The sequence below is a fragment of the Lactuca sativa genome, chromosome 9 (assembly GCF_002870075.4).
Source record: "Lactuca sativa cultivar Salinas chromosome 9, Lsat_Salinas_v11, whole genome shotgun sequence".
NCBI lineage: Eukaryota > Viridiplantae > Streptophyta > Magnoliopsida > Asterales > Asteraceae > Lactuca > Lactuca sativa.
The window spans coordinates 33,003,053-33,075,141 of NC_056631.2; the positions used below are offsets into that span (position 1 = coordinate 33,003,053).

General features: G+C 35.8%; 2 protein-coding genes and 1 long non-coding RNA gene across 8 annotated transcripts; 2 read left to right on the forward strand and 1 right to left on the reverse strand.

Annotated features, from left to right (window-relative positions):
* Nucleotides 1–30,308: 30,308 nt before the first annotated feature.
* LOC111879432 (uncharacterized) lies at nucleotides 30,309–33,742 on the reverse strand. 3 transcript variants are annotated; one of them, XR_002846108.3, is made up of 7 exons: nucleotides 33,234–33,742; nucleotides 32,939–33,129; nucleotides 32,633–32,783; nucleotides 32,461–32,544; nucleotides 30,938–32,349; nucleotides 30,815–30,837; nucleotides 30,309–30,613 (listed from the first exon to the last, which is right to left on the reverse strand). It is a non-coding gene; the product is annotated as an uncharacterized LOC111879432 (long non-coding RNA). The 3 variants fall into 3 exon arrangements; XR_006186754.2 differs by having other exon boundaries at nucleotides 31,519–32,349; nucleotides 33,234–33,741; XR_002846109.3 differs by having other exon boundaries at nucleotides 31,418–32,349; nucleotides 33,234–33,741.
* Nucleotides 33,743–44,036: 10,294 nt separating this feature from the next.
* On the forward strand, nucleotides 44,037–46,631 carry LOC111879490 (protein N-terminal glutamine amidohydrolase). 4 transcript variants are annotated; one of them, XM_042898346.2, is made up of 8 exons: nucleotides 44,037–44,272; nucleotides 44,805–44,904; nucleotides 44,997–45,074; nucleotides 45,181–45,311; nucleotides 45,389–45,513; nucleotides 45,611–45,727; nucleotides 45,803–45,857; nucleotides 45,974–46,090. In XM_042898346.2, the coding sequence occupies exons 1-7, from the start codon at nucleotides 44,196–44,198 to the stop codon at nucleotides 45,841–45,843; spliced, it is 669 nt and encodes a 222-aa protein (XP_042754280.1). In that variant the 5' UTR covers nucleotides 44,037–44,195; the 3' UTR covers nucleotides 45,844–45,857; nucleotides 45,974–46,090. The 4 variants fall into 4 exon arrangements, 3 of the variants coding, with proteins under 3 accessions (XP_042754280.1, XP_042754279.1, XP_023731729.1); XR_006187299.2 differs by having other exon boundaries at nucleotides 45,611–45,857; XM_042898345.2 differs by lacking the exon at nucleotides 45,803–45,857 and having other exon boundaries at nucleotides 45,974–46,631.
* Nucleotides 46,632–50,295: 3,664 nt separating this feature from the next.
* LOC111879365 (magnesium-chelatase subunit ChlH, chloroplastic) lies at nucleotides 50,296–55,128 on the forward strand. The gene is made up of 3 exons (XM_023875803.3): nucleotides 50,296–52,100; nucleotides 52,239–54,041; nucleotides 54,116–55,128. The coding sequence occupies exons 1-3, from the start codon at nucleotides 50,595–50,597 to the stop codon at nucleotides 54,968–54,970; spliced, it is 4,164 nt and encodes a 1,387-aa protein (XP_023731571.1). The 5' UTR covers nucleotides 50,296–50,594; the 3' UTR covers nucleotides 54,971–55,128.
* Nucleotides 55,129–72,089: the final 16,961 nt, after the last annotated feature.

A 72,089-nucleotide genomic window follows, 5' to 3' on the forward strand; every position in this document is an offset into this window, starting at 1 on the left:
GAATGCAAGCTGTTGGAAGTTGTGCTGTGGTGGATGTTTTAAGGAAAAAAAAGATGAGCATTGCTTGAATTTACTAGAGAAAGTTGTTTAAAGCACCATTTTTCTATATAACTTCTTTTTGAGAAATGCCTCCTCCGATACCATTGACCAAAATCAGTTACAAATATACCCCCATTAATCTGTCATGTACCCTACAAGCCTACAACACATATCAAAGAATTTCAAGTGTTAAACCCCAAAAGAGACATGAAGTTAGCATTGAGAATGGCATGTGCTGAAGAGGGGTTTCATATCATACTATATTATAAAGAAAACATTTTTTTTTACCATATTTATTTGAAACTCTTATGTATTTTTTCTTTCACCGTATTCATTTGAAACTTCCATGACTTTTCAATTTTTTTATAATAATAATTATAAGTTGGTTAATAAGGTTAAATAAATATCAAACCTAAAGTGTAATTATATATAAACTAAATTTCAATATTAAAATAATATCTTTACTTCTACGTACTTATAAAGTTATGTTTTTTTTTTAACTTTTAACATATTATACTTAATTTATTAGTTTTAATATAGTATTGGATGTAAACCATTATCATTTTAAATATACAATTTTGAAACAATTTGTATAAGACACTTAAATTATTAATTTAAATATAACATTACAGGGTCAACTTCAATATAAATTTTAGTTTAACTTAAACAACTCAAAAAATATTTTGTAAATAATTAAAAGTGATAAACTGTAATGTCTTTCCAATAATGATTTTAAGTTGGTTAATAAAGTTAAATAAATATCAAACCTAAAGTGTAATCATAAATAAACTAAATTTCAATTTTAAAATAATATCTTAACTTCTACTTATAAAGTTATGTCTTTAACTTTTAATATATTATACTTAATTTATTAGATTTAATATGTTGTTGTATGTAAACTATTATCAGTTTAAAGGTACAACTTTTGAACAGTTTTGACAAAATATTTAAATTATTAATTTAAATATAACATTACAGTATCAAGTTAAATATAAATTTCAGTTCCACTTAAAAACCCAAAGAATATTTTGTAAATAGTTAAAGTGATAAATTGTAGTGATAAATGCAAAAACTAAATTGTAATCTTAATTTAACTAAAATATTTCCTAAAGATATTTTTATAATCGTTAAAAGTTTTCAAATAAGTAGCTTAAAATAACTTACAATAATAATAGTTAAAAATAACTCTATCTAAATGATTATATTGTTACCTTTAAAATAAAAAAATAAAACAATGTTTGATGTTTTAAAAAATTATAATGATAGAAATTAAAACATTAAGCAAATAAATTTAAAAAATTTAATTAACAATAACAACAACTATAAATAACATTAAACCGTATATTATATTTAATTTTATTCATGTGTAACTTGCGGGTAGAAGTCATTCAAACGATTGACTAAACTACAATATTAAAATCTCATATTATATTTCTATTTATAAATTTATGACTTTAGCTTTTTAACATATTATAGTTAACTTATTTGTTTAAATATTTTGTCGTATGTGAGCAATTATCATTTTAAAGTCACAACATTTGTATAATTTATGAGTTGATGCAAAATAGCTAAATTATCTATTTCAGTATAATATTAAACAATTAACTTAAATCAAAATTTCAGTTAAACTTGAAAAAATTCGAGAGCCTGTTTATAAATAGTTAAAGATTATAAATTATAGCGTTAAACCAAAGTTGCAATCCTAAATTAACAAAGAAAAACCATGAAACTATTTTTTATAATCATTAACAATTTTCAAATAAATAGCTTAAAAATAACTTACAATAAGAATAGTTAAAAGTAATATTATATAAAAAAAAACTAGAATATTTTCTTTAAAAACAAAAAAAAATGTTTTTTGTTTTAAATAACTACAATCATAGAAACTAAAAATATTCATCAAATAAATTTTAGAAACATTAAATTTCTGAAACCAAATTAAAATAATTAACAGTTTTGAAAATACGTTATTTTAAATAACTTACAACAACAATAGTTAAAAGTAAAATTATATAACAAATTATATTGTTGTCTTTAAAAACAAAAACAATGTTTGATGTTTTACATAATTACAATGATAGAAATTAAAATCTTAAGCAAATAAAGTTTTTAAAATTAATTAATCATAACAACAACTATAAATATCATTAAATCATATATGATATTTAATTTTATTCATAAGTAACCTGCAGGTAGACGTCATTAAGACACTTAGGATTATACAATTTTAAAGCTTTCTACATTATCATACAATTCAAAACAAACAATGTTTATACAAACTTATTATAAGATTTATTATATAAAAGATAATAACAATGTCATTGATATATTTAAAAAAACATATATTTGTAAAAATTTCAAATATATTGTTGTATTTTGCGCAACGCGCGGGTATTCGCCTAGTTATAACCATAAAAACAGTGAAAATCAGGCTTGAAGCGGCATGTCGTGCTAAATATGGTAAATGGTGGATCAAGGGTACGAGAGATGAATATGCTAGCTTTTTCAACTCGGTAAGTTAGTGGACAAACACACTTGTTCAAGAATACATATATCTAAGCACCCGACATTTTCAAGCCAACAATAATGTGTTTGTTCATCACATAAAAGGATTTACTAGCTTATGGAACCAGAAAAATGTTGTGGTTACAACATATTATTTGCAATCTTAACAATCGATCCAATGTTTATACTTCCTACTCGTTAGCATGGTGGGTGAAATGTACAACTTTTAAGGGGATCTCTTAAAGAAGGTTTTTTCAGACTCCATGTGTATTGTTGCAATCTAGAAAAAACGAATCTGAAAACAATATTGTAAAAGGTAGGACATGATGATGTGTTAGTTTAATAGATTTTATTTTGATAAAAAGAATTAGCCAATCAAAATCTACCATCCCATTTTCTCTCTCCTCTCTCCTCTCACTATGTAGGTGACGGGTTCTTCTTAGCACCCCCTTAGCATATGCATGGAAGGGGGTGGTGTAGTGCATGCTTAGCATGCCTTGGCGAGAGCTCCTAGTGAGCCCATTCCCTATGGCCTAAGAGCATTAGACATGTCTTCCCAAATAGCCTTGGAGTCAATAGCATTTACGCGCTTAACAATGTTCTTCTTTTTAAATGGGTTGGGAGTTTCCGGGTCGCGCCTAAAGCTTTTTTGGTTAGGGCGATCAATGCCACTCATGGCCATCATAACCTTCTTTTCCTTTACCTACAAATGACAGGAACTCGATTTGGATTGTTATTCGCAAGGCGTTGGAGAGATCAAGGGTGAAAGGATTTAACCTTTTTCCCACTTGTAAAAAGAAAGTAGGAGACGATTATCTTACATCATTTTAAGAGGACTTGTGGATTCGAGATGTGGCTATCAAATTGTAGTTTCTAGACTTTTTTCCCTTGAGTTGGATAAGAATATTATAGTTAGAGCCAAGATGCAACAACATTACAGATTTGAGTCTTTTTCATCGGAGACCAAGAGATGGAGTTAAAGGTATCCGGTGATCTGAGCTCACAAACTTATTATTTTTGGTTGTGCTTTCTTCGAACCCAGATAAGTGAGTTTGGTGATTTCTTAGCTCTAATGATTTCATAATTGGTTCTTCGAGATTGTGTATTTACAAATAGACACTGATTATCACTAACGACCACAATCTTGAATTTATATGCTCATGAATCATTATTGAGTGGTATTGATAATAATACATGATTCTATAGGGTCACACATTTATCAAGTTGACACATTTTGTATATTTATTATTAATGTGATTATTAATAAATAATATCAATTCTAGTATTTAATTAGGAAATAATTTTTATTTTGTGAAAATAATAATTATAAGAGAATATAACTAGTTATTATACCATATGGTATGATAAAATAAGTCATGTACAAAGTTTTGGACACTTTGGTTAACCATGGTTATGTTAATGAGTTAACATACCATGGTTAATAAATTAGAAGATAATTTTTGTCTTCTTTCTTAAGCATGGCCGAATTTTTCTAAGGCATAGGAGGTTGTTTGTCAACCTCACACCTTTGTCCCTCATGTTTCTAAAAGGTTACCAATACTTTATATTATTATAATCTAAATGTATGTCTTGCATGAAAGTGTATCAGTAGGGCCTTTACATGAGTTTTTCGCTAGTTTTTTTTTACTCTTTTATTCTTCATTTCTTCACCATAAAACCGTAAGTAGTAAAGAGTTCTCTCCATTTGAAGTTTGGTGTTTTAGTTTGGTGATTAAAGCTTTCTTGAGTTGTCTCTTTTAGTTCTTATTTAAGTTAAGTACTAAAAGGCTTAAGAAACCCAAGAATACAAGAAGGAACTAGCATTCCAAGTGCTTTAATCTTGATGGTGGATACTTGTAGAGAAAATCATACTCTTTAATTTTTCTATCTTCATCGACACCCCAAAACCAAGTGGGTTCAAAGGCTTCAAAAATTGTCGCTCTAAATCACTATATAGTTGTTTTAGTATCATTCTAACATCTATAAATGGGTCCTAGATGGTTTGGTTTTGTTATAAACTCAAAAATAAACTTGTTATTTTTAACGCTAGCTTCCGTTGACCAGTTTTTATGAAAAACACACTTATATTTGTATCAAAATTCATCACAAAAGGTTTCTAGCCCAGCAGTATTAAGTTTTTCCCTTCTTATTCCAGAGATGGAATAAGAAGTAGTTTAGGAGACTATTAGATTTTTCATTTAAAAAAAAAAGTTGTCACTAATGTTCCTAGTCGGTTGTGTCGCTTTATTCTTATCAATGTAAATTTTATGGTTTGGCGTTTATCTTTGAACGAGCTCCCTACTAGACTCAATATTTCTATTGGAAGGATTGATATCCCCTTTTGATGCGTCCAAATTGTGATAGGGGTTAGATTTTGTGGCTCATTTGTTATTTAGCTGTCATGTTACTAGTTGTCATTGGTGGCATCTATGTACTTATGGGGAGATGGTGGCATCTAAGTGCTTTTGGGGGGGATGGTGGGACATTCATGTGTCGGCTATGGATTCTTTTTAGGAGTGGTTAGTGTGGTTTTCTATCTTGTGGTTGCATAAAATGAAAAAGGATTTCTTGGAGGTGATTTTTTTGGACTATGTGGTAGCATTTGTGGCCTTTTCGAAATTCCCTTTTGTGCGGTGTAGATAGACCTAAAAAGTTCTTTTTTTTTTTTTTAAAATAAAGATGTCACTTAAGATTTATTTGGGTGAATAGTAGGAGTGAGACTATGGACCTTAATTGAGTTTCTTTGCTTCAAGATCCAATTATTGATATTTCCTCCATGTAATCGGTTTTGTTTTTGTCTAGCTTTTTGATAGCTTAATTAAAGTTATGTCGTTCAAAAAAAATAGCACAACATGGGTGATTGTTACTACCATGTAGGGATGAACATTTGACTCAGTAGACTGATCAGGCTGAAAAAAAAAAATTGCAACCGGAGCTGAAACGAAACCGAGATATTCAATCCGGTTCTAGGTTCTTCGTTTCCTACTAAATCGGTTACAAGTTCTTCGGTTCTCGGCATGTTTCGAGCCAGTTTCGGAACATAACACATCCCTAATGAGCACACTTGTGGAACCGAACTAGCTCTAGGATATTAACTCCGGTTTCCGGTTCTCAATTTCACATTAAATCGGTTCTCGGTTCGGTTCAAAACCGATGCTCACCCGTACCATGTATCAACAAAACGAATGAAAAATTAAATCAACTAAAATAGACATTTACCTTGGGCGCTCTGAAATAAATAAAACGTCTATGAAATACTATTCAAAATGTTGTAAACCATCACAACACCTTGAATACACGTTTTACCTACACAGTGATACAAAACACCTAGATCTATAGTAACAACTTTATACAGTTTTGTAAGCAATATTTTGGAGTCCGAAATAACAAGTCCGAATTTCAAAGAATAAATCTAGAACACACCATTTTCATTCTAAAAAATGTTTCATGTTTAGTAAAAATCTAACAAAAAATTAAAAACACCAAAACAAAATAGATTCTGATACAAAAACATATCAATGTGCAATTTATTTGAAAAACCAGCAATAGTATCAGAAAATGAGAGCAAACTAATAATTATATATATCCAAAATTCAAAAATGGCCACGTTTCTACCTGTTAATTATTTTGGTTAATGGAAAGAAATGATTGGTCATTTTATATCCCTATGTTTTTTCGTTTTGAGTTTGATCTCTTTTAAGAAAATTTCTTGACTTCCGATCCGATCTCATTAAAAGTGGAAATTTTAGTACAACCCCAAAAGAAAACTACACATGATGGTTGCAAACTGCTGAAGCTTATTAAAAGCTGAACCAATTTAATCTGCTATTTGTATTTGAATCGCAGGGAAAACAAATTGATATCATAAAAAATTGAATTTATATCTTTGTATTGCTAATACTACAAAAAAGAATGAACATTTCAGTGTATGAATCAACGAATGTTTAGGAGTTCCTCCAATTTACATAGCGGAAGAAAAAATAATCTCTCTAGTATTGAAGCTCATGCTCGCCTGAAACCGTCTGATTTTGCCGGATTCTTCAAGTGCTTGTGGCGCGTGAGATCTACAGCTGCTGTCTACGGAGTTTGAAGGAGGATGGTAGTACAACCGGGCAGTTTGAGGACAGTGAGAATGAAATCTAGCCGCCATTCTCACCCCTAAATCCAATATCTCAACGTATTTCCCCATTATAATTAACAAAACAAGAACGACACTCACAAACACGGGTGAAATTGAACCAGACACCGATGAAGATGGTATCTGATCGGATCGGAGACCGCCTGAAAGATGAATCGAGAGAGAATTTTGAAAGGTGAAAAGGTTTGTAGTTTGGGTTGAAAGGCAGAGGGTTTATATGGTCTCTCGATGCAGCTCCTTTTGACTTGGACCCTTTCGCCTTTCTTTCCACTTCTTTGACCACTTTTTATTATACTTTTCAATTGGATTCCTTTTTTTTTTTTTTTTTTAACTCCATTTGCATTATATGACCCCTTTTATTTTTTTATTTTTTTTTTGTATTGAAGTTTGAAAATTGAACATTACAATTTTTTTAAGAAGGTAGCGTTTCACACAACATATTTGATAAGATTAAGGAATAATAACTTAAAAAAATAATTTATTTTTTGATTTATATAAATTTGTCAGTGAGTTTTTTTTCTTTTCTTGTCAATATTTAAAAGGGATCCTTATGATCTGCTATGGGAGATATAACCGATTTCCGGCGTATTTGACAATTATGACGATGTTTCGTTCATTTTCTCTGACTAAACATCATTTTTCTGGCGACAAGTGGAAATCTTTTTTTTTATTGAAATCACACTCATGCAAATTTGGATTCATGTTTATCTAATACATATACAAATTTGTAAAATAAGTTCATCAATGGCAAATCTAGCAAAACACAAAATCATTGTAATGATTTTCAATTTCTGAAATAGGGTTTGCAATTCCTGAAATAACACACACAAACACACTCAAATATAAAGAAGCTCTCAAAAACACAATGAACAAACTGCGATGAACCGGACAAATATTTGAAGATCACGATGAACAAACCCATCAGAAAAAGCCTGGATTTCGATTTTATTTCAGAAGAACCCACCTGAAAGTCGAATTCTTTCCAGATTATGCTCATAAACTCATACCTTCGAATAAGTTATTTTTCAAAAATCGATTTTAAAAAACCCACCTGAAACCCTAAAGTTCGAGTTCACTTTCAAAGGTTGAAAACGATTCCGTGGTTTTTAAATTCGAACATAGATGAAGATAAATACACATACCAATGATGAACACACATATACATACCTTCGATCTGTTTGAACATGAACTCGAGGGTTTTCATGACGGGTTTTGAACACATATCTTGAAATTTTGTCAGACAGTCAAGAACACGTCAGACCTTCAAGCTCGATTTTGGGAAAACCTTCACATGTGAGCGTGTTCGTCTTCAAGGAACCCAAAACACAACAAATCCATTTCTTTTTTGTTCTTGGAAATCGATTTCTGGGTTTGAAAACCCTAACTCGACTTAGGGTTGTTCTTGAGTTAGATTTTTGGTCTTTGTGTTTATGGAAAACATACACATAACAATAGGTATGGTTTTATGTTTGTGTTGAAGATCGTGTGTGTTTGTGTGTGTGTTCATTTGATATGGGGTTCTTGAGTTTGAAGAAACAACTGATTTGGGGTTCTTGAGTTCATCTGATTTGGGGTTTTTGTGTTTATCTGATGTTTGAAGAAATAACTTACAAAAAAAAGATGTAGATGAAGAATGAATTAATGATGTTTTTTTGAATGGTTCAACAAGTTCAATGAGAAAATGTGGACAAGAAAACTAAGTGATTAAAGTTGTACAAATCAAGAAATAAGTTACCATTTTAAGTCATTATCCTTAAAATTAACGGGCAAGTATAATAAAATTAACGTACGACTATTTTTTACTTAATAGAAGGAATCTGAAATTTATAATTGTGCAAAAGTATTAGGTAAAAACTACTTGAAATAACTTTTAGATTTAAAGTTTTTTTATTTAGAATAAAACCTAAAAGTTTTAACTATCGGAACGGAGTTTTTTTCCCAATATTTTTTTCTTGAAATCTGAAAACTAAAAGCTCTTAAAAATTACGTGCCGAACACAAGCCATGCTTTTCAAAATCATTACATTAATTTATTTATTTTTTGGCATAAGTGGACTAAAATCAAAATATCCACGGTTTCGTTAACGGGAAAGCTAGTGTTACACTATCCGATCTTTAAGGATTTTTCGGGCAAAATAAGTTAAGTATAAAACTAAATATTAGATCATAGTACGATCATGGGAAAGTTGTTTGGAGTCTAAGACACCTAACGGAGTGTTTTGATTTCATTAATATACACTCTTAGCGGGCTGGTTATACGTTTTCTTCAAAAACCCGTAATTTTTGCATACGAACTTCGTTTTTGACGTTCTTTGTATCCACAAAATAGTACTTACATTTTTTTCTGATTAGGGTATTATTTGTACAAAACAATACTTAATACATATGTCTACTTTAAATGCATGTTTTAATTCCCTTTTTATGTATTACGACGAGTGTATATTTGTCAACAATCTACACCCATCTAAAACTAGAATGATATTCTGTATGCATTTCCAAGTATAAAATTTATTTGCATCAAAATGTGTGGAATACGTCGCATTAGGTCTATTACATCGTGTTTCACATGCTGTGACTGACGATCTTGATTAAATTTGACGGTTTGTCATAGAACCAAAATTGAGTTTCTTTTCTTCAAGAGACAATTCTTGCTATTTCCTATATGTAATATTTTTTGTTGTTTTCTAGCTTCGTGGTAGCTTAATAAAAATTTTATCGTGCAAAAGCAAAATATCCAAACCATTGTGTTGTCGGCATTTGCTCATGAATTTACATGTTATGGCTGAAGAAAAAAAATATACAAGAATGGAAATATTGTATTGGGAGACATGAAAGGCATACATAATGTATATGTAATGACGTAAATTTTCAAAACAATTTTTCATTTTTAAATCATACTTTCAATCGTCAAAACAATATCAAACCAACTGTATCCAGTGTCATCATAACAAAACAAATCTCAAAATCTCAAAAGATCTCAAATACATAAATCCTCTCAGTGTGTACGGATCATGCCGGCGCCTTCCCACGGTAATCGCTAGTACCTGAAATATATAACACAACAACTGTAAGCATAAATGCTTAATGAGTTTCCCAAAATACCACATAAAACACATATTAGCCACTCGAGGCTATAACTCTATGGACCCTCTGGTCCTAACTTTGTGGACCTTTCGGTCATAACTCTGTATCCTCTGGAACACACACACAACATAAATCACATAGAAATAATGCAGTGCATCACATCACATAAATAGCATACAAAATACTTTGTCACATAACTCTAATTACCACTCTAGGTAAAGTATAGTGAGAAGACTCACCTTAGCTAGCAGGTGAGCAAATAACCTCGCACTCGGATCTCGAACTAGCCTCCTCGTAACACAAAGGATGAATTTCTCCTATTAATACTCTTTTCACGACTCAGATAAACGAAGGCGGTTCTTTCTCTTTCTAACTCTTTAAAGTGGTTAAAAAGACCATTTTTCCCCTCCGAGGTCTCTATCACATATGTTGACCCAAACCCCACAGTCAACAGAAGTCAAACTTGAGTCAACGGTCCAAGTTTGACCCGACTCATCGAGTCCCCTCGTATCCTCCGAAGTCTCAAAAGTCCAGCTCAACTCGTTGAGTTGACCCCCAACACGCCGAGTTATCCCACAATCAATCCATCGGGACAAAACCTCGCCGACTCGTCGAGTCGGGACATGGACTCGGCGAGTCCCTTTGATCTGATTTCTCATTCAGACGATTTCGACCAGATCTATCACTCTAAACTATAGATCTATCATCCCAAGGCTCAATAATTATGTAAAGCTTCGATCTTTACATTCATACATGATGCTATTGATTCAAAATGCCAATACATGCTCTTCATGAAGGTTTTTGCTCATCAACCCTCATTTGGACCACTAAAGTTGAGACATCTAGACTCTAAGGACCTTAGGAGGTCCAGATCTGAGGTTTCCAACCACAACCAGGTCTCATTCGACTCATAGATTCAAAAGAATGGAGGCAAATCCGTAAAACTCCCAAAATGAGATCTAGTACAAGGAATGAACAAGATGAGGACTTTGTACCTTCTCTTAGCAGCTGAAACACTCAATACCACAGATCCACTACCTTCCTTTGTTCTCCATCATGAAGCTCTTCATCCTTCTTCATAGAAATGCACCAAGAATCACAATACGAGATTCTCTCTCACTCTCTAGCTCCAAAAGAAATTAGGGTTTGCTCTCAGGGGAAGGTAGCTGCAAATGAGGCTATAAATGCCTTTAAATATGTCCCAAACCCAGGAAATTAGGGTTTCTCTACCCAGCACCTACTCGGCGAGTCCCTCCTCTAACTCGTTGAGTCCATTCATTAAATCCACATGAGCAACTCGACTCGACTCTGCGAGTTGGTCCCTCAACTCGTCGAGTCCCTCCTTAAATCTCAAGATTAACATACACAATAATGTCCCTAAAAATCCGGATGTTACAGTATAATTTCCGTTTTAGTTTGGCTAAGCTTTGTCGTGCAATTCCAACTCAATACGCATGATAAGCCGATGTTGGTCATGAAAATGAGTAAGGTGTTCTTCCTAGGGATGCATTATAATATAATGACCTCAGTAGTGTTGATTTCATCAATGCTTTTTCAGGAGATGAATACTAACTAGGGATGGAAATTCCACCCGAACTGGTGGGGAACCCGATTGACTCGCCTCAATCGGGGACGGGTATTCCCCGCCAAAACGAGTACCAGGTACGGGGCCGGGGATCCCCATTATGCTAAAATAGGGGATGGGGTCAGGGCCGGGTATAACAATCACCAACCCGCTCCGCCCCCACTTTGATTATATATATATATATATATATATATATATATATATATATATATATATATATATATATATATATATATATATATATATATATATATATAGAAGTAAGTTCAAATAAAAATAGTAAATAGTGTGAGAACGTAAAAACACTATGTTTATGTTGTTATTCTGTAATGAATGTTGTATATGTATAGTGTTGAACTAATTCTCGATTGAATAGTAACGTTTGATTATTCATATATTAATTAGAATGTTATTATTCTATTATAAATATATGTATGTGCATTTTTGTAGTAAATTCTAATTGTAGTTTAACCTATGACTATTCGTTTATTCATTGTTGAATAATAACATGTTTAACCTATGACTATTCATTTATTCATTGATGAATAATAACATAAAGTAGTGGATACAAAATTCATTGCGGAATAATAAAATAAAAAATAGTGTTTTTACATTCTCATACTATTTGCTGTTTTTATTTGAACTATCCCCTATAGGAGTGAGCAAAAACCGCACCGCAACTAAAATTAACCGCATAAACCGCAACCGAAAAACCACAACCGCAATAAAAACCGATGATGAGGTTTTCTGGTTTTCAAAAACCGCAAATTTACGGTGCAGTGCGGTTATTAGTTTCCAAAAACCGCAAAAAAACCGCACCACACTCATATATTATATACACTTTTTTTTTATCAATTATTAGTTTATTAAATATTAAAAATAAGACAAGTTTCATGAATGAAAGACGGATAAAATACTAGAAGACAAAAGTGTTGGTTTTTTCTTATGTTTAAATTTGAAAAAATGATGAAATTAGACAATTTAAGATATTTATTGTTAATGACTATTGATTTGACGTTTTTAAAATATTAGTTGTTTGTGGTTTAAGTTAAATAGTTAATTGTCTTATACCTTCTGGCTTTTTTATTATTACAAGTAATATGTTTGAACTCTTAAAACTATTTAAGCTCTAAATTGTGGTTAAAAACCACACAAAATAACCGCACCAAATCAATGCGGTTAATAACCGCAACACAGAAAAACAAAACTGCACCGCAAAAATAACCGCCTAACCGCACCGCAAAAATAACCGCACCATGCGGTTTTGAACATGGATTAACCGCATATGTGGTTAGTGGTGAGGTTTTGGCTAATAACCGCACCGAACCGCACCGCGCTCACCCCTAAATTCCCCTATATATATATATATATATATATATATATATATATATATATATATATATATATATATATATATATATATATATCATTTATTGAATATGAATTAAGTCCACTAAAATGATTTGATCTGTATTAGACCATTAGAGATAGAGTCCATATACCAAATTATGTTCCCAATTCCAAGAGTTCTTCAATCGTCACTTTGTTCGTCGATCTGTATACCAAATCGACACTTTTTGTTTTGACGCTTGTTAAACTTTATGATTGATGTAAACATAGTCTATTTATGGCATATGGTTTTGATGACTTATTAAACTTGTTTTTTCTTCTTTTTGTGTAAGTTGAGTTTATTATGTTGATAGAGTGGGGATGGGTTGGGGATGGGCTGGGGAAAAGTCCAAAATAAAAAGGGGAGGGGATTTGATTCCCCGCATCCATCAGGGATGGGGATGGGGACAATGTTAGACACTCGGGGATGGGGACAGGGATGATCAACCCCGCCCCAAATATGTTCCATTTCCATCCCTAATACTAACAATAACGATGCTTATTGGATTTTTCTATTGCACATTACAACAATGGTTTTTTCAAACACCATAATGCTAAGTGTGTGTGTGTGTGTAATATATATATATATATATATATATATATATATATATATATATATATATATATATATATATATATATATATATGTTCAAATGTTTCTCGCATCTATTGTGTGTTAGAATTCACCAATAAGAATTTACTAAATATTAAATGTATATTAAATGATATCCACACTTATAATTTTTTTTATGGAAATAATTAAATTCGTCATTAATGTCAACAGTAATATTCTTTCAGAATGAATTCGTATCTAGAAGAATAAGAGCGTATTCAAGTAGAACAAGAGTATATTCTACTAGAATACATTCTCATTCTTCATATATTCCATACTAATTTATTGTATTTTAAGTGAGTGAGTTCTGAAAGAATATTGTTATTGCTAACATAAAACCTAGATACGAGTTCATTCTAAAGAATGTTATTACTGACATTAATGACGAATTTAAGTAGTTTCCATAAAAAGAAAATTATAATTATGGATATCATTTAATATGCATACAATTATGGAAATCATTTAATATCTATCTTTATTTAATTAAATAATTATTTAATTTTACTAATTTCCTATTGGTGTATTTTAGCACACAATAAATGTAAGAAACAAATTAACCTAACACTATATATATATATATATATATATATATATATATATATATATATATATATATATATATATATATATATAGGAACAACCAAATTAAGAGATGGTCCTTAAACCACCGTCGATAGAAAAACACCAAATTACATGCCCATGAAATCATAATCATGTTCCATTCTAACAGGAGGGTGTGAGAATCAAAATGTACAGTTGAAACAGAAAGTTGGACATGCAAGCGTTCGTGTCCATCTATATTGTCGGTCGATTCATCAAAACCGAGATCATCCAATAAGAGAAGTCTAAGTCTAAGGTTAACGTTACTAATTCATAAAATCAACGATATCCCCTATTTTATTTTTATAATCTGTAAAATTGTATGTTTATTAAATTGAATTGTTATTTGACATTCATACAGTTTACAATGTTGTGTTATTCATATAAAATTGTATCGTACTTCAGATACCGTACTCTTCATTTATATACGATGGTATACAAGTTAATAAGAAATATTGATAGCTTTCATTTACAACACACCATAAAACCGAAGTCATAATAGACTTTTGTGTACTTGATATAGCTAGTGTTTCCCTAAATAATCAAAAATGGTTATGAAACATTAAGTAGAAAATTTCACCCTAAACCATAGTGTTTCATTTAATCTATGTCATATACCTAGAATGTGCATTAAGGTCTAGGGACCAAGAGAAATGAAAAAAGCACCACTGATATGAGAACTTTTTTTTTTAACAATGATTTTTTTGTTTCTTTTTCGATTATTTCTGTCATGTTGGGATGAACATTTGATAACCATACCAATAAAAAAAAACAAAACCTGGAACTGGGGTATTCAATCTACTTCTCATTACATTTCAAACCAAGTCTGAAACTAAACACATCCCTAAAGATCATCACACTTGTAGAACTAATCCGAACCGAAATTAAAACCGGTTAGAACTAGAATCAGGGCATTCAGTATGGTTTATGTTTCTTAATTTCCCACTAAATTGGGTCCCGGTTCTTCGATTCTCGATCCGGGTTGGGACTGATACTCATCGTTACTGTCATGTATCAACGAAACAAATAAAAATTTGAGTTAAATAAATACACCTTTGGGCACTCTAAAATTTATAAAACGTTTGTGAAATACTATTCAAAATTCTATAAACCATCACAACACCCGTTTTACCTATACAATGATACAAAACAGTTAGATCTATAACAACAACTTAATACATTTTTATATGCAAGATTTCGAAGACCGAAATTAGAAGAATATGTCTGAATTTCGAAGAATAAATCTAGATCGAACACAACATTTCAATTCTAAAAAATGTTTCGTTTTCACTAAAATCTAACAAAAAATTGAAATAAAGAAAACCAAAGTAGGTCCTGATACAAAAACATATCAATGTACAATTTATTTGAAAAACCAGCAATGATTTAAATTTAAGGAATTACCGAAAACTGGGAGCAACTCCAAATTATATATATTCAAAATTCGAAGTGGCCATGTTCTAACTTTCCATTTATTTCAGTTAATACAAAGAAATAATTTGTCATTTTGTTTATATGAATTATAAAATAGAGTTTACGAAGGGGGGATTACTATTTATTTGGTTTCATTTTTTCGTAGACGTTTTTCCATACTTTCTACATTCACTTCTAGTTTTTTTTGTACCTTCTAATCAGCCTGAACAACATATACGGACCCCCTCCACCTATTTTTTTTCATTAGTAATGGAATATCTAAGAAAAATGATTAAATCTATATCATATTAGCATCTTTCTAAAAACTAAGATTTTGATATTGTTCATAGTAGATTTTAATATTTATATTTTTTCCTCAAGATATTTTAATTTAACAGTTTTTATCTTTCATAATTTTAAAACTAAATTGTTGGTATTTTATATAATTTTAAAATTAAGCTGTTGGTAACTTATAAGTTACGATTTTTATTCCTATTATATTTTAAACTTATTTTAGTCTTTTATATTATTTCTTTATATATTTTTTGTTTTTATCAATTGAGAATTGAAATGTCATTAGTTCAAATCTCGTTATAAAAATAAATTGTAATTTAAGAGTAAATTAGTTTATCGTTTAAAAAAATTGTTGAAGGTTTTCGTCTCAAGGTGGGTATAACTTAAATAATACCATAGTTTACTTTAATTCACAACCATCAAATCATGTTTTTTTATAGAGAATTAAAATATTTTTTTACATTATGTTACTATTTATTTTTTAATAAGATGTGAAATTTATTAATTCTTTATATCTTAAGCATCCATAAGTCATTGAACTCTATAGAGTTTAATGAATTGTCAAATCAACATTTTACTTTTTATTTAATTATATTTTTTAACATCTATATTCCATTACACTCTATAAAGTTTAATGAATTTTTATATTTGGTTTGAAATTTAATTAAAAAATAAAGATTAAATTCATTGAACCGATCATACAACTCTTCTCCATGTCATATTCACACTTCATTAAACTTTTATTTAATTTTAGTCATCATGTATTCAACTCTTATTACAGCTCCGTATAGTCTTAGGAGCCTCTTTTAGTCTCATTTTTTGATTTTGGGCGTGTTTGACAAAAGTAGCTGTTAGCTGGAAGCGGGTAGCTGGTAGCGTGTAGCAGGTAGTTGATAGTAGTAAGCTGTAGTTTTTATTTGTTATATGAATGTTTGGCAAAAGTAGTTGGAAGCTTTTGAAATATATAAAATTACATAAAAAGACAATTGATTAAAAATAAATAAATATATAAATATATTTTTAAGGGTAATTATGAAAATTGATTTCAAAAGCTCAGGAGCGTTTTGTTAAACGCTACATGAAGTAACGTTTAGAATCGGAGCGTTTTGTTAAAACTAAAAGTTAAACGCTCGTATTGCCAAACGAAGCTTTTTGTTTAAACTAGAGCGTTTTATTAAAAGCTAAAAGCTAGAAGCTTCCAAACACTTCCAAAAGCTCCAGGCCAAACACGTCCAACACGTCATTTATTTTGATAGAGTGAGTACCAAGAGTGGTAAAAGGATAATTAATTTCTCTTTTTCTATATCCCTGTGTTTTTTATTTTGAGTATGATCCCTTTTAAGAAAATTTCTTGAGTTTCGATCTCATTAAAAATGAAAATTTTAGTAAAACCCCAAAGAAAACTACACATGATGGTTGCAAACTACTGAAGCTTGTTAAAAGCTGAATCAGTTCAATCCGATATTTGTATCTGAATCGCAGGGAAAACAAATTGATATCATAAAAAAATGGAATTTATATCTTCGTATTACTAATACTACAAAACATAATGAACGTTTCAGTGTATGAATCAATGTATGTTTAGGAGTTCCTCCAATTTACATCGCGGAAGAAAAAATAATCTCTCTAGTATTGAAGCTCATGCTCGCCTGAAACCGTCTGATTTTGCCGGATTCTTCGAGTGCTGATGGCGCGTGAGATCTACAGCTGCTGTCTACGGAGTTTGAAGGAGGATGGTAGTACAACCGGGCAGTTTGAGGACAGTGAGAATGAAATCTAGCAGCCATTCTCACCCCTAAATCCAGTATCTCAACGTATTTCCCCATTATGATTTATTAAACAAGTACGACACTCACAAACAAGTGAATTGAATCAGACACCAGTGAAGATGGTATCTGATCGGATCAGAGAGCGCCAGAAAGATGAATCGAGAGAGAATTTTGAAAAGGTGAAAGGATTTGGTGTGTGGTTTTGGTTGAAAGGTAGAGTGTTTATATGATGTCTCGACGCAGCTCCTTTTGACTTGGACACTTTCGCCCTTCTTTCAACCTTTTTGACCACTTTTTATTGTATTTTCAATTGGATTCCCTTTTTTAACCCCATTTGGCATTTTGACCCCTTTTATTTCTTTTTCTTGTTGTAATCTCAAAGTTTGAAATTTGAACCTTACATTCTTTTTGTAAGAAGGTAGCGTTTCACATAAAATATATGGGCTTAAATCATGTTCACTTTAAGTAATGATTTTCACAATCATTACATTTGAAAAAATCGAGCATAATTGGACTAATATCAAAGTGTCACTTATGTTAGGAATGAAATTTTTGATGGAAAATTCAAATTGAAACCAGAACCGGTTGGAACCCATTAGTGGTATTGGTCAGGTTCTCGGTTCTCTCGATCCTTCATTTTTAGTTTTTGGTTACGGCTCATTTCGGGCCGGTTCTAGTTCCGAACACCATTTTAGAAATCATATATTCCTAATATAACCGAGTTGGAACTGGAACTGAACTGAAACCAAAACCGGTTGAAATATGTTAGTAGTATTTAGTCCATATTTCGGTTCCCCGTTTACTACTTAATGTTGAAATTACTATACAAATTAAATAAGATAAAAACAAGACGCATACTAAACTTTTTCACATTGAACCATGGGCTTCTAATAAAGAATGTAATGTGAAGTTGATAGTGGATCCTAAGCCTTTGTGATAACTGATATACTTAAACAGTAACAAATTTGATAAAGAAAAGAGGGTGGGTCACATGGAAGTGGAAAAGAATTAAAATATAGGGATTGGAATTAGATAACCCCATAAGTAATGGACTGAGAATGAAATTTTGCAACTAAATGCCGCGTCTATATTCCACATTCCAGTCTGGAATCGGTTATCATCCAGCTTCATCCCAGAAATGACCTTCCTTTTAAAATTCTTTTTCTTTGAATTTTTTGTTTGTTATTTTAAATTTCTTTTATAGGTTAAGGCTATGTTTGGCAGACTAGCTGAAAAGCTAGCTGATGGCTGAAAAGCTAACTGTTAAATAAAAAGTTAGCTGATAGCTGAAAAGCTAGCTGATAAAAAATAACGTTTGGTAAATCTAGCTGAAATATATAAAATTACATAAAAGGACATGCAAAAATATGTGTTTCTATAATTAATTAAGGGGTGTATTTGGAAAATTTAAAAAAACTCCTAAAAAGCTAGTTTAAGTAGCTTTTCAAAAAGCTAGTTTATCAGCTACTTTTTGGCTTACCAAACACGACAATATAAAAAAGCTCGAAAAATAAGCTAGCTTATCAGCTAGCTGTGGCGCGCTAAGCACAGCCTAATACTTAATTATCAAAGGAGCATAGGAGTTGGAAAAGATTTCTTTCTTCCAAGAAATTAAAGATTCAAGTCTTGTTTGATGTGATAACTTAGAATTAGTTGATTGAAAATAAACTTTTTTTTTATTTGTGTGAGCTGAAAGTTATATATAATAAATATAAATAATAACTAATAAAACTGAAAATTGAATAATCTAACCATTTTACTTAGGAAAAGCTAACAAAGATACTCTAAATTCTAATTCTAAACTATAAATTTGTCCGTCGGACTAATATTATAAAAGTCCTAAATTTTTAACGTGTAGTTGGAAAAAGCCCTAATATTTTTTATTATTGCTATGACCACAACTTTTTCGCAGAATTATCACTATAGCTCACCTAACGAGTTTTATGGTTAACTTGGTTAATTTTTTTACAAAATCAGTCATAAAAAGTTCAAATTTGTTCCCTGGGGTTTGCAAAAAAATACACCAAATGGTTTTTAACTTTATTTTTGTTTTTTGTATACTTTATTTATTTTCGGTTTTTTAATAAATATATATACATTTTTTATTTTCTTTTTTATATACTTTACTTATTTTCATTTTTTAACTTTTTTTCAGCAATTTGACTTTTTTTATCTTTTTACCTTTTATTTTCTATTTTTTTTTCCTATTTTGGTTATGTATGATTTTTCTAATGTTTTTATTTACTTTGATTCAAGTAAACGAACTTGAATTAAATATAAATTACTATAACAAGTTTTTTTTATAGAGACCAACTATTATTTATTTGGTTTAATCTATTATCAAATTGAAAAATATTATCTTGAATTTAAACTACTGATATCACATATAGAAATATGATTTAATCTGCAAGTTATATAACACATTGAAACACTAATTCAAGCTAATTTTTTTTTTAATTTTCATTTTTTCGTAACAGAAATATAATAGCACTAAAGAAAAAAAAAGAAAAAAAAAAAGAAAATAAGTTGGATCGGAATTACAAATATAAACATAACTATTTTATTTATTTGAATAAAAATAAAAAAATTATAAAAATTATAAATTATCAAAATTGTTATATACTCTAATATATTAATAAATTTTATATTTTTTGAAAAGTGTTAATAAAATGATAAAAATACAAAAACAATAAAAAAAAATAATTGGAAAATAAATAAGAAACAAATAAAAAAATAAAAAATGAAAAAAATATAATATAATACGAAAAGAAATATTAAAACACCTAAAAAAACTCCAATATACTCTATATGTAGTTATATACACTAAAAATAGAAAACAAAATATAAAAAAGTTTAAAAAAATTATTGAAAATAAAGTTAAAAAATGAAAATAAAAAAAGTATATATATATATATATATATATATATATTTATATAAAGAAAATCAAAATGTACATATATTTATAAAAAAAACAGAAATAAATAAAGTATACAAGAAACGAAAAATAAAGTTAAAAAATCATGTGGTGTAATTTTTTGCAAACCTCAGGGACTAAATTTGAACTTTTTATGACTGATTTTGCAAAAAAGTTAACCAACTTAACCATAAAACTCGTTAAATGGGCTAGAGTGATAATTCTGCGATAAAGCTGTGGTCATAACAATAATAAAAAAAATATTAGGTCTTTTTCTAATTACGCGTTAAAAATTTAAGGCTTTTATAATATTAGTCTTTTGTCCGTCATAAGAGTTAAAACCTCTACTGGTCAACCCTTAAGAAATAAGCACTTTCTCAAACATCTAATATCTCTAACCAAAAGTCTTTTTAGTCAAATTTAACTCATTTTAATCTCAAATCAAATTGTTAATCAATCTAAAGTCTAAACTGATTTGAGCCGGTCTCGATATGGTTAATAAGTTCTATCCACTAGATCGAATTTTGTCCACCTCTATTGATTTATTCTAAATATAAATAGAATGTAACTTTAAGCCATAGCAATACATCTCATCAAAATTTAGACTTAACGTTCATTTAAAGAAATTATCAAAAAAAATCATTTTATATACTACACATATGTGTAACTACAAAAGTGATTTTATGTTTTTGTTCTGCAAGAATATAATTAAAAACTTGTATAACAAAAGTGATACAAATATTTGTCGAATATATTTTAAACAAAAGTTAAATATATTATAAGAACTCTACGCCTGCACTCATCACTCGTTCAAGAAACTAATATTCTTTTTAAGTTGCCATTGTTTATTTCTTAATGTCAATACATAAACTTTTGACATATAAAAGTCCAAATTATAGAAGTAGGCATCTAGGTGACCATACAACTTGGTGTTGGTTGGTCACCAACAATTTTTCTTTATTTTTGTTACGAGGGTCAAGGGTGCTTCCAATTGTCTGATGGTGGAAGGCCTTATTATCATACGGCTTCAATGTTGGTTGTGGTTATACCTTTTGGACTATCCAAAGGCTGTGAAATAAATACAATAATTATAATAATTATCTTACGACTGCTTAAGCAACCAAATATGTTTAACCATTGAGGGTTAAAACGATGAATTTCTTATTTCACTTTTGTAAGTCTACTATCCTAAAATCCTTCCCTATCTTCTAAATTCAAGCACGAACCATCATCAACCACAAACCCTGATCGAACTTGAGACTTTTTAGTAATCATTGTTATAATAGGCCATATTGGAGATGTTTAGTAATCATTGTCAATTTTAAGCTTTGATAAAAGTCTTAAAAGAAAAACAAGTTGGTTTAAATCAAGTTGCAAAGGTGAGTCTATATGTATCCATTTATCATGATATATATATATATATATATATATATATATATATATATATATATATATATATATATATATATATATATATATATATATATATATATATATATATATATATATATAGAGAGAGAGAGAGAGAGAGAGAGCTAGGTTCAAATGTTTTTAGCAACTATTGTGTGCCTAAATGCACCAATGAGAATTCAAGAAATAATAAATAATTAAATAAATCATTTAAGGGTATTTTGGACATTTTGTACTTTTAATTATGGAAATCATTTATTTGAAATCCTATAATTAAGGAAATAAGGTAAATATATTTGACCTACTTGTGTGTGGTAGAACACGTCTCTGACTTGCTCAACAGTTGTAGCCGCCTCCGACTTCATCCACTGCATCGGATTCGTCCACCATTCATCGGTGAAGTCGCAACCAGTCGATCACTGTCCACCAATACTTCCACCTCCCGCCTCCATCAATGTCGTGAGTTCTCCACCAACACCGATGAAATCGATTTTCTTTTTTCTCAAAATTTTATTTTTTTAGATTCTATCAGTTGTTGAAATCGATTTCTTTCTTGGCAAAAATCGATTTGTTGAAATCAATTTTATTGCTTCTCTTCTCATCTGTGAAATCCATTCATTATTTGAAATCGATTTTTTTAAGTAATACATTCTAATTGATCTGGAATATGATTTTGTAGGATACAAAATTGTTCATCGTGGGTGTTTGTTCTTCAACAACCATCGTCCCTTCATTACTATCCCCACAGAAGTCGACATCGAACCCAAAAAAGTTTCAATCGCTGAAACACAAGCTCACCTGTCATCCCTCAATCTCGTATGTAGCCTCTATTTCGGCAATCTGGTAAGTCGATTCAATGGTTGAAAAAAAACATCATCTTTCTTTTACAATTTCTGTCCAATTTAAAGCCTCTGTTTTTGCGATTTTTGGGTTCTAATCAGTTTTTTTGTTGAATTTAAATTATATATTTTAACTCTTCTGATAAATTTCAGTTAGACCATTTATTTGTTGATAATAATATAAGTTTCTCAGGAAGTGATTTTAGTTATCCAAGTCTTTTTTTTTTTCTGAACACCAAGTGTTCGACTAAATGCCTAAATGAAGATTTATTTTGTAATTTGTCACTTGTCCATTAAAAACTCTTTTCTATTGTCCTAAGTGAATTGTTACTGAGTTTATATAGTTCTTATATTTTGAGTAATGGTTTTGTTTTTACTTTTTCAAATAGTTGTTTACCTTTCAATTATGTTTGGTTCAATTATCAATTTATGTTTGTGTAAAGTGCACTAATCTTGTTTGGTTCAATTCTCACATCATATGGATATATAATTTCAATAGGCCTAATTAAAAGAATGATCATGAAATTAATTTATATTATCTCATCTCATGAAAATTGAGTAAGTAATTGTGTTGTTGATTTGTAACTTACAGCTAAACCATTGAAGGAGCACAAGCAAAGAAAGTATGGTACATGTTACCCCATTGTAATATCTGACAGAATAAAATCGGTTATGTTTACAAATTATGTTAGAATTAAAATTGAATTAATTAAAAAAATTTATATTTTTAAAATTAGGAGAATTACTTATCCATAAATATCCGAAAATTTCCTTTTATAATTGTAGTTAATTGTCCAAAATACCCTTTTGCTAAAAATTTTATGATTATATGGTACATGCTACCCCATTGTAATATCATACACTCTCAAATCATGTCCATTGATGAATTCTATCCATTGGTCCAGATTTGTGCATTCTGGCACACAATAGTTAGTAAAAACAAAATAACCTAACCCTATATATATATATATATATATATATATATATATATATATATATATATATATATATATATATATATATATATATATATATAGGTTCTATGGAAAACAAAAAAAACCCTAAAAATCATAAAAATGCATAAAAAAATACTTAGAGATCACAAAACCTTTTTTTGAATTTTTTTTAATAAAAAATCGCAGCTTTTTATAAAAATTCGTTGGAAAAAAAAAATAAAAAATCAATTTTTTTTTATAAAAAAAAAAGTTTTTTTTTTCAGCGATTTTCTTTAAAAACCTGCGATTTTTTCTTAAAAAATGTCAAAAAAAAGTTTTGTGATCTCTAGGTATTTTTTTATGCATTTTTATGATTTTTAGGGTTTTTTTGTTTTCCAAATAACCTTTCCTTATATATATATATATATATATATATATATATATATATATATATATATATATATATAAAAGTGAATATGTGGTTGTTATGTAACTAAGCTTAAGTATAGAACCTTTTAAACGAAATAGTTTTAAACAAAACAATTGAATTAAGTTGAATTACTGAATGAAAAAGATCAATTATATATATTTTTATTGCAAATAATTATTGAAATTTATAGAAAAAATAAAAAACCAATATTTTTAACGAAATATAACTCAAACATTTTGTCCTTCAATTGAAAAACTATATCCAATGATTTTGTGAAAAGCTTGATTGAGTTATGACATGTTCTTCTTTTATTTTTTTTTCTATTAATTTTCATTTAGAATTTAATAGAGTTGATTAAATGATCCCGACTTTTAATGCTTTAAGTTCCTAGTCACAATGAAGAAAAAAAATATAATTTGATCGATTTAGTAAGTCACATGATTAAGGAAGAATAGTAAAAGGGATATTATTATTAGTTTGGATATAAATGGATCAAAACTATATTGTTTGGAGGTTTCTATATATAAGCTTATGTTAATGACAACCATATATTCCCTAAACTCATATATATATATATATATATATATATATATATATATATATATATATATATATATATATATTAGAAAAAACATTATAAATATATAAAAAATAATAATAACAAAGCAAAGTTGTTTTTCTTAATAATCGGATATACTATCAGTTTGAGTATTACAATTGAATAATGCATCATGCGTACCATACGGAGCATAAAGTCCAGTCGAACATTATATAAGTTTTCTTATCCAACGAACCGTTCTAATCTGTACATACGTCAATTTGACAAAACATTAGGTGTTGGATATGTTCATTATAAATCAACAAAATCACATAATGGTTACCATGAACATGGGAGAACCAACAAGTGCATGATTAGGGATGTCTTAAGGGTCATACCAAAATGGGAACCATGTTGTAGAACCCTTTTAGCTCGGATGATGAACGATAACACAATATATGTTAGCAATGAGAAATAAAGTATCTAACATAATCAACCAATATTTAAAATCCGTAAAACCTAATTCAACGAACCTCAACGAGCAATGGCGGAGCCATGCCTGGGCCTGAGTAAGCCCAGACCCACCCTTAAATTAAAAAAAAAAAAAATTAATTTTAACTAATCCAGCCCACTCTCAAATCCAATTCTCATTACTAATTACATCGACTCGAAATCGACGATTCCAAAATGAAAAGAAATCCTCTTCGCTCCAAAATCCTTGAAATCAGAATTCTTCGTCACTACAGTCTGCCGAGATTGAGGCTTTTAGTTCCCAAAATCGTTCTCATATGAAATCGACGTTTACTATCAAGTCTCAATTTCACGCTCACTCTCAAACTAAATCAGTCAAATTGATTTCCCAGTGTCGATTTTACTCGTATTTCGCTTCAAACTCATTTGAATGCGTGAGAAGCTTTTGAATGCGTGAGAAGATCTTGTACTAGAACTATTTTTGTAATTTTGGTACTCTATTACATAGGGGTTATTTCTTTAATTAGGCTATTATAGGGATCAATTACGTAATATCGCCATTATAAAGGTATAGTTTCTTTAACTTTGTCTTTGCATAAGAATTATTACTATAATTTTATCTTACAAACAAACTAAATTTATAATTTTGCTATTATATATGGATCATTTGTGATTATTTCTATAATTTTCTCAACTATATGGACAATTAGATAACTTTACAAGGACCACTTCTATAAATTTCTCAAACATAAGGACCATTAAATAAAACATAAATTTTACAAAAGGGCTATTTATATTTTCTTTAAACATAATTTCTGTAATTTTTTCAAAACATAGAGACCATTAGTTAAATTGAAAGGTCCATTTCTATAATTTTCTCAAACATAAGGACCATTTTAATAGTTTACTCAAACAAAGAAACCATTAGATAATTTTGTAGGGACCATTTCAAGAAGTTTTTCAAAGATAATAACTAATTGACAATATTGTAAAAATACAATAAGACAAAAGTGCACTACTTCCTAGGGCTGTAAACGAACTGAACGTTCGGTGAACCTCGTAAACTGTTCGGCGGGAAGTTCGTTTGTGTTCGTTTATTTAATAAATGAACGAACATGAACAAAAATTATTGTTCGTTTAGTTAAATGAACGAACATGAATAATGGTCTCGTTCGTTCATTTATGTTCGTGAACGTTCGTTTATGATGTTCATTTACGTTCATTTATGTTCGTTCGTTTAAGTTTATTTATATCTATTTATATTCAACTTTTTTATTATATTGCTATATTATATGTTCGTTTATGTTCATATATGTTCAATTGTGTTTTTTATCTTTGTTCATTTATGTTTGTTCGTTTATATTCGTTTAGCATGTTCACGAACATGAACAAAATAATTTGTTAAAAGAACTAACATGAACAAGAAAATCTCGTTCGTTTATCCGTTCGTGTTCGTTTGTTGTTCGGCCAACTTAAACGAACGAACATGAGCAAGACCTTGTTCGTGTTCGTTTGGTTTGTTTACAACCCTACTACTTTCTAAAACACAACTTTTATACCGGGACTGTTAATGTAATTTTTAAAGACCATTAGCTAATTTCCTAAGGATCGTTTTTTAATTGTTCAAAGGTAAGGACCATTATATAATTTACAAGGTTTATTTTTGTAATTTCTCAAACGTGATGATCATTTTATGGTTTTCTTGATCAGATAATTATATAAGGATGATTTTTATAAATTTCTCAGAGATAGAGATTAATTGACAGTTTATAAAATATAACAAGAAAAAAAAATTAGACCTGACAATTTAATACACGTCACTAGTTTTTCATATACGTGTTTTAAAAATTGTATTTCATGTTGACATGTATTTTAAATATGTATTTCGTGTCTTACACTTGTCAAATATAAATTTCCCTTTTCAAACACGTATAAGACACAAACAAATTTGTGACGACACGTGACACATAAATACGCATAAACACACATTTATTTGTGTAAATTCATATCAACATGTGACACTATCAACACTTATAAACTAATTTGTGTTCACACGTGACGCATAAACAAATTTGTGTCTTGTAAATGAAATGTGTTTATTCGTGTAAATTTGTGTTTTCGTTTAACACGATTAAAAACATGTATATTAATGTCGTGTCACGTTTCACACGAATTTGCTATGTGTTGTGTTCGTGTTTGATACCCAATACATATTTTACAATCTATATCGTGTAAATTTTGTATCTGACAACTATATACAGTAAGATAATAGATTGTTTTTATCGATAAATAGCAAGGTTAAACTTCATATAAATATGGAGACATAATCTAAACCCTAAATGGTTTAAGCTTAAACCCTACTCACTAACATGTACGATCCATAGACACGTATTGTCAGATTTAATACCACTCTTCCTAAATATGCTTGATATTTAGTTATATTTGATAATTGGCATGTTCTCGATGTGGTTTAATTGTTCGTGTTGTTCAAATCGAGATGTTATGCAACTCATCCTTTTCATATTTCTAGAATCACGAAGAAAACTTCCAAGAGAGACATGAGTGTCGATGAATGTAAAATATTTTATTACAGTATTTCTTTCAAAGTAAATAGTTAGAGAGATATTCATGAATGTAAACAAAAATTTTATATTTTTCTAAACCATAACTAATCTTAATGGTTGCGCGATAACCAAATGTTACTATTCTTATCAAGAGACTGGAGCATTCTCTCTAAACTCTAATCACAAAATCCGTAGGATGTTCAAAACTAATTTGTGAAATCTAGAATTTAGTAAAATTTAAAACGTTGTATAAGTTCACTTAAACAATTTCACAAAATATAATTATTTCACAAACACTACTTTGTGGAATAAACAGATACTTTGTAGTTTGCAATGCTTTTTCAAAAAAAAAAATAAATAAATAAATAAAAATAAAAAAAATACGTATTATTTATTTTTTATAAGATTATATAATATAATATTTTAAAATACAAGTTATTGTGCATATGAAAAATAAAAATCTATTGCTTACGCATGAACATTAAAAAATAGGGAAATTTTCATATCTATCATTGCAAACATTAAATATTACGTTTATATCATTTCAAAGTTTATAATTACGCACATATCCTTCTTAACATATTAAACTCACATTTATATCATCTCTTATAATTTATTAAGATATAAATCAATTTAATACCAAAATATATATTTTAAATCAAAAATACATGTAAATTTACCAAAATACCCTTTTTAAAATTATATGCCTAATTAAATTCGATTACTTTTTGTTATAAATTGTTAACCAGGGGCAAAATTAAGTCTCTGAATGAGACCAAAATACACTATATGCTTACTTGCCTTAAATCAATACATTAGCCTCATACATGCGATGAATGAATAGTATGAGTTATATATGAGATTTTAGTATGTCAAAATATATGTGACCAATTTAATTATAAAAGCATATTAAAGTTTCCAACTTGCCGAGTATTTTTGTATGTATCATGAAGCTATTGAAGCAGGTGTATAAATTCATGTTCATCAGGAAGATATTATTATTTGCGAGGTTTCAACTGTTTAACGAGGCTTAAATTGTATATTGTAACTATCAATTATTTGGATTTTATGTGTTTGAGATCTTGGAGGTTTTTGTCAATCACGTTTTTGAGGTTTTCCCATATTTAATTAGGTTTAATTCTAATTAAATTTATTTAGTTCTATTCTTTAATGATTTGGAAATGTTATTTTAGTACAATCACATTTTATTTTGATTTTTAAATATATTTATGGTATTAAATTGATTTATACATCATTAAATGATAAGATTGGATATAAATGTGAGTTTAATAGGTTAAGAAGAATATATATATATATATATATATATATATATATATATATATATATATATATATATATATATATATATATATATATATATATAACCCATGGGAACCACGGTTATAAAAATAATTAAACTTTTATAATAAAAAAAATCAAAATTATTAATCAATTATTTTAAATAGATTACTAATTAAGAGATATTTTTATTAGTTATGTGAAATTATAATCGTTGATTCAAATAAATATATAAAAATAATTTTTAATATATATATTAGACTTTTTTTTGTGAATTAATGAAAACAATAATATAAAATTTAAAATGGAAAATAAATACATTGAAAATAGCATCACATTAATAAGGAGGTTTAATAAATTTAAAATAGAGAACTAATAGATTGACAAGTGGCAACACATTAATTAAAATGTCTAATATAGTGACACATGGCAAAAGAACTACTCTTTTGTTAGTATAGGGAGATTATGAATTTTAAAATGATACAGACTTAATATTTAATGTTGCAAGGACATATATGAAAATTTCTCTAAAAAATATCAATTTTGTGTTGGGATACCTTCATTTTATTTTTTTAGAACAAAAACTATATAAATAAAAAAAAACCAGCCAAAGTGGTGGCCGAATACAAGATAATACTAAGGTACTGTTTGTTTTTTTAGGTAAAATGTCAGACTCTACAGACTATATTTATAGACCTTTGCAGTAGAAGATGTGGACCAAACATCTGCAGTCTGAAAAAAAAAAAGACTGTTTGTTTTTTTTAACATCTGCGGACTACTAAAATAAACTGAAATCTAAATAAACTGATTTTTTTTTAACTTCAAAGTGATTTTTTAATATTTTTATGACTTTGTTATAAATAATTAACAAATCTAGATAAACTTTTATGTATTATTGTATAAAAAATAAAAATAAAAATTATATGAATTAATATATATATTTGATAAAAACCAACAACTTTGGTTGCAAAGTTATAACTAAACATTATAATTAGTGATAAAAAAAAAATTGATACATGAATGAATGGAAATAAACTTCGATTTTTTCAATTAAATCTATTAAAAACGTACCATAAATATTTTCTCCAATACTATATTAACGATGACCTTGGATATTTATTTTGATTTAGAAAAGATGCTATGCTATTGTAATGAAAGTAATGCGAAAGTTAAATGTAAGTGACAATGTCAAAGGGTATTTCATACAAACACCCATATCTAACCTTTGTTGTTTACTGTTGAAGTCTCGATGCATCCCAACTTTACAAACTGCCCATGATTTCCAATTAACAAAATATAAAGAAAAGAAAAAGATTCATTTTTTTTTTCTCTAAAATTTCTCCTTGTCAATGGCATAATTGTAAAAGCAACAAAAACCACTTGACAGGTAGTCAACTTTAACATTTCCTCCAAAATAATGAGAAATTTGTTATCAATGAAAAAAATTGTTAAGACTTTTCAATAAGATTTAACAAGCACATTTCATTGTGCAATAACTTCAAACAAATATTTCACTGAATGTTAAGGTTAAATATATGTACTCATTTTTTAGAATTCAATCCATCAGTGTCACAGAGCTGAACATACAACAAATGAAAAAATGACCGAAATACCCTTTTACCCGTCGACATAGTACAATAGTGGCATCTAAGTGAGTAGAAGTGATGGCAGGGGTGGGATTGGTGAAATCATCATCAGTAGGGAAATTGACAGCTTGGATGGATGTGATTGAACCCTTTTTGGTTATCCAACAACGGATGGGATACAACCCAGCAAAGTGGACACCTTTGAATGAAAAAAACATTTTAATTAGTTACAAATTAGAAATTGAAATCTATCTGTACTTTCTTGAAACCAAACACTTGTTCATAATGGAATGGAATTCCAATTCCGGTCAAATCCATTCAAGTAAAAACAATATATAGTTAATATATATGAAAGAAAATGAAGAAACAATTGCTTCATATATGTGATTATGAAACTAACCTGTGAATGAACCATTGTTTATGCTGCAAGAAACATAAACAAATTATCAGAGTTTTGCAATATGATTAATAACCCCAAATTTAAAAAAAAAAAAAAAAAAAAAAAAAAAAAAAAAAAACATACAATCAAATCTTAAATGTTTTCCAAATTGGAAGCTTTTCCTCCAAATCCACTTGCAAATTGAATGACTTGAGAAACATAATTCAAGTTCTAAACGAACTGTCAATGGCAATTATTGAAAGATTCAAAAATTGCAAAAACATTCAGTAATAGCACAAAATTTTTACTATAATTACATAAACAAAAAAGATTTAAACTAAAAAAATCAGATGTAACCATGGAAAATAAATCATATTTGTGACGGGATAAAGTCAAAAAAGGACAAAAATGAATCTTGTCAAAACTTGTGGCAAAGATGAATGAAAAAGGAGCAGCCTTTCAGGAATCACAATTAATTTTGGAACTTCCAAACTAAAGAGGTTGGAAAAAAAAAAAAGCACTGAAAAACAATTAAGCAAAAAGCATAGGACTGTGGGACTTTTGATCTATAAGGTTATATCCAAATGTAAGAAAATCAGAAAGGGCATAAGAATTTCTTTTTACTGATGCTTGAAATCCTTAATCGAAATCTGATTGTCCTGAAAAACGGCGTCATTTGAGGATATCACTTGCCAACCGATTGATTTTCCTGATTTCTGTCTAACCTCATCACTTCCTCAACTCCTCATCTTCTGTTAAGGCGTCATTAACAACATTTTTTTTTGTTTTTCCAGCTTTGCTCAAACCATATGCGACTCCAGTTTCCCTTACATCCATTCGATTTTCTGCCTTTGCTCAAACCAAAATTCAAATGACAAAAGAAAGTGTATATTGTTTAATAAATTGGATACATACCTTTAATTTTTTTTAGTCATACCTTTGATAACATGAAGCTAATAATATGTCTGAATAATATGATTGTGTGTTATTTAAAGCTTCATTGCTAGCCAAACCAAGATAAGAACCCGCCATAAATAGATATTAGAAGGATAGTTATGTCTTTTCACTTTGTAGTTATTATTGGATCCTTAACCCTTAGCTGCTACATAAGTAAAACTGACATATAGAAGCAATCCGATTTCATTTTTTGTCATTGCAAAAATAGTCCTTTGGTAGAAAAAAAAGTCAAAAATGTATTATTTACAGTTTTGATTTTAAAATTTAACACTAAAATTTTGACTCTGCTGGACTCTTAGCTTCTATATAAGCAAACCACAAATTTGGGAAGAATCCAATTCCATTTTTTGGCATTGCCAGAACACCCGTATGGTAGAAAAGAAAAAAAATCATAAATGTATGATTTCGAGTTTTGATATGATTTAAATATTTAATGCTAAAATGTTAAGTTTGCCTGTGTTATGATTTTGTAGTAGGTATGATCAGATACACCAATCCAAAACCCCATTGTTATGCTATCCATGAAGCTTATATATGGCTTCTTATATCCAAGATTTTGCAAATAAGAAAGTATTCAGCAGTGAACACCTGCAATGAACCTGAAGTACTTTTAATTAGAATTAACATAACCATCTTTATAAAGAAGTCGGCAATATTATTGATGAGAAAACCAAAAATAATGATATAAGAAGTCGGAAATTTCATAATACCATGGTCCAAATCAAGGTGAAGTCATGTATATAGCATCATAATGTTGAGCTAGGCAACCTAATTCCGTTTTGCTACCCCTATGCCTGTATGCGTATCAAAACAAATTTCAATAGAAAATCATTTGACTTTAGTAACATAAACGAAAATAAGTCGAAGAAGAAAACAACAAACCCATATTTAATACTGCATTTCAGCTTTGTTTTTGCGTTCAAAGCGTAGGATTCCAGTCACATTGTGGATTTATGCATCAAGATTTCTCCACAAATTGTAATCAAGGGTAATTTGGTGATTTGCCCAAGGGTAATTTGGTGGTGATTTGCCCCTGTTTCAAAACCAATCCTATGTTAGTCTTTTTCTCTTATGTAAATCAAGTTTAGAAACGATATGAAAGGACAACCCAACATCCAACAAATTTTATTTGCAAGTGAAAGAAGAAGAAGATTTGAAGTGGTTCAAGAAAATGAAAAGCAAATTAACCTGGTATGTGAAATTCAAGGAAGTTGGATTTTTGTTAGCAAACATAAAGATCGATCAAAGCGACAACAGGTTCTTCTCCCTCTTCTGATTTCGATCACCAATTCGCACAAGCCACACTCTTTTTCCTCCTCAAAATCGATCACACTACCTCCAAATTCGCAATTTCTCCTTCTTCGGTAGATCGGGTATAACTGAATTGTATTGTTGGGATACAAAGTGTAAACATGTATTTGGAAAAAAAAAAAAAAAAAAAAAAACCTGTAAGCTTTCATGTGAGGTTTGGACCGATTGGTACCTTTCACCTCACGAAGGTTGCAGATCAATGGGAAAAGTTGGTGCTTCCTTGTTCTTCGATGTCGTCAGGTGGCTGGCATAACTAAAACTCCCTGGACCTGCACCTATGGGTCGACATTGTTACAAACGATCGGTAAAGCTGGAACCCTTCGATTCTCCACTAAACAAATAACAGAGGAGAGAGGGTGAGATAAAAAAGAAGAACAAAATGAGGGAAAAGGCAGTAGAGTAGGAAAGGAAAGATGATGGAATCGGCTCTAGAAACACGGTTGAAGACAGCAAAAGAAAGCAGGTGGGTATTAGTAAGGGAATTTGTAAAGAGATGATCGGAAGAAATCGGAGGCAAGGCTAGCAGAATGATGTAAATGAATTGAATGGAGTTGGCAGCGCTGGAAGGAAAATGGAAGCGGGTGGAAGGAACCAGAAGGTAAAGAAGACGGTGGAAGGATCGGGAAGTAAATATGGTCACCCGAGGAACAGTACTGAGAGAGAGACGGTGGGGGAAGATAATGACGCCTTAGACTGCTAACACGTATACATAAAGAATATGCATAATGTCAAAAAAGACCCTAAAGAATATACATAACATCAAAAAAGCTAAAAAATAACTCAAATATAGTTGAGGGACCATTTCTGCCAAATCTTTAGCAAATTACTGCAGGATGAAGAAATTTAATATATATATATATATATATATATATATATATATATTTATATATATATATATATATATATATATATATATATATATATATATATATATATACTTATAAAAGAAGATTTTTCCTTGATTCTTATGCATTTGAAACCTCCTAATTTAATTAATATCACTCAAAAGACTTTTTAATAATTATTATTAATTGGTTCTTTAATATAAAAATAACATGAACAACATCAAATATAACAAGACCAAGTATAAATACGATGAATAATATGAACATCTTTGTCACATTTTGCAAGGATTAAGGACCTTTAAAGAAGGAAAAAAGACTTTTATGTGTGTATTGCTTTTCATACAAATTTCAATATATATATATATATATATATATATATATATATATATATATATATATATATATATATATATATATTGTTTTTACCAACTGTTCAATATGTGGTTGCTTCTGGTATGTCACATGTTATATTCGGAGTAAAAACTTTTGCATAAAGATGGACTTAATTCCATTCACTACAGGTACTAAATTAATATTTGACTCACGCACACACAAACAAATCTTGCTGAGCATTTTAAATTTTTGAATAGATTCGGTTTTCATCATCATTCCTTCAACAATGAAAATTATCTCTACCTTCACTATTTGACACTTCCATATGTATCCATGCGTGTGATGAACTTCTATTTTTCTTAAGATTTTGTTTTTGTTAAAACCATTTTAATATCTAAGAATATAAAAAAAGATGGAAAACAGTGAAATATTCATCCTTGGCATCACAAGGTGGATTTATTGAACCTTAAAAGATATTGGAAAATATGAAGTCATATTAGCAAATGTAACACCGTGATTTCCAAAAACAAAATTTTCTTTTAAACGACCAATTTAATATTAAAAACACTTGTTTAAAACTTTATTCACATTCGAATTACAAAACATAGTTTCATTTTTATTATAATAGAAGACCAGGATCCTCCCAAACACAACTCTTTCTTCGGTGTGTACAATCGAACCGTTGCCATCCCGTGTCACTGTAAGAACCTGAAACAACATAACATAAACAACGTAAGCACGAAGCTTAGTGAGTTCCCCAATATACCTTACGCACATACGCCTTCCGGCCCGACCTTCCGGTCCATGTGTCTCAGGGGACTTCCGTCCCTGCTGGGTAAACCTTCCGGCCTTACCCACGCCGACCTTCCGGTCCATCACACATCCTCCGGTCCATGTGTCTCAGGGGACTTCCGTCCCTGCTGGGTAAACCTTCCGGCCTTACCCACGCCGACCTTCCGGTCCATCACACATCATATCGCCTTCCGGCCCATAACATATTCGCCTTCCGGCCCAAAACATACATAGCACATATAACATATAACATACCACATACAGCATACATATCACATATCATATCCGACCTTCCGGTCACACAGTCAAACCCTTCCGGGTACAGTATAGTGAGAAGACTCACCTTGCGGACACTAGAAGATAGCAACTCCTAAAGTCCCTTGCACTTGATACTCCGAGCTACAAGCTCCCTGTAACATCATATATCCCTTATCAATACTTCTATCTTCCACGTTAACTGACCCTAAGAAATCACACCAGTCAACTCTGGTCAACAGTCCATTGTCAGCTCGACTGGACTCGGCGAGTTCCCTGGCGACTCGGCGAGTCTAGTCGTCTTCACCAATTCCTGCAGAATCCCTTTCTACTCGTCGAGTATCCCTCTTGACTCGACGAGGTCCTCGTGGAAGAATCGCGGGGCCACCCCGACTCTACTCGCCGAGTCTGATGAACAACTCGGCGAGTCCCAGTAAATCTTCAAGCTACTCGCCGAGTCTGAAGAACAACTCGGCGAGTCCATGCCATGCAGACGAGTAACTGCTTCCTGAAATACGTATGGTCCCGAAATACACAATCATGGGACCTTCTGGACCTCTAATCATCCTATTACTGGGTTACAAACACTTGGGTAACAACATACTAATTCCTCTAATCACCAAATGGGTTTTACAAACCCTAATCCCATAACACATCAACATAGCAGAGGATAATTCGAGTTCTTACCTGAATAATGAATCCTCTGTGTCCCCAATCCTCAGAATGTGACTCCCTTGCTGCTCCTTTAGCCAATCCCTTCTCTTCCTTGCACAAAAATTCTTCCAAGACCAACAATGGCCCTAAGACTTTGCTCCAGATGCACCCACTCGATTTAGGGTTCTTCACAGAAGGCTAAACTGAACAATGATGGTCAATGAGTGCCTCTTATACGCCCCAACCTGAACGGTTAGGGTTTTTCGCTAACAGCGTCGACTCGCCGAGTCCATATCGGACTCGTCGAGTCCAGTCGCGAACCCGCGACCAAATCTGCGACCCTACTCGGCGAGTCTGGCTCCAACTCGCCGAGTCTCCCCTTTAAAACACCCCAAAATGCAATTTAACAATACTTGAGATTTTGGGCTGTTACAACTCTCCCCCACTAGAACTAGACTTCGCCCTCGAAGTCTCACTCTGAAAATAGCCCCGAATTCTGCTCCCACATACCACGTTCCAGATCACAGTTCATTTCCGATCCCCTCCGATGCTGCCACTGAACTAACACCCGAGGTATCTCCTTATTCTTCAGAACCTCGATCTTCCGTTCTCTGATGACCACTGGCTTCTCGGCATAATTCAAGCCTGCATCCACCTGAATACCCTCTAATGGAATCACTGCCGACTCATCGGCTATACACTTCCTCAGTTGCGACTCATGAAATATCATGGATTTGTCTCAAATTCGAGGGCAACTACAACCGGTAGACCCTCAGGCCTACCCCCGCAATCACATGAAAAGGCCCAATATACCGGGGCCCCAACTTGCCCCTCTTCTTGAATCGAATCACTCCTCTCCAAGGAGAGGCCTTCAAGAGTACGAAGTCACCGACCTGAAACTCAAGCTCGGATAGGCGTCTGTCTGCATAACTTTCCTGTCGGCTCTGGGCGGTCACTAACTCCCTTTAACCTGCTGAGTCTGCCTTGTCAACTAAAGTACGAACTCTGAACTGCTCATCACTCTCTGTAACCGAGAACCACCCAAGATGCAACTCTGCTCTTAAACCCCCAACAATCACTCGACCAATAAGGGTTAGGAAGCCCTGAACCACCGCATCCCCGATCCAAAGCCCACTTTGTCCATCCCAGACCAACTGAGAGATCCATTCTCACTCCCAGAGTAACTCTCACAAATTCTCCTCTTGCCATCATATACACATGCTGAACTAGCCCCAACACTCGTAGGTTGGAAGACCCGATACACTGATGATATCCTCGAACATCTCCCAAGATGAACCACTACATCCACCCTACACTCTGATCAGATTCACACTGGGAATTTAAAATTTTCTCTCTCCATGCATCTCTTCTGAGCCTCAACAGACATCCCAACCGGATGGGTTCCTACTCCACTGCCGCGAACACGATGCTCAAAACCATACTCGAAATACTCTAGCCATAACTCTGCTCTACAGCTTTCACTTTCGTGAACTTGCACCCCCTTCGGAGTTACATACCCTCCTCTTTTCCTTTTCCACGGAACTCTCTTGAACATAATGCCACTCCAACCGGTGCCACGGTGCTCACCCCAAGCGACACCACCCTTTTTGCGTAACTGCTATTCACATACTCTGGTTCTCATTGCAGGGGCTCTCAATCCCATGCACTCTCTCCACTCATCAAAATCACTGCCTCCGCTAAACAAGATCAACAACCCAGGGCCAGACCTTCCAATGCAATCACACTGCAACATACGTGATCCGCAAATCTCACACTAATCCAGCAATACCAACAGAGTCTCCAGTATGACTGGACCGACTCTCCTAACACATACTAGCCACTCGAGGCTATATCTCTGTGGGTCCGTACACCCAACTCTGCGAACCCTCAGGTTCTAACTCTGGGAACCTTCCGGTTCCAGCTCTAGAAACATGCACAACATAATCCCGTGGGATTAATGCAGTACAACCATCACGTACCCCAAACGTACCAATACTCTGATCGCAAACTTCCGTTTACTTACTCAAGCTCGATCCCGACCTCCTCTCAGGCCTCCACAATCAAATGCCCTAGGTCTGTATCTCGCCCTGCATATCCAACACTCGCTCTCGTCGGCCTATACTTTGCGCTGACGAACACTGCTGAATCCCGGCAGCTAAGCACCCTCACATACTTATCGATCTCCCGGAGAATTTTCTAATTCTCCCCCACTAAAGCACTGACTGACTGCCACCGATCGTCATTAACGACCTCTCAGAACAATCCTGCACAAAGAGAACATTTACCCACTGACTGCTTCCCACAAGCGTAAGCAACCCTCAGCAAAAACACATCTCCTCCCTGATCAATCCGTTCAAAAGAATCCGATCTTCCAATTATCCACTCCACAACTGCAGATGCTACCCGTCTTTCAACCCAGTGCCGCACCTCCACTATCAACCCTCACGAACGATGACCAACGGAATTCCCAAGCAATAACCCATAACCAAACCCACAACCTGCCAAAGGTTGAATATCGCATCGAAAACCGCACAAAGTTACCGGCACTAAAACACCAGACTATAACCATACCAAACCATCAGGGAACAACGAATGCCAAAACGAAACCTGAAGCACCAATCCATAACCATGCCAATCCCGCGAAACAACGACTACCGCATCGAAATCCACACTACCCGCACAAACAATACGCCGCAAACAACGCAAGCTAATCAAGACATCAAGACAGCATCATACCCGCAGCTGCCTCCGGCACTGCTCCGTCTCCCTCTGCCGCAATCCGATAAGCACAACCCTGAGCCCTTGGGCTCTACTCCATCCTGTCCTCCTCCTGAACTCCTCAAGGTGGCCGGTGCTAGAGCCTGCACCGATCCTGCAAAAGCTGTGGACATTTGACCCTCAAATGTCCAACCTGCCGACACTGATAACAAATCCTGGAATCCCGAATTGGCACTGACTGCCGACAACCCCGTGCATCATGCCCCTCCTTTCCGCACTCGCGGCATGCACTACTGGGCCAACAAGCTCCGGTGCCATCTCTCTCACACTTCCCACAAGTGTGACCGCTCCGATCCCCCATTCTAACGTCTACGGTCATGGGCCGTTTCGGCGCCGACTGCGACTGCATCGGGGCCTGCCTCATCTCACGCTACTGCAACTCAACCTCTAACTCACGCCACATGGCGGCCTCCTGCGATACCAACACGGTCTCGCGTCTCTGCGCAGACACGAACTGTCTGACACCCCCCCTTGAGCATACTCGGATATCGGGACATCTGAGCCTGCTCCGAAGCGAACTCAGGGCAAAACATCGCCCTCTCAATAAACATCCCGGTGCTCTCAGTCACCGACTCCAAATCCTGCCTCAACTTAAAGAACTTCCGAGCCAATTTCTCCTTTTCATCCCGCGGAACATAGCGAGTACTGAACATCCCTCTGAATTGATCCCATGAAACCGCAGCCCTCTGCGCATCGGAAAATGACCTCGTGGTCAACCTCCACCAATCCTTCGCCCCGAGCCTCAATAGGTTCAGAGCACACCCCACCCTCTGATCAGCAAAGCATAAACTCGTGGAGAAACACCCCTCCATGTCTGATAACCATCTCATAGCAACAATCGAGTCCCGAACTCCATCGAATGTGGGAGGCTTCGCATAATAGAAGTTCCGATACTGAAAACCCCGACTAGTCCCTTTCTTTGCCGTTGCTACAGCCGCTGTAACCGCCGCGGCAGCCGTCTCTGCGAAAACCGCATATCGCTCATCAAACTACTTCAATCATAGTGGTCCTGATCGACCCAAACAATTCTGGCGACTCAACCCGCAACAATGCAGCAACCTCATCACACCGGATCTCGCGAATCCTCGCATCCCGCTCGCTCGTGCTCGTCCGATCGATAACCGGATAACAAGATAGCCACAAGCATCATCCACTACGAACCATGGTACTCATCCCATGACATCCTTCCCCCAACATGCTTCGGTGTATGGTACCTGAACCATAGCACCATTCTTCAACCTGCTCCAATGCATAGCACTCGAACCACAACATCTATCTCAATCTGTTCCGATGTATGGTGCCCTGACCATAACATCACTCTATATCCGTTCCGATGTATGGTATCCGAACCATAACATCACCCCTCAATCTGTTCCTTAGGACCTTCAGAATGCCCCCTGTATCAAGTATGGGTCCTCTGCTTTCAGTAGTACGGGCCCATACTACCTGCCACATCTACCCATACTTTCCACACGGACCATTCCAGAGTTCCTAAGTAGCTGATAAACCTGCTCTTTCACCCATCTCATCGCGCGTGCTCGCTTTCCAGCGAAACCCTCTACTCTACCAGCGCACTCATTTGGCTAGGTTTACTCCCTAGTCCCTTCCGCCGTCCTCCCACTTCTTTGCTATCAGCTGCTGAAGAGTTCCTAATGATGCCAGCCCTCTACCTCCTGAGTATCGTCATACTCACTTAGTAGCTGACTCCCATCATCGACAACTCCACAAAGCACAAAGCAAGCAGCATTCGAGCATTGAAGCATACATAGGACTCCCCATATGTGGTAGCTCCACCTTCTCGGCTCATCCTCGGAAGTACCTCTGTACCCCGTAGCTTTACCCCTTGTGCGATCCAACTAGATACTCTAACTCATCACATGCACACAAAAGCATAACGCACATATAACAGCAACCCTAGACTAAGGCATCACAAATCAGGCCACTCTAGTCCTAAGATGTGAAATACCTAGCCTGTCTCTAGCATGCAATAATGTCTCATAAAGTGCATAATAGATATTTCATAATACAAAAGTAAGGGTATTTTGGGAAATCACCGTTTGGCTCTGGCTGATTGTACACACTGCTCTTTCTTGCTTTCTCTTTGAACTCTTATTCACTTTAGAAAACCATTTATTTGGAAAACCTTTTCTTACTTCCTCAGTTTGAGTCCAGATTTACCCGTAGGCGCGTCCGAATCCCTCAAACCAAGGCTCTGATACCAATTTGTAACACCGTGATTTCCAAAAACAAAATTTTCTTTTAAACGACCAATTTAATATTAAAAACACTTGTTTAAAACTTTATTCACATTCGAATTACAAAACATAGTTTCATTTTTATTATAATAGAAGACCAGGATCCTCCCAAACACAACTCTTTCTTCGGTGTGTACAATCGAACCGTTGCCATCCCGTGTCACTGTAAGAACCTGAAACAACATAACATAAACAACGTAAGCACGAAGCTTAGTGAGTTCCCCAATATACCTTACGCACATACGCCTTCCGGCCCGACCTTCCGGTCCATGTGTCTCAGGGGACTTCCGTCCCTGCTGGGTAAACCTTCCGGCCTTACCCACGCCGACCTTCCGGTCCATCACACATCCTCCGGTCCATGTGTCTCAGGGGACTTCCGTCCCTGCTGGGTAAACCTTCCGGCCTTACCCACGCCGACCTTCCGGTCCATCACACATCATATCGCCTTCCGGCCCATAACATATTCGCCTTCCGGCCCAAAACATACATAGCACATATAACATATAACATACCACATACAGCATACATATCACATATCATATCCGACCTTCCGGTCACACAGTCAAACCCTTCCGGGTACAGTATAGTGAGAAGACTCACCTTGCGGACACTAGAAGATAGCAACTCCTAAAGTCCCTTGCACTTGATACTCCGAGCTACAAGCTCCCTGTAACATCATATATCCCTTATCAATACTTCTATCTTCCACGTTAACTGACCCTAAGAAATCACACCAGTCAACTCTGGTCAACAGTCCATTGTCAGCTCGACTGGACTCGGCGAGTTCCCTGGCGACTCGGCGAGTCTAGTCGTCTTCACCAATTCCTGCAGAATCCCTTTCTACTCGTCGAGTATCCCTCTTGACTCGACGAGGTCCTCGTGGAAGAATCGCGGGGCCACCCCGACTCTACTCGCCGAGTCTGATGAACAACTCGGCGAGTCCCAGTAAATCTTCAAGCTACTCGCCGAGTCTGAAGAACAACTCGGCGAGTCCATGCCATGCAGACGAGTAACTGCTTCCTGAAATACGTATGGTCCCGAAATACACAATCATGGGACCTTCTGGACCTCTAATCATCCTATTACTGGGTTACAAACACTTGGGTAACAACATACTAATTCCTCTAATCACCAAATGGGTTTTACAAACCCTAATCCCATAACACATCAACATAGCAGAGGATAATTCGAGTTCTTACCTGAATAATGAATCCTCTGTGTCCCCAATCCTCAGAATGTGACTCCCTTGCTGCTCCTTTAGCCAATCCCTTCTCTTCCTTGCACAAAAATTCTTCCAAGACCAACAATGGCCCTAAGACTTTGCTCCAGATGCACCCACTCGATTTAGGGTTCTTCACAGAAGGCTAAACTGAACAATGATGGTCAATGAGTGCCTCTTATACGCCCCAACCTGAACGGTTAGGGTTTTTCGCTAACAGCGTCGACTCGCCGAGTCCATATCGGACTCGTCGAGTCCAGTCGCGAACCCGCGACCAAATCTGCGACCCTACTCGGCGAGTCTGGCTCCAACTCGCCGAGTCTCCCCTTTAAAACACCCCAAAATGCAATTTAACAATACTTGAGATTTTGGGCTGTTACAGCAAATGTATTGCTACATATAAATTGTTTTACATGTCAACTGGTCTTAGTTTTCACTAAAGTCATGATTTCCTATTTGATCCTATAAAATATCACATGTGAACTAAAGGCAGGTCATGCATATTTTAATGTTGTACTGGTATTAACCGATACCAATGAGTTGACATGCTCCTTTTCAAGTCATGAGAATGTAATCCTTTTAGCTTTCATTTTATTTGTATATATACATGTAGTCTGAACCAAGCATTTGTGTGGCATGGGTGTGTTTCTATTAGTCTCTAATGGAAATTAAATGTTGGTATCCAGACTATGCCTATATGGTTTTAGTTTACTGATGTTGGAATATGAAAATTAATATGATGCATTGATATGCATTTAACAAATAATAAGTACATCACATTATTTACTTAATCGATATTAATGGATATGAATGTCACTTTGTGCATTTGCAGTAGCGTAATCGGGATTGAATCCGAGAAGTAGAGTTGTGTGGTGATAAACAAACATAGATTTCGTAGTATTTGTTGGATGTTTTGGCTTTGATAGAAAAGAACCCATCAAATACACAAAAAACAACATTAATATATTTCTAAAAATGAAAACGTTGTATTTTGAATAACATGAAATAGTAGGGTAAAATATGAAAGGTATTATGATATAAATATCAATAACATATATTAATATTTATTTGAAAATTTTAAGTACGTAATTTTACGTTGCGCAACGCGCGGCTATTCGCCTAGTATATATATATATATATATATATATATATATATATATGTTCAGGTTCATTTGAGACCATTCTAATTTTGTAAGAGACCGTAAGACCAAATCTAAAAATAATTTTAAAATGCAAAATAAATGGAAAAATCCAAAAATTCTTTTTTTAAATATTATTTTCGGAACTTGAATTAACTAAAAAAAATAAAAAAAAATCCTTTTTTTTTTAAAATACGTGAAACATTCTAATACAATATTATTCTGACATATTATAAAAAATAAATTTAAAATGCAGAATAAATGGAAAAATCTAAAATTTTTATATTTAAATATTATTTTCGGAACTTGAATTAACTAAAAAGAAATAAAAGTAAATTAAAATAAATTCCATTTTTTTTGAAAAATACGTGAAATATTCTAATAGAATATTAAACTGTACATATTCTAAAAAATAATTTTAAAATGGAAAATAAATGGAAAAATCCAAAAATTCTTTTTTTATATATTATTTTCGAAACTTGAATTAACTAAAAAAATTAAAAAAAATAAAAATAAAATAAAAAAAATGCGTCTCACGGTCTCACAAAATATAGGTGGTCTCAAATGAACCTAACCCTATATATATATATATATATATATATATATATATATATATATATATATATATATATATATATATATATATATATATATATATATATATATATATATATATATATATATATATATCAAAGCCAAAAAAAATTGAGTTTAGTGAACAGCCCATCTAATGAACATCTTCTTAAGCCTTGAACCCTAGATTTAATAAGTAACAACTAATAACCAAAGATTCAAGCCTAAAGATGAGCGATGAAATTTGAAAAGTAATAAACACCTGTGGATTTTACTGAAGATCAAAATAAGATGATGGCTTCGAGTTTGGGTTCAGATTCTTCCACTTCCTCCGACGTTCCCCAATTTCATCACACCCCTTCTTTCTGGTAATGCCTCCCTAAAATCAATCAACATGCTCAGTGAATTTTATGAACTATCATGTTCTTGGACGAATTTTTCGTTTCTACCGCCTTGTACTTCATTAAATCCGCGATTTTTATTGCGAGTATTATAATTATTTTTTAAGCTTAAATGATCATTTGCATATGCCCTAATCAGCATGATTGACTTTTGCGAATTTGAAGTTTTAGTAGCTGAACTCAAGACACAATTGACATCATCGTGTCAAGAACAAAGTTTTGATCTGGTAATCTCTTTTTGTTAATCATGATTCCGCGTCTCAGTAATTGCAAGATTTGAGGCATGGAAGTTTTGATTAAGATTGAATTGCCACGATTTAGAACTAATACTTTAAGTTCAAAATGGAAATTGACATGGAATCTGTTGCTACTTATAGCATCAAAGACTCTGTTAGAGGATTCATATGAATATATGAGTTGATCATTAGCTTGTTTTGATGTTTCATTATTTAAAAAGTGGGGTTTTGAGCTTAGATTTTGTGTTTGAATTTGGTTGTAGCGAAGAAAATGTGTATTTGCTCTGCAAGAAACTATGTGCAGATAAAGTAGCTGATGTATCAGATCTCTTTGTTGTCTTCATTTCCAATGAGAATAAACATGTATGTTTTCTCCTTTGTTTATGATAAATATTACAAAACGTTTTTGTACATGCTCAAATATAGATAAATTTTGATTAATTATCATAATGCAGGTTCCATTGTGGCATCAGAAAGCTAGCCATAGAGCTGATGGGGTAATTCTATGGGATTACCATGTAATCTGCATTCAGGTAATGCCTTTGAACTTTCACTCAACAATGCATTTATTCAACTGAAATTATATAGAAATCTTAAACCATATATTACTGAATTTTGAAACTGGTGATGCTTTAACAGAGAAGAAAAGAAGGAAAGTCCATGGATTTAGTATGGGATTTAGATTCATCTCTTCCATTTCCATCAACTCTATCATCATATATATCAGAGAGTATAAGGCCATCTTTCGAGCTATTTTCTGAATTTCAGAGGTAAAAAACTTTGCTATTAAATTGGTCATATATTTTTTATAAATTGGTAATGATGATAAATTAATCCATGATGACAGGGTTTTCCGTATAGTCCATGCTCCTATATTTCTCCGTTATTTTGCTTCTGATAGAAGACACATGAAGGATTCTCAAGGAAACTGGATGGCTAATCCACCTGAATATGAAGTGATAGTAGCTGAAGGTATAAAATATAAATTCTTTTTTACTAATATCAAACTCATTATTGTGTGCTAACATGAAATTTTAACTATTTTCTTTTTGGTTGTTTGTTGTTGCAGATGGAAATGTGCACAACCTAAACGAGTACATTGAAATGTCAACAAAAGATGTGTTGAAAGATTTAGGTGAAGACAAGATTAATGCGGTTTTTACCAAGCAATTTGGGTTATTAGTAGGTGAGAGCCAATTGGAGCAATTCTTCTCTTCCATTTCGCAGTAATTGGCATGTTTTTTTTTACTTAATTTTGCAGATTATTCCATTTACACCACACCAAAACTACACCTTTTTTGATGATTATATTACATGTATGTGAGTGAATTAGTTTTGTTGTAAATCACTTAACAAAAATGAGTTTTTTTTATCTTGGTAGCAGTTCTGACTTGTTAGCAAAGTTTGCTAAAAATGAATGTGCAAATTGCAGGGAATAGCAACGTACTTTACTCTTGCTACCAATGTGGACAATATTTCCTTTTTCCCCATAATAGCAACATATTTGTAATTATTTTACCCATAATAACAATGTATTTACATTTCTTTACGGATTATATATATAGGCAGGCAAACAAGCAAATTCAGAAGACCCACAAGGTTGAGAACGTGAAAACATGTCACAGCCTTTAAATGTTAGGAACCGTGAGGAACACCCGAAGTTAAGGACATATTTGCCAACTGTCATTTTTCTTATTACCCTACATTATATATGAAAATCAAATAAGATCTAAAGTAAAAATCATCTCACCATCCTCTCCATCAAGAAAAAAAAAACCTAGCCGTCAAATGCTTTTAACCTTTTTTGGCCACCATGTCACCAACGCCACAGACTTAACCCCAACAGATCTTGCATTTGCTTCGCCACTACAGCGACCACCTCCTACTCCTTTCGTTTCCGTTCTTGCTCTGCTATGAGCATCAACACCAACACCAACACCTCCTCCTCCTCGTATCAGAATTGTTCCACCACAGCCACCTCTTCTTTACATTTTATTAATAAAAAGACAAAAATCTCCTCCCAGCTCCTCTTTATTTATCACTCGTTCAGAAAATGAAAACATATTATCATTTCAACCACACCCAATGAACAACCACACCACCTACACCCACCCACCCCATCTACACCCACAACCACCCATTCCTCGTCTCACACCCTTACTGCCACCTACCCTACCCACCCTATCCCATACCCACACACCTCTACCTACCCTCATCCCACTCTCACCGCCACAATGCCCATCCCACTACTACCTACACCTACACCCATAAGTCTACACCTATGTCGACATCCCACACAAACATACCCTAGCTTCCTCCACTCCTATTTCCACCACCCTCCCCTACATCTACATACATACACACATACCCACAAGCCTACACCAATCACCCACTATACGCCACCTTACCCCCAAACTTATACCTACACATACACACATATATGCTCACACCTAAACCCACACACCCATGCACATGTACACACAAAAGCACACATGTGTTTTTCTTTTCTTTCTTTAATTCTTTAAATCTGCACCAACTCCCGACTAAGTGGTCGGTGGCCTTAGATCTAGCCCCAAAGCAAGATATGTGTTATTTTTTTATCAAGTGCATCTTTTTGTTATATATTACGTGCAAATTCAATAAAAATATAACATAGGTTTGAGGGGTAAAGACTGTAAGAGTATAATAAATGAAAATTTTAAATTAAATACAATTTTATCAGATACATTTTGATCATTCATCATCTCCATCTGTTTTGGTAACGAAATCGGGGTATTCTACAATTATTGTAGAGGCGAGTTAAATAAATTGTGGTGGAAACAATCACTGACAAGTGACAACCAACAAACAACGGAGACCGTTAGCAGATACCAAAGAGAGGTTTTGCGATGCCTAGTCCTATCACAGTGCTACCGACTAGCAGCTCTGAGTTGCAACTCCTACTGATCGGATGAGCCCATTTCTCTTATTTGCATAGCTTGTTAGTACTATGAGATTGTAAATCATGGTGATAATAGGTGGTACATGCACTGGCACAACCTCTCATCTCCACATTGACACGTGTATATTATCATCCATTTCAAACAATGGTTATTTCCAATCTATTTTTGTCGATAGTAGGTTCTCTATTCATGTGATACGAACCGATCACACCACTATATCCATCCATACCTACCCTTACACCTTCACAATGTCCTTATCACCCTAAATATTATTAAAAATCTAATATTTGTTCGAAAATTACTAAATCAATCAAATTTGATTGAGTTTGATGAGTTTAGGTTTTTCTGTGGAGGACTGTGGGTGATCTTTATCTAATGACGTCATCCTTACCTTAAAGCTTTTGTGTAATCATATTCATCTATTTGGCATCAAAATCTTGGTTACCTTGGTGATCAAGTCCTTCAATCTTTAATTTCCTTTAATTTTATTTATTGTTCTAAAGTCTTGTCTCATGTAATGTGTCATGCATGTCAACTTGGAAAAGATACTCGATTGGTTTGTCATTTTCAAATGCTAGTTCGTTATTTAATGTCATTCATTTTGGACAACTCCAATTCCAAGTACTAGTGGTTTCAAATACTATGTTATTTTTGTTGACTCTCATGCTCATTTCTTGTCGGGCGTTTCCAATTAGACATAAATTATATGTGTTTACTAATTTTACTAAATTCTTCACAGACGTCAAAAATCAATTCAAATACACCATTAAATAGCTTCAACGTGACAACAGGGGGAATTTGACAACTCAAATTCCATTTTTTTTTTGCTAACAATGCTATTCATTTATGCTTTTTGTCCGTATACGTTCCTAACAAAACAAGAAATCTAACTCTAAGTGTATGCTTCGAACTATCAACAATGTCCCTTGCATACCTTTTTTCCAAGCTCACTTCCCCCTACATTTTGGATGGAGGCTTTTTCTTTATGGCAATATATATGCAAGTAATCTATATGATTCGTGGAAACCGTTTCAGCTTGCAGTTCCCTTGATAATTAATCAATCCAATCCCAATTTAAGAACCTCATGCACATCAACAATCTTTTATGCCCGGTTCAGTAAGCAACCATGATGGTATTTGTTTGGGTGATATGGAACTTCCGCAACCATTTTTTGTTCCCCCAGCTCCAAAACGCATTCTAGATTGGCAAACCATAGCAGCTAGTTCGAGTACACTAGACTCTAAATAGAGCACACAAACGAGAGAGGGGATGGAGCAATTATTATGTATATCCCCAACGAAAAGATGCGGTACATTTAATTATAATGAAACCCTAATTGTTGGTAAACTACCCTAGCATACATGCACATCGTGGAATGCTTATGATTCGCCTAACTTTCTAGAACAAGAGATATGAAACAAAAATGCAGCCATGCAGGAACTAACCAGGCATTCCAACTGACTTGTTCATGCAGGTAGAGATGCGCACAAAAAGCAGATCCCCGATTTGAAACCGGTTTTGGTCAAAGCAGGATTGTATCGAATCTAATCCAACGGATTATAACTGGATCCTAATCCTAAGGGTAAAATCGGATTTGATACCAGTAAACCAGATTTGCTAAAAATCGGATACAAAACGGCCCCAACATCGGGCAAAAACCTCCAAAACCCGGTGAGATGAACTAAGCTAAAATGCCAAAGAGAAAATGAACTAAACTAGATGGTTGTGTAGAGTATGAAGATGATGAAGCGGTTAAGCAGATGGATGTGTCATGTGTAGAGTTCTATGATCGTATTTGTAAAACAAGCGGTATCAATGTCAAAAGCTTGTGCACACAACCTAATTGGGGTCAGGTATTTTTTCTTTACTGATGTATTGATATGTGTGTATGTGTGAGAAAAAGATAGTTTATGGTTCATTTTGTATTTAATATAATTTAAAAGAAAAAAAAAATGAAAAATGAAAAATAAATATATTAAGGTAAAAGAGACTTTTTAGCTTGGATAGAGACGAGAACTACTGCAAACAAATTGGTTGAAAAGAACCATTCATCCAAATTTTAATGGTTTTTTGACATTTTTCTGAAAAAAATGGAGGATCATTTTTACAATTTTGTCAAATAAAAATAATATAAACAAAAAGGAAAAAAATAGAGGAGCAGTTTAGTCATTTTACATACATTAATCTTGCATTAAAATGTGATGCTAGTCATAAAAATTGTTGGTGACTTGGACGAGAAGTGCGATTTTCACTATACCAGATTAACCATTTTTGTAATTTAGTCTAATACATGAACAAATTTGTCATTTTGTCAAACTTTGTGAAAACTTTACCGGCGTCAAACTCGAGGACAATTTTTAAGGGAGGAAAGTTAATTTTTTTCAAGGGACTCGGCCTGTATGTTTATTAAAATAGAATGCCGAAATTTGTAATTTACTCAATGTTATATGTCTATCATCATACATAATCAAAAAGTTTAAAAAAATTAAAATATAAAAAGTGTAATATGAATGCACAACTACCACATTTTTAACTGCATTGTCTGTAATCTTTGTGATAAATAAGTAAAAAACTCACCTTCGTATTACATTCAATGTCCCGATCACAATAAAATATGTAGAAAATACAAAAAAAGAAACCTTCTCTCTCATCATCAACACCCCCAGCGCCCAATTACCCACTTGGTTTTCTCTGAGAATCCCAAACAACCAATCAGAATCCATCAAAATTCATCTTCATAACCCGTTCTCAGATAAACCCTCGTTTCATTCCACTCAAAGTACACACACTCTCCAAGCAAACCTCAACCTCATGCCTACACTCCTTTCGCCTTTTGTTGTCTTCCTCTCTTTCTACGTGTCATTTTCTCACACCATTAATCCTACAACTCAGATTTTTTCATTTCACTCAAATATATATCGGAACTTCAAGAAAAACAGAGAGAAGGGCACGGATACAACAAGAAACCTTCTGCCATTGTTATTGAGCTTCAAAAGCTCAATTATAGAGCTTAATTCATACATCCAACCCCACTTGACATATCATTTTATCTGTTTTCAAAAAAATAGCGGAAGTTCTCTTCAATTTACAGAGCGGTTTGCTGTATATAAATGGCATCATCTTTGATTTCAACACCATTTACATTACCCACAACCAAAGCCGATCAATTATCATCAATCTCTCAAAAACACTACTTTCTCCACTCGTTTCTACCAAAAAAATCTTCACCGCATTTACCCAATTCGAGAACACCACACAGTTTGGGTGTGAAATGTGCTGTTGTCGGGAACGGCCTTTTCACCCAAACGACACAGGAAGTTCGTCGGATCGTACCTGAAAACAAGCAAGGCCTCCCGACAGTTAAAATCGTGTATGTGGTGTTGGAAGCCCAGTACCAGTCGTCACTTTCAGCTGCAGTCAGGACTCTGAACAGCAGCAACAAGTTTGCTTCGTATGAGGTGGTGGGGTACCTGGTGGAAGAGCTTAGAGACGAAAATAACTACAAGAGCTTCTGTTTAGACCTTGAAGATGCAAACATCTTCATCGGGTCGTTGATTTTTGTGGAGGAATTGGCGTTGAAAGTGAAGGATGCGGTGGAGAAACAGAGGGACAGGATGGATGCGGTGCTGGTGTTCCCTTCGATGCCGGAGGTTATGAGGCTGAACAAATTGGGATCGTTCAGTATGTCTCAACTGGGGCAATCAAAAAGCCCGTTCTTCCAGCTTTTCAAGAACAAGAAGAAGTCATCGGCCGGGTTTTCTGATCAGATGTTGAAGCTGGTGAGGACGTTGCCAAAGGTGTTGAAGTATCTGCCGAGTGATAAAGCTCAGGACGCGAGGCTTTATATCCTGAGTCTGCAGTTTTGGCTTGGTGGGTCCCCTGATAATTTGGTGAATTTTGTGAAGATGATTTCAGGGTCTTACGTTCCGGCATTGAAAGGGATGAAGATTGGGTATTCGGATCCGGTAATGTTCTTGGACAGCGGAATCTGGCATCCATTGGCTCCATGTATGTATGAAGATGTGAAGGAGTATTTGAATTGGTATGATACAAGAAGGGATACAAATGAGAAGCTAAAGAACCCGAATGCTCCTGTGGTTGGATTGGTTTTGCAAAGGAGTCATATCGTGACAGGAGACGACAGCCATTATGTGGCTGTCATCATGGAACTGGAAGCGAAAGGTGCAAAGGTGATTCCTCTTTTCGCGGGTGGGCTTGACTTCTCGGGTCCCATCGAGAAGTATCTGATTGACCCGATCACAAAAAAGCCGTTTGTGAACTCGGTGGTGTCGCTGACTGGGTTTGCATTGGTGGGAGGGCCCGCAAAGCAAGATCATCCAAGGGCAATCGAGGTGCTGATGAAGCTGGATGTGCCGTACATTGTGGCGTTGCCTCTTGTGTTCCAGACGACTGAGGAATGGCTGAACAGCACTTTGGGTCTTCACCCGATTCAGGTGGCTTTGCAGGTTGCGCTTCCAGAACTTGATGGAGGAATGGAGCCGATTGTTTTCTCAGGACGAGACCCAAGAACCGGTAAATCCCATGCCCTTCACAAGAGGGTGGAGCAGCTCTGCACCAGAGCAGTCAGATGGGCAGAACTGAAGAGGAAAACAAAGGTACTTACTTTTTCTCTCTCTCACATCACATATGCCTTATGCTGCTTTTTTTTATAGATATAAGCAGAGAAGTGAGGATAAACTATGAATGAATTCGAGTGAATTTTGAATATATTTTGATGTAAAACTTGAATGCAGACTGAGAAGAGGGTGGCGATCACGGTGTTCAGCTTCCCACCAGACAAAGGCAATGTGGGATCTGCTGCATACCTGAATGTGTTTGCGTCCATTTTCTCGGTGCTTCAAGACCTGAAAAAAGATGGTTACAATGTGGAAGGCCTTCCAGAGACTTCTCAAGAGTTGATTGAAGAGATTCTTCATGACAAAGAGGCTCAGTTCAGCAGTCCAAATCTGAATGTTGCATACAAAATGGGAGTGAGAGAGTATCAGCAGTTGACTCCTTATGCCACTGCCTTGGAAGAGAACTGGGGAAAGCCTCCAGGGAACTTGAACTCTGATGGGGAGAATCTCTTGGTTTATGGGAAAGCATACGGAAACATATTCATCGGGGTCCAGCCCACTTTTGGGTACGAGGGTGATCCCATGAGGCTGCTTTTCTCAAAATCAGCAAGCCCACATCACGGATTTGCAGCTTATTACACTTATGTTGAGAAGATCTTCAAAGCCGATGCTGTTCTTCATTTTGGAACCCACGGATCCTTAGAGTTCATGCCTGGGAAACAGGTCGGGATGAGTGATGCTTGTTTTCCCGACAGTCTTATAGGGAACATCCCGAATGTCTACTATTATGCAGCTAACAATCCTTCAGAAGCCACCATTGCCAAGAGAAGAAGCTATGCCAACACCATAAGCTACCTGACTCCACCTGCTGAGAATGCTGGTCTTTACAAGGGTCTGAAGCAGCTGAGTGAGTTGATTGCATCGTATCAGTCTCTCAAAGACACGGGTCGTGGTCAGCAGATCGTGAGCTCCATCATCAGTACAGCCAAGCAATGCAATCTTGACAAAGATGTTGATCTTCCTGAAGAAGGTGTGGAGATTTCAAGCAAGGAACGCGATCTTGTTGTTGGAAAGGTGTACTCCAAGATCATGGAGATCGAGTCGAGACTGTTGCCATGTGGGCTTCATGTGATCGGTGAGCCTCCGACAGCCATGGAGGCTGTTGCCACTCTGGTCAACATTGCCGCCTTGGACCGACCGGAAGAAGGGATCTCCTCTCTTCCATCGATACTGGCGGAGACGGTTGGCAGAGAGATAGAAGATATTTACAGAAGCAGTGATAAAGGAATCTTGAAAGATGTGGAGTTGTTGAAGCAGATCACAGAGGTGTCACGTGGGGCTGTTGATGCTTTTGTGCAGCGGAGCACCAACAGCAAGGGTCAGGTGGTTGATGTGTCTGGTAAATTAAGTACATTCCTTGGGTTTGGTCTGAATGAGCCTTGGATTCAGTTTTTGTCTGAAACCAAATTCTACAGAGCCGACAGGGACAAGCTCAGGGTTTTGTTCCAGTTCTTGGGAGATTGTTTGAAACTCATTGTGGCTGACAACGAATTAGGCAGCTTGAAACAGGCTTTGGAAGGGAGGTATGTGGAGCCGGGTCCAGGAGGCGACCCGATTCGGAACCCGAAAGTTTTACCCACGGGAAAGAACATCCATGCGTTGGACCCACAAGCAATCCCGACAACAGCAGCCATGCAGAGTGCAATGGTGGTGGTGGACAGGCTGCTGGAGAGGCAGAAGGCGGACAACGGAGGAAAGTATCCGGAGACGGTTGCATTGGTGTTGTGGGGAACAGACAACATCAAGACTTACGGGGAGTCTCTTGGTCAGGTGCTATGGATGATCGGTTGTAGACCCGTTGCAGACTCACTGGGACGAGTCAATCGGGTTGAGCCAGTGAGCCTTGAAGAGCTCGGAAGGCCAAGAATCGATGTTGTTGTCAACTGCTCGGGAGTCTTCAGGGATCTGTTCATCAACCAGGTAACAAATCGATTTCTTTCAAATGCTTTTTTTCAATTTTCCAGGTTTTTCTCTGACAGTATTTGTTGTTACAGATGAACCTGCTGGACAGGGCGGTGAAGATGGTGGCTGAGCTGGATGAGCCGCTGGACCAAAACTATGTACGGAAACACGCACTGGAACAGGCGGAGGCTCTTGGGGTGGATGTGAGAGAAGCTGCGACTCGTATCTTCTCAAATGCATCCGGATCCTACTCATCAAATGTAAATCTTGCAGTTGAGAACTCATCATGGAATGATGAGAAGCAGCTTCAAGACATGTATTTGAGCAGAAAGTCGTTTGCATTTGACAGCGACACTCCTGGTGCTGGAATGGAAGAGAAACGAAAAGTGTTTGAGATGGCATTGAGTACGGCCGAAGCAACATTCCAAAACCTGGACTCATCTGAGATATCTCTGACAGATGTCAGTCATTACTTTGACTCCGACCCCACCAACCTTGTTGGGAGCCTACGGAAGGACGGGAAGAAACCAAACGCGTACATTGCAGACACCACCACGGCTAACGCTCAGGTGCGGACCCTCTCAGAGACGGTCCGTTTGGACGCAAGGACAAAGCTGTTGAACCCGAAATGGTACGAAGGGATGCTGTCGAGTGGTTATGAGGGTGTTCGTGAGATTGAGAAGCGGCTCACCAACACGGTGGGGTGGAGTGCGACTTCTGGGCAGGTGGATAACTGGGTGTATGAAGAGGCTAACACCACCTTCATTCAAGATGAGGAGATGTTGAACAGGCTCATGAACACAAACCCTAACTCCTTCAGGAAGTTGGTGCAGACCTTCTTGGAGGCCAATGGGAGAGGCTACTGGGACACTACGGAGGATAATATTGAGAAGCTAAAGCAGTTGTACTCAGAGGTCGAAGATAAGATTGAGGGCGTTGATCGGTAATTTATAGTTATGTCATATTTATAACCTTGTCATCTGTTTCCTTTTCCCCAAAACTGTAAACATTTTGATCGTTCATGGGGACTACTCTCATTGTATTCTATAGTTTCACGATTCTGATTCACCAAAATTTAATGTAAATTTTAGTAGTTTATTATGAATTCATCAAATGTAGGGAATGATTTACTTGCAAGAAAATTACCTTTAAGTTAGCAAACAACGACTCCTGGCTATTAAGGAACTCTAGAGAACAGGTTTCACATGGACATTTCCTCGAACAGCTTGTGTGCATTCTTGCCGCATTTGCTCATGGTGTACCGATAAACCTGGCCATTCCAGCCAAACAGCGAATGGTCCTCTCCCCCCTCTCTTAGAGCTTCCAATGGCGAACAACCTCATGTTGTGATACTGGCAATGACTGCTTTATGGTTGTTCACAATAGGGAGTAATGAGGAAGCAAAATGGAACTTGGAAATTCTTTAGCTTTACTTGCGGGTAATCTTTACATGAACAAGATCGATGCAAGTAGGCCTAATATATAAACGAAAGCTTACTGATAAAATATTTCCAGGTAAAAAGGTTTCTCTTGAACATTTCCTCGAAACGTGAGCATGCACTACCAACGAACCGTTATCAATGGCTAGTTTGATAAGAATCGACTATTAGCAGGATGACTAGGATCTGTGATATTAGTTACTTGGATTTGTTTTAACAGTGTCGGGGTCTCAAACAAATTAGTAAACAGTACAAATTAGGCTTTTTAGTTGTATCAAGAGCTGAATTTCTAAAAGGGTCTGAATTTGGGATAATGACTTGAAAGGGTAACGAACTTTTGACTTTTGTCACATTTAGTCACTAAACTTTTTTTCGTTATATATTTGTCATTACTATTAAAACTGTTCACATTTTACCCTTATGACCGGCTGTTGCCGGTCATAAGGGTAAAATGTAAACAATTTCAATAGTTCAATGGCAAATAGATAACGAAAAAAAGTTTAGTGACTAAATATGAACAAAATCGAAAGTTCATTTCCCTCTAAAAAGTTCAATGACTAAATGTGAACAAACCTCCTCTTGTATTATGTTTTAGCAAATTATTTATTTTTGTTAAATTGTAACAACATTTGTTGATGAAGAAATCTATGAAATAAAAAAAACAAAACAAAACCCTGAAAATATATTTAAAAAAAAACAAAAAACCAAAAACAAAATAAAAAACCAATGGTTTGACATTTCCAAAATAAAAAATCAAAATTTTCAATCTGATTTTGGTTTTACAAAAAAAATAAACCATTCTCACTGATGTGAATTATGACCATTGGTTTGGCATGCGAAATTTGTGACATCCCATGAATATGTAGTTACAACATCGTTTGAACTCGTAATTCATAGTAAGGGGTTAGAGTATCATCGCATGAATACGTAGTTACAACATCGTCTGAACTCGTAATTCATCACCTACAGGTTATGGGCCTGCTGGTGTTTCCACTGGGTTGTCTAGAATAGTCCGTGGTCGCCATCTATACTCTGGTAGATGACTACATCGCCACATTGCTGGTTAAGGTTATGGTATCTCCTTTCATCCAACATCACATATTCATCGTCATCTATTTACCTAATTATCACCACATTTCTATCATCACCTATCTTTCATCATTTTATTTCATCACACACCAACTATTTCATCTATCCATGTTTCATCCGCAATATATTTGTAGATATAAAATAAATATACCGTTTAAATCTTTTAAAACATGTATAAAATCGTTCATCCAGCATAGACAGCAAGTATTCAAATAATATGCACACATAGCACGTAATTTATATAAAATACTTCATATCTATGTGTAAGATTAAAGTAACTATATATACCATAAAAATCCCATAAATGCTTCCTAACTTCGAACCCCAAGGTTTACTCTACTAAAGCTTCATATTCTCGGCTCTCTGAACCTAGAAGGGTCCAGATCTATCACACCAAAAAGCTCAAGATAGCTCTTCCTCTCACTCTACACACTCAAGCTCGCTAGGGTTCTCACTTATGGGAATGTTAGTCGCAATTGAAGGCCATAAGTGCCTTTAAATATGGCTCGGGCACAAAGATTTAGGGTTTCTGCCAACAGCGCGGACTCGTCGAGTCACCTCACCGACTCGTCGAGTCCATTCATTAATCTGAGTCATCAGTCGCGACCTTACTCGACGAGTTGAGGCGTCAACTCGTCGAGTCTCTCTTCTTAACTCAAAAGAAAAATACTTAAATGATGATACCTGGAAATCCGGATGTTACATTTTGTTTTTTTATTTCATAGATTTCTTCATCAACAAATAATGTTGATACAATTAAACAAAAATAAATAATTTTGCTAAAACATAATACAATAGGAAGTTTGTTCACATTTAGTCATTGAACTTTGTAGAGGGAAATGAACTTTCGATTTTGTTCACATTTAGTCACTAAACTTTTTTTCATTATCTATTTGCCACTAAACTATTGAAACTGTTCACATTTTACCCTTATGACCGGTAACAGCCGGTCATAAGGGTAAAATGTGAACAGTTTCAATAGTTTAGTGGCAAATAGACAACGAAAAAAAAGTTTAGTGACTAAATGTGACAAAAGTCGAAAGTTCGTTACCCTTTCAAGTCATTATCCCGTCTAAATTTTTAAGATCTGAATTTTTAAATGTTGTTTGTTTAGAACCTCTGAATTGCAGTGCTGAATTATAAAAATGACCATTTTGCCCTTCTATGTTATTTTTTGCTAAATTCAATATTTTTGCTTATAAAATAACCAAATGAAACATAACATTATCATTTCATGATTATACCCCAACCAACTAATTGCAATAATAGAAGAAAATCAAGATTCTATATCACAAATGACAAACCTATTTCTTAATTGTGGCACCCAAAACAATCAAAACCTCCAATTCAAGAGCTTCACATATCTTCACAATTTTTTCAACTATAAAAAGGGTACAATAGAAACTTGAGAGTTGATCCTTGACTGGTTTGACCTTCTATGGCTTTAAAGGAACTATTAGAGTTGTGGTTGGCAATGGGAGGGTAGTAGCTGAACCATATATTGTTTTAATGGCAGATAGTATTGGATCACTCTCTTCAACCTATTGAGGCACAATATAGCCAATTCCTGATGACAAGTTAATAGACAATGTATCAGAACAATAAGGAGTCATGATTTTTGATAAATTGAAGATGAATGAATGAAGTGAAAACAGAATATGGAAGCAATTTCAATAATTTCATAATGAAGTGAAAACAGAATATGTCGTGTGTATCCCTGTACAAACATTGAAGAAAACATCAGCTTACATCTAATTCTAGTTTCTTTTCCTGCAATTGTGCTGAGAAGACAACAATATCAAATTTTCAATTGATACCTTGATTTCAAAAAAAAAAAAAAAAAAAGGAAAAAAAGGAAAACAATGGTCTGATTTCAGGAATGATACTCTACTTTCAAGGGAAAAACTACGAGACTCAATTTTCAAGAATTAAACTCGGATTGCAAAGCAAGAGAAAAAGAAAAACTTTACCTATACAAGATGTCGGAGGTGAAGTCGGCGGCACCGGTGGCGTTGCAGATCGGATGCAGGCAATGAAATCGATTTTCAGAAGAAGAGAAACATACTTGCTGGGCAGAATTCGAAAACGAGTTCGAGCCAGAGGACGTGCGTCGGCGTCGGCGTTGCAGGGTGCAGCATCGTCGACGTTTTGGGTGGACGTGAGCCTCGTCGGAATCTTGGTGGTGAAGAGAAGCAGGCGCGAATGGGAGCACACACGAAGGGAAGAAAAGGCGATGAAGCGTTTGTCGGTCTTTCTTTAGGGCAAATTAGGTACGCGTCATTTTTTTTCAGACCTTGTTCAATATCTGAAAAAATAAAAGGTAATTATAACTTTAAGAGGTAAAAAATAAGATGCAAACAAACGATCTGAATCTGAAATTTTAAGAGATTGTCTCTTAATTTTGCAATTAAGAGGTAAACAAACAGGCCCTTAGTAGAGCTTCTCTATGCACAAACATCAAAATCAATGTTTTAAAACACGGGTTTTTAGTTGACCCGGTGTGATGACCGGTTCACGGGTCAACCCGGTTTATGGCATTTTTCTATTTTTATATATTTTTACTTTTCTATATAATGCATAGACATATAAACCAATAATTTGATTCCTTCAAAGTTTAAACATTGAATAATTATCAAAACATGTTATAGATTATGCTTGTAATGGTTTGTCTTCCCTTGATTCCATATTTAACTGCATTGAAAAGCAATATTATAATCAATAAACATATGTTAACTGGATCCTAATTACATAATCTACACAATCAGAAACCTTGAAACGGTGATCAATTAACAATAAATCATCAGTAAACTAACCAAAACCGTCACCTTCACAATCGATAGGAGAAGAAAACATCAATTAATCGATCCAAGCCCTCTCAAAACGGGTCAATCCGGTTTTAACCGGTTCGACATATATGGTTCGACTGTGGTTTAGGGGAAACCCGGCCGGTTCGATCCGGTCTGTATTTTTACATAAAACCGTTTTCAATTGACCCGCCTTCTACTCCGGGTCACGATCCAATCCGGTTGAACCGGCCGGGTCGACCCGGGTTTTAAAACATTGATCAAAATGGTGATCATTTAACACCATTTTACTGATTGCAATCCAACCAACCTCAAAAATATTGGTTTTTAGAGGCTTTCATATTTGACATCTGTATTTTGTGTTAAAAAGGAGCCAACACAAAAATGATATGATTTTTGAAGGTTAATTGGAGTAAAATGACTCTAAAATGGTATTTTAGAGGTTCATTTTGAGTTGGCCTTAGGACTATATTTCAACCGTAGTATGAAATTAGCTCCACGAAATTAGTTTGAAAAATGATTAGTGTTTATCGAAAAGGTCGGTGATAGATCAAAGAGACCAAAATGCATGCATAAAAGCATTTCCGATCTATAAGCATTATGGGATAGATGAAAGGCTTACAGCTTGGCAAATAGTGTCAATGTTGGGTTTTTCCGACGTTTTTCTCTCCTCATCTCATTTCCACGACTACTTTTTTTTTCAAATTTTTATCCTATATAAATTCCAAACAATCCTACTTTGTCAATTAGCATATTCCAAACAATCGTACTTTGTCGATTAGCATACTGATGCTTTGGATGAGGACTGGAGTATGTATGTGCAAGAGAGAACCCCTTGTTTTTCTGTCCATTGCTCTCTATGATAATAAGTGCAAATTTTACATAACACACTTAATGAAAATAAGATATATATATATATAGGTGGGATTAAAGGTTTGGACTTACTAATGGTGTAACACCCAAAGTTTTGAAGGCCAAGAAAGGAAAGAAAACCCTAACTTTAAGGGGGGACTCGGCGAGTCCAAGCGGGATCCGGGTCGAGGAGTAAGTGACCGACTCGGCGAGTCAGCCAAGGAGACTCGACGAGTCAGGTCTGTTCGATGAAAACCCTCAATCCGGGACTTTGGGCGCTATTTAAGCTCCTTATTCTCTCCATTAGGGTTCCCTAGAGCCTCCCTCATACAGAAAACGAACCCCAAGCCCCCATTGTTGTGCATTCAAGCTTCCAAGTCATTTTTTTGGGTGAATTGAAGGAAGAAGAAAGAGGGAAATCATTGAAGCCTCAAGGATTGGCTGGAGTTTGTGGAACCTCTCTGAGTTATTGAAGGTATTAAGTCGTTTCTTTCCTTTAGATCTTCTATGGTTGTGAGATTTGGGGCTTTTTAAGCCATGGATAGTCATCCATTTGAGTTAGAAACCGGATCTGGAGTTGCTACTTCAGATCCAAGCATATTATGGTCTTGAGAAGCATAAAGTTTCAGCCCTTGAGTTGATTATGGAGCCTCCTTGCCTTAAACCCTAGTTTATGGTGTATTTTGCCTAGGTCTCCTTCTCTACACGTAAAGTTTGCAACTTTACGTGAGGAATAGGCTTGGGAAGGGTGGATCTACAGTTTGGAGTCCATGCATGACTCAAAAGTCCTCTGCATGTATAGAGATCTGAATGGACTCGGCGAGTCCTTTGAGTGGACTCGGCGAGTAGCATGAAGATGAGGAGGAACTCGACGAGTGGGATGAACAACTCGTCGAGTCAGATAAAGTTGGGTAGGAACTTGACGAGTTGGATGAACAACTCGGTGAGTCTGTTGAAGGTTGTCTTCGACTCGGCGAGTCTGTTCTTGGACTCGGCGAGTCAAGTCGCGAAACCCCCAAACCCTTCGAGTTGAGACTCGAATCAGTGAGTCGAGTGGACACTCGGTGAGTTGGACAGGTCAGGACTCGAAAATCGGTAGACTCGGCGAGTCATGGACTGACTCGGCGAGTCGAGACGCGAATGGAAGAACTCTAAACATATGAACTCGGCGAGTCAATAGGGTGACTCGGCGAGTAGGGTTGACCTAAAAGGTTGACTTTGACCAGGACTTTGACTTTGACCAGAGTTGACTTGGTTGTCTTTCGGGGGTCAGTTAGACTCAGTGTTGCATTGATTTTGGTAGCTCGGAGAGCGAGTGGAGCAGGAGTTCAGAGAGTTGTCGGGCAGCAGCTAGTGGGTTCATCAGTCAGTTCAGCCAGTGCAGGTGAGTTTCCCTTTGTATGAATGGGTCTACGGCCACAACGCCGGTCCATGTAGTTATGAGTAGAAGACCCGGGGGTTAGCCCTAGGCACAGTATGCTAGTATGATATTCAGGACGAGGTCCAATAATAGAGGGCGGTGCCCAAGGAATGGTTTATATGATAGTTTATACTTGTTTTCTGTGTGATAATTGTATATGCCTGGTAGGGAGGTGGGTGTGGGCGAGGTCCCATATCTCACCAATAGCAGAGTGTAGGTGGTGTTCCATATCTCAGTAGCAGCAGATCATGGGCGAGGCCCAAGTTAGGGAAGGAGTGAGGATGGGCTGGGCCCGTACCTCACTATCAGCAGGAGTATGGACGGGGTTTCATGACTCATCAGTAGCAGGACAGGGGCGGGGCCCAAAGATAGGCGAGGCCTTAGGACAAGATTCGTTAGTATGTGTTTAGCTTATGTGATGTGATGTGATATGTTTATGTGCTATTATATGTTAGTGGGCGAGCCCCTGTGACAGGCGAGGCCTAAGTGAAACAGATCTATATCCGAGCGGGGCTCGAAGCCAGGCGGGGCCTAGAGCAGCGTGGCCGTTGTAACGGGCGAGGCCCGAGGTAGGGGGCGAGGCCCAGAATAGCGGGCGTGGCCCAGTATGTGCAGTATGTGGTTATGCATGGTATGTGGTAGGGTGGGGAACTCACTAAGCTTCATGCTTACGGTTTTCAGTTTTTGTTTCAGGTACTTCCGGTAGCGAAGGGAAGAGCTCGGGGTGATCGCATGGCACACACCATAGATTAGACAACCTGGGAATGTTTGCTCTGATAACGAACATGTATTTTGGAAACTAATACTCTGTTTATGTTTTGAAATGATGAATTTGCTTAAAGTAATGTTTTATCAAAAGAAATTTTTAGTCATAAATTTTGGGACGTTCCAAGTTGGTATCAGAGCCTTGGTTTGAGGGATTCGGACATGCTATCGGGTGTGTCTGAACTCAAACTGAGGAATTGGTATAGAAGTTTTCAAAATGAAAAGACAGTTTTGTAAAAGGAGAGTTTTGGGAAATAAAACGGTTTTAGAAAAGCAAAAATAATTCAAAAAGAAAAGAACTTTGAAAAGAGAAAAAGGGTGTGGTGCATGCAATCAACCGAGCTCAAGTAAGTACCCCAAAATACCCATACAAGTTTATGATTTGATTATCAGTTGATAGAACAACATGCTAGATTAGGACTAAGGATCTAGGGATGACGCCTTATGTGCCTATTATATGTGTTTTGAGCTGCATGATAGTGCTGATTAGACAGTAGTAGGATAGCCTGTTTAGGTTATGCCTGAGTTTATGAGTTTGTGTGGGTCTATGAGTTTGTGTTGCATGCTAGTTCAGATTCTTGCTATTTGGATATGATTGCTTGAGTATGTTGTGGTTAGATTTTCCCTAGTCTGAATGTTGTTTGCTTTGTGCAATATGGGATTCCGAGTGATGGGAGTTAGCCATTAGGTGGATACGTCACGTCACATGTGATCAGGGTTGAATAATCTCAGAGTGATGGATTTGGCCCTATTGTGCAGCTCTTGTTTGAGTCCAACCGTTGTAGGGACGAGTCTTTTACTTGAAGGATTATCTGAGCCTCGTCACATGTGATGGTACCCAGGTGATGACTAATTGGCATCACAAGGAGACCTTCAGCAGCTGAGGACTGGTTTGAGTTGAGTCAGAGGTTTCCCTAGGGTAAGCCTAGGATGAGATAGTGCTGGGAGCAATAGTAATGGATAAGGGACCAGGTGGAGTCAAAGCAATCCTGAGGAAAGTACGGATAGATGTGGAAGGTAGTATGGGCCCATACTTGTAACACCCAAGATTTTGAAAGCCAAGAAAGTAAAGGAAACCCTAAATTTAAGAGGGACTCGGCGAGTCCAAGGAAGGACTCGGCGAGTCGGAGCGGGATCCGGGCCGAGGAGTAAGTGACCAACTCGGCGAGTCGGCCAAGTGGACTCGGCGAGTCTGGTCTATGCGAGGAAAACCCTAAATCCGGGGCTTGGAGCCTATTTAAGCGTCTCAATCTTCTTCCTAGGGCTCCTTTACAGCCTCTCACACCCAGAATGCCGCACCTTAAGCCTCCATTGTGTTCATTCAAGCTTTTAGCCATTTTTGAGTGATTTAGAAGAAGAAGAAGAAGAAGAAGTGGGAATCTTTGAAGCATCAAGGAGTGGTTTTGGATCTGAAGTTTGGGGAGCATTTCAGAGCATTGGAAGGTATCAATTCGTTTCCCTCCTTTAGATCTTCTTTGGATATGAGTTTTGGGGCTTTTAAGTCATGTTTAAGGTCAATCTCGAGTTTGAAGTCCAGATCTGAGGTTGCTACCTCAGATCCATGCTTGTTGTGGTCTAGAATCCCGAAAAGTATCAGCCATTGGGTGGGTTATGGAGCCTCTTGGTCTCAAACCCTAGTTATTGGTGCATTTTGCCTAGATCTCCCTCTCTACACGTAAAGTTTGCAACTTTATGTGGGGAATAGGCTTGGGAAGGGTAGATCTACAGTTTGGAGTTCATGCATGACTCGGAAGTCCTCTGCATGTAAGTGGATCTTATTGGACTCGGCGAGTCCTTCGAGTGGACTCGGCGAGTCCTTCGAGTGGACTCGGCGAGTAGCTTGAAGATGAGGAGGAACTCGACGAGTGGGATGAACAGCTCGTCGAGTCGGATGAAGATAGGTGTGAACTCGGCGAGTTGGATGAACAACTCGGCGAGTTGGATGAAGATTGCCGTGTGCTCGGCGAGTCTGTTCTTAGACTTGGCGAGTCAAGTCGCGTGGTCCCAAACCCTTCGAGTTAAGTCTCGAGTCAGCGAGTCGAGACAGGACTCAGTGAGTTGGACAGGACAGGAATCAGGAATCAGTAGACTCGGCGAGTCAGGGGCTGACTCGGCGAGTAGAGTCGCGAGTGGGAGGACTCTGGAATTATGAACTCGGCGAGTCAGTAGGGTGACTCGACGAGTAGGGTTGACCTGGAAGGTTGACTTTGACCAGGACGTTGACTTTGACCAGAGTTGACTTGGTTGACCTTTGAAGGTCAGTTAGACTAAGTGTTATGTTGATATTGGTAGCTCGGGGAGCTAGCGGAGCAGCAGTTCGGAGTCAGTGGTCAGGTAGCGGTCAAAGGGGTTAGCAGCAACAGTTCAGCAGTATCAGGTGAGTTTCCCTTTGTATGAATGGGTCTACGGCCACAAAGCCGGCCCATGTAGATATGAGTAGAAGACCCGTGGGTTAGCCCTAGGCACAGTATGCTAGTATGATATTCGGACGAGGTCCAATGATAGAGGGCGGGTGCCCAAGGAGCGGTTTATGTGATAGTTTATACTTGTTGTCTGTGTGATACTTGTATGTGCTTGGTAGGGGGTGAGTGTGGGCGAGGTCCCGTATCTCACCAACAGCAGAGTGTGGATGGTGTTCCACATCTCAGTAGCAGAAGAGCAGGGGCGAGGCCCCAGTTAGGAAGGGAGTGAGGGTGGGCTGGGCCTGTATCTCACTATCAGCAGGAGTATGGACGAGGTCCCATGACTCATCAGTAGCGGGACACGGGCGGGGCCCAGAGATAGGCGAGGCCTTAGAGCAAGAGTTGTTAGTATATGTTTATGTTATGTAATGTTATGTGATATGTTTATGTGCTATTATATGTTAGTGGGCGAGGCCCTGTGACAGGCGAGGCCTAAGTGAAACAGATCTGTATCCGAGTGGGGCTCGAAGCCAAGCGGGGCCTGGAGCGGCGGGGCCGTTGTAGCGGGCGAGGCCCGAAGTAGGGGGCGAGGCCCCGGATAGCGGGCATGGCCCAGTATGTGTAGCATGTGGTTATGTATGGTATGTGGTAAGGTGGGGAACTCACTAAGCTTCGTGCTTACGGTTTCCATTTTTGTTTTCAGGTACTTCCGGTAGCGGAGGGAGGAGCTCGGGGTGATCGCATGGCACACACCATAGATTAGTCAGCCTGGGAACGTTTGCTCTGATAATAAACATGTGTCTTGAAAACTTATACTCAGATTATGTTTTGGAATGATGTCTTTGATTAAAGTACTGTTTTATTAAAAAGAAATTTTTGGTCTTGAATTTTGGGATGTTACAGTACTACTGGAAGCAGAGGATCCTTACTCGATTCAGGAAAGTCCGAGACAAGACCGGGAACCTGGTAGGGTGTGTTTGGTCTCGCATCAGTGATGAGTATTCTGATAGTGGTTGTGGTATATTTTCAGTATGGTGACGTTGCGAGAGAGACCAGCGGGTGGATCAGGCGCCGGAGAGGGATCAGGCTCGGGTTCAGGGGCCGAGCAGCTCGAGGAGCGAATGAGGGAGTTGATATCCGTCGAGGTTACGCACAGTATTTTGGATCAGACTCCTGTGATCTTTGGCACGGTCAAGGAGGGTATATTGGAGATTTTGGATGAAAGGTTGGGAGCCTTTCGTACTGAGATGATGGCTTTGATGGGAGCGCGTACCTTGACATTTCGGGAGTTCAGGGCTTGCGGGGCGCCAGATTATCATGGGGCTAGGGACCCCATCGCTAGCAGCAGATGGTTGGCTGATGTTGCCAACTCATTCCGTACGAGCCGGTGTCCTGAGGGGGACAAGGTCAGACTCGCTTCCTGTCTTCTGAAGGATAGAGCGAGGGATTGGTGGGAGGAGATTGGTCATGCTTTGGGAGATGATGCCGCGTTGGACGCAATGACTTGGAGCGATTTTTCGGCCAGGTTCAGGGCGGAGTTTTCGCTGATTATTGAGGTGCAGCAGTTGACACGGGAGTTTCAGGATTTGACGCAGACCACTGAGACTGTGGCGGAGATCACCGCCAAGTTCAGGGAGAGGGCTCTTCTTATACCGCAGTATGTCACGGATGAGGAGATGAAGAAGGCCCAATACCATGAGATGTTGAGGGATGACATCAGGGAGTTCGTGAGCAGATCCAGTTGTAAGACGTTGGAAGATATGATCTCCCAGGCTAGAGAGAGGGAAATTGATTTGGAGCGGATCCGGAAGAGGAAGCCGGATGAGGTTCAGTTAGCTGTAGGTTCGGGCAAAAGGCCCAAGGGATCGGATTCGAGATCGAGGGATTATCAGGACCGCAGTCGGTGCGGGAAGTGTGGCAGGGCGCACGGGGGCGCGTGCAAGAGTGGTAGCGGTGGTGAGTCTGGCTGTTTCAAGTGCGGTCGGACTGGTCATTTCAGCAGGGATTGTACTGTTACCACCGCACAGGGATCATACTTGTTATGTTTTCATTGCCATCAGCGGGGCCACAAGAAGGCCAAATGCCCCCAATTTGTTTTCAGCAGGACGGGTGATGGCACCTGCCCCTGCAACTTTAAGATTCACAGACGGTCGTCAGGGCCGTGCAGAGGCGCCTGCGGTAGGAGGCAGAGCTCTTCAGATGACTACCTTGGAGGCGCGATTAGCACCGGACGTTGCAGGTATGCGATTTCTGTTTTCAGTTCTTTTATTTGTGCATGAGTATATTTTTATGGTTCTGCATCATTATCAGTATGAGTGTTTTATTTTTTTGAACGGTTGATTGTGATCGAGTTATATGCCATCTGCATACCTTGGATATTCGAATGGTAGTGAGGGGATGTGCCCTATTGGAGTGGGTTACATAGGATGCAGTAACTGTAGCATGCTTGGGAGGGACTTGGTATGTCTCGCTAGGTCGGAGTTGTATAGTGTTAGAAATGGATTGGTTAGGTCCCTAGCTATGGTAAGCTTGGGTTCCTCAGCAGATTGATTATGGAATGGTAGCAAGGATTTCTTTTGAGTATTGAGCAACATGGGGTAAGCAGGATCGAAGTGGGGGAGAATCCTACGAGTGTGCAAAGGTAGGAGCACACAGACCCAGAATGAGTGCGCGACCTCCGAGAAGAAAAAGAAGTGGTTCAGCGTTTGATGGATTGAGGATTTCAGGGTTGGGAGTTTGAGAAACTCCCCATCAGCTAGTGCGTGGGATGGTAATTGTTAGTACGTGGTTAGGAATTCAGGTTGTGGATCGCCTGTAGGACTCGAGGGAGTCAGAATGAGGATCTTGAGAGCTAATGGCACATGGGTGCCTTCTTAGTAGAAGTCAGTGGTAGAAAGTGATGTAAGACTACGGGGCAGCCGTAGCATTCACTAGCAGTCAGCAATGGATGGTGATGTAAGACTACGGGTAAGCCATAGCATTCCTTAGTATCTTCGATAGCGGAGTTGGGGTGAGGCCCTTACCTCCTAGTGATCGGTCAGGGATCAGGAATGGGTAGTGGATGAGAATGATAGGGAGTTTGCCCATATAGCCCTAGAGAGGTGAGACCTTGGGAGAGGCCGCTCCAGGATATGGTTGGGTGAGACCCGTGGGCGAGGCCCGAGCGAGAGTGATTAGACTAGTGGGACTAGAAGGATAGAGGCGGGTGGGACCGTGGGCGAGGCCCGTGAGTTTTAGCAGCGCAGGTGGGACCTGGTAGGGACCTTAGTGTCAAGCTAGTGGATCGGGGATCCCAGGTTTGTAGTGCCTGAATGGCAGGATAGATTGAGCAGTTATAGGTGGTCGAAATTTCTTCGGAAGTCGGTGGGAGCGACTAGTGGTGGTGTTGGGTCTAGCTACCGGTGGGAGCCGGTAATCCAGACATTGATAGGTTGGTAGAGATCATGGTGGTCTCAGTTCATCCGGAAGGCAGGCAAGGAATAGCCGAATTTTTCAGTCAGTAGTACCGCGGGTAAGCAGTGTATAGTGGAATTCAATTAGTTGAATCAAGGGGTGCTCGACACCAAGTTTTGGTAGAGAAGAGTGTCAGTGGTAAGCAAGCAACTAGATAAGGATAAGGACTGAAACCCTATCTCTACACCTATATAAACCCCCTTTGGCTCTTGATTTCATCTAGACCTTCCCAAGGTAGGGACGAAATCTTATACCTCTCCTCTCTCTTTATCTTCTCCATTTGCTCTTGGTGTTTGTAAGCCATTAGAGGAGTGACACTTGTGACTCTAAGCCTTCCAAAGTCAATTCAAGGAAGAATTGGGATTGTTATTGCAACATAACAATCAAGATAACATCTTAAACATAATTATATGTTAATATCGATTCCCATATGCTAGAATTAGGGTTTATAGTCTTGGATAACTTGCATGTACAATAGAGAAACCTAGATCCAAGCATTAGGGTTTGTATGAGCACATAGGATGTTCTTAGGACCAAAAACCCTTCAGTGGTATCAGAGCCTAGACTGGTTTCAATTGTATTGATGCATTACATGTTCAAAAAATTCGATTTTTGATGTTCTGGAGGCTGGACTCGCCGAGTCCATAGCTGAACTCGCCGAGTCCATGCTGACTCGACGAGTCCAAGCTTGACTCGACGAGTCAACTCGTCAGATGGAGTATATCTCGGGATTTCTTGCTGTTTTTGCTTTGGGATAGTTACCTTATCATATTAGATCAATATAAATCCGATTTTATGATATATTTGACTATATTCTTGATCTAATTGAAGATATTCATCAATTAATAAGATAATTGTTTCCTTATGTGATAATTGATTAATTATTTTGACTAAATTGATGAATTGTTTTGCAAGAAATCATTAAATAAATCAAATATGGATAATTATGTGTTTAATTGTTAATTTAGATTATTTGTTATTTGATCCTTGTTGTTATGAAAAGTTTCACATATTCCCCTTAGGTTTTATAGTTTAAATTTGAACCCAAAAGTTTTGTTGTTTTGAAATTTAAATAGTTAAAACCCTAAATGTTTTGAAAAAGGTTTCAAAACTTACCCTCAAGTTTTGGAATTAAAATTTTGATTAAATGGTTTAATTTTGATTTATATTTAAATTCAAAACCCTAATGTGTTGAAATGTTTCAAAACTTGCCCTCAAGTTTTGGAATTTAAAAGTTGATTAAAAGTTTAATTAAGAATGTTAAATTCTAAAACTCTAGTATAGTTTTGAAAAAGTTCAAATCACACCCTTATGGTTTTATTAATTAATTAAGGTGTATAATTAAAAGAGGTTTAATAAATCCATAAAAGTTTAGGTTTACAATTAAAAGTATAATTGTTAAATTTGACCACCTAATATTTTAAAAGTGTAAAATACACCCTATACTATATATATATATATATATATATATATATATATATATATATATATATATATAGCATTAAAAGTCTAACATTATATATAAGTATGAGTAAAAGTCAGTCTTACCGTTAGTAGGCCTCATTCACGAAGCTGGTCTATAAGGGATGTTTAAGGAAATTGCCTATAAAATGGCGATTGAATGGGTATCCACTCTTACCCACCGCACTCTTGACTAGTGGAGGGTCGTTAGCCGAACGGGTAGGATAGGACAAAACCTTCCATTATAAGTATAATGAATTACAAAAGTAACTAAATGTTTTACAAATTCCCAATCTTAGTTACTTAGGCAAAAGTGAATTGATGCAATTCCATGAAATTACACTTTGTGCCCTTGCGAAGACGTTAGTGGAGCGTGTGTGGTTTACCGGCACACTAAATGGGTCTAAGCAAAGGTAGCAAAGGGTGACTCAATGTTTGTCATAGTTCGGTGGAGCGTGTGTGGTTTACCGGCACATCGAATAGATGACTGTAACATGTGAGGGCACCATGTAAGTTTGCATGGTTATTCACACCCGCTTTGTGATCCTCGGCATCCCAGTCACAAACAAGATGGGCATATCGAGATTTAAACATGCCATTGAAAGTTCAATGAATCTCAAAGGATCTAGGAGTTTTCATAGATTTAAAACTTAAATTTCTTTTTCGTTTTTCATGGTGGAAAATTAGTGAATCGTCATTCACTTACCTTCAAATGTTCTGCAATTTGGGTTACGGCATCCCTCTCCCGAGTTGTAGTTTGGATGATTTATTAAGGATTCAATCAATCAACTAACTTGAATTCGTTTTTCTCCCGTTTTGTAGATGTCAAAGTTCGACAACTATGGTCTTCCCAAATCCCGTGGAACAAGATTTCCACATGAAGATGATATTCCACGATTCGATCGAGGAACAAGAGATCATACTTCACTTCCTCCTCCTCCTCCAATTATTCTCCCTAACCCACAAGTTTAAAGACTTGAAAAGTTCAAGATCACTCAAGCCCTTTTGGCAAGTAAACATAAAGAAGGAAAGTCGGTGTGTGCACACGTCCTAGGGATGAAGTCACACATTGATAGGTTAAGAATGTTGGGATCCGTCGTCTGTGAGGAAATGGCTGTTGATTGGGTTCTTCAGTCACTTCCTAACTCATATAGTGAGTTTGTAAGAGAGTCCTATATGATGAACCGCGACGTGACCCTTATAGATCTCACCTATATGCTTATTGCTGCTGAATCAGCAATGGTTTGGCGCAATAGAAAAGCAAAGTTGATTGGTGAATCTGCCTTCAAGACCTTTATGGATATAGACAATGGCAACGAAAGACATGCTATGATCGAAAAGTTTGATCATGAGAGAAAGGCAATGTCTGAAGTAGTTCCATGTCATGTTCCAAAGGAGTCAATTTGCTTTTATTGCCAAGAGAAAGGGCATTGGAGATGAAGTTGCCCCATTTACCTAAGAGATCTAAGAGATGGGAGAGTCGAAACGAATGGCTCTAATATAGGTAAAATCCATTAACTAACTCTTTTAAGCTTCTATTCTAGATTCTTAATACATAATGTGATAAGATTGCAATTGATGTTTTGTAGGATCGAAGAAAAGAAAGGAAGCTTAAGGGAAGAAGTGAGCAGAATCTAACCGTGAAGGAATGGATTTCGATCGCATTTCTCGAAGATTAGATTCTTGAGCTACTACTTAGAGTTAGAATTAGATTGCTAAGAAGGATGTATTAGCATAGTTTTTCAATGAATTGCATTGTAAGGACAAAATTTTTCCGCAATAAAATAAATTTTGATTTTATATTATTTATTTATCCTTGCAATGGCGTATATGAAAAATTGATGTTTGAATGTTTCTATTATTAGCAATAATGGATTTGGTTCTTATTATGTTATTTATGGAAAGTCGAGAGTTTACCAAATAGGGAGAGTTTCTCATCGCCCAAGTTTCAATTGGACAAAAACTTGGAATCATGCAACTTGGTTGCACGATGAATGAGAAATTTCATATTTGGAAATTAGACTAATTCATTGACAAAGTTTCAAGTGAAGGACTATGTAACGCCTGTGTTTCCGGGCTTGCCATATTTAGCAATATAATAGTCTAGGTTAACCTTTGTAACCCGTTTTGAAATAATAAGAACGTATTATTTGAGTGTTATGTGTTTTGTGCTTAATTGCTTAATTATGTGGTCTGATTAATTAAGAATAAAAATAAGCGTCGAAATATAAGTTTAAAATAAACTTGATATCATTGGATAAAGTTGTAGTGGTCGAAACAAGGATTCCGAAGATATAAAGAATGCCGAAATCCGAGTGATAACGAAGAAGTTATGACCTGTCGAAGTTTTACGGCAAAACCGGCACGGTACCGGGAAGCGT

What these genes read in the sequence shown, in the direction of transcription:
- LOC111879490 (XM_042898345.2), top strand. Translation starts at nt 44,196, where the DNA reads ATGATGGCTTCGAGTTTGGGTTCAGATTCTTCCACTTCCTCCGACGTT. An exon ending in CTATTTTCTGAATTTCAGAG is followed by an intron (nt 45,312 to 45,388) that starts GTAAAAAACTTT and finishes CCATGATGACAG; the next exon opens with GGTTTTCCGTATAGTCCATG. An exon ending in TGAAGTGATAGTAGCTGAAG is followed by an intron (nt 45,514 to 45,610) that starts GTATAAAATATA and finishes TTGTTGTTGCAG; the next exon opens with ATGGAAATGTGCACAACCTA.
- LOC111879365 (XM_023875803.3), top strand. Translation starts at nt 50,595, where the DNA reads ATGGCATCATCTTTGATTTCAACACCATTTACATTACCCACAACCAAA. An exon ending in AACTGAAGAGGAAAACAAAG is followed by an intron (nt 52,101 to 52,238) that starts GTACTTACTTTT and finishes ACTTGAATGCAG; the next exon opens with ACTGAGAAGAGGGTGGCGAT. An exon ending in GGGATCTGTTCATCAACCAG is followed by an intron (nt 54,042 to 54,115) that starts GTAACAAATCGA and finishes TTGTTGTTACAG; the next exon opens with ATGAACCTGCTGGACAGGGC.